Genomic DNA, 72,089 nt, shown 5'->3' on the forward strand with positions numbered 1-72,089 from the left:
GAATTGCTCTGCCACTGGCTATCTGGTTTTATGGTGATGGGATTAGTTTTTGGGTTGTCTTTAGCCAATCATTCTCACTCAGAGTCCTTCCTGGTGGTGCATGCCTTATTCAGCCAAGATGCATGCCAGCAAGAAGGATTCTGGGAGGTGGTCAGACATGTGGTGTCTCCTTTTGACCTTTCCCAAACTCTTCCAGTTGGTGGTGGCTTATTAGTTCCTCGTTCCTTCCCAGGACCTCCTGTCTTAAAACAACTCATACCAATGATCACTGTGGTGCCTGGCCAGGGTGAGTGGCTTCAGTCAGTGTGCTTCCCCTAACATAACTAGGAAGAAAGAAAAGTGTTATATATTGATAGAGAAACAGTGAAATTAAGCCAATTTAAATTTGTAAACTATTTCTCCCATAAAGTAAAGGGTTAACATACATATATAAATGGAGTAAACATCTTATATTGGTTGAAGAAAGAATAGTGCAGATGCAACATCATGGATAAGCTTCAGAAACAAATCACAGCTGAATTAGATCCATGGACAGCCCAGAAGAGGTTGGAAAAAACCCACCAAACAATCACTGGATTCGTAATGGAGCTATAATAAAATAAGTGTTTTTAAGTTAGCTTCTTAGGCAGTAAGAGCCAACCAATAGAACATAAAGGCTAACAGAACTGAGGGAATGTTAGAGAAATTAGATAGACTTGTTTAGGATTCAGGGACAAAACAGAGCAGGCCTCTGACCTTGCTTCTAACCCGCCTGGACACTGGCCTGAGTGTGAATGACCGTCTGCTGTGAGTGCAAGACTTGCAGCACCTTAGATGAGATGGGGGACGAATCTTGAGATTGTTGAGCCCCTGGAGATGGTCTGGCCAACCGGCCCCAGGCTTAAGAATTTTCCAAGTTTTACATGACAAAACCAACAGCATTAACATGAAACCAGAGGTGCAATTTGCTCACAGACTGATGATGATATCAGTTTGAGTCCTGGGATTACACCTGGTAACCCCAAACTGAAATCTTTGAGGTCTCACCGCTGGATAGGACACACTGCCTGGAACCCTTTCCCAATGGGGACTCCAGATGCGCTGTGTCACGGGACTTCTCAGTGCTGTTTGAGTCTGGATGTTGGTCAAAAGTCAATTTGGTGATGCATCCACTGCTCTTTCTACTTTTCTTTTAATGTTAGTATATGAAAAGAAAGCTATATAATTCTCTAATAAATATTGGTAATATTTACTTGGATATAATGAGTGGCTTATTTTGTTAACAAATTTTTTGAACCTGAGACAAAAGTGAAAACTTCTGGCAAAACAGGGAAATTGTAATAATTTGATCTATATCACTCTAAGTATTTTTATTGATATTTGAAGATAGCATTCCAGGAGATCAGAAGGAGTCAAAAGGACATATGCCTCTTTATACAAAATGCTGACCTGAATCACATGTATGGACAGAAACTGAAGCTCTCTAATGAGTCATTCTTTGATCATGAGGATATATATGGATATTACATATGCACATGTAGGTGCTCAGTTCATGTCTGACTCTTCCTGACCCCACAGACTGTAGCCCACCAGGCTCCTCTGTTCACAGAATTCTCCAGGCAAGAATACAGGTGTGGATTTCCATTTCCTCCTCCAGGGGATCTTCCCAAACCAGGGGTCAACCCAGGTCTCCCACACTACAGGCAGATTCTTTACTGTCTGAGCCACCAAGGAAGCCCGCTTCCTGTTCATGGTTATTAAAAATTTGAAAAGAGGACATATTTTGTTTAAAGCCATAGAAAGAGTCATTTCTATGCAGCACTGGAAGTTTGCAAACAGACACAAGTAGATACTTCAATTTAAAAAGTGTTAAACACTTTTTGTAAAATGTAAACCAGCCAATCCTTCACGCTAATGAAATAGGATTTGTTCCCATAGATACCAAAATCCATACTTCAATGAACATATATAGTGAATGAAAATGATATATTTTGCTCAGAAATATAAACTGTAAATTAAAATTTTCTTTATCATATTTAACATTTTCCCTGACTCAAAGGTGATGCTAAGTGAATCTATTTGAATTTGTTTCTATGTAGGCTGTACTTGGAGTCACGTAGTTGATAACCATTGTCCCCAGTGACTAGGGTAGGCACTGTGGACACAACTGAACGAGAGAACATACAAAAGTGAAGAATAAAACTGAATAACCACCTATAAAAAAAAATTAAATACTCAACTTTTAAGAAGGGCAGTTAAGACAGTGACTAACATAGGGACGATGTACACAGAAGTGAAAGCAGTGGTATCAGCTTTCCTCTATCACAAAACTTTATGTCTTGCCCCAGCTATTAAGTGTAGTGTTTTCCCATATCAATAATGTAACTTGTGACTATTCTTTCAGTAACACAAAATAAAAATTACTTGGAATAATGTCTGTCACTTGAGAAGAAATTATTCTTTAGAAATATATGCTAGCCCTTAAAATAAATGGGAATTTTAAATATTGTGCATCAAGGCTGAGAAAAAGAAAAAAAAAAAACAGAAAGTAGGAAATGGCAAAGGGGAAATCTGCCTATAAATCAGGCAGAGAAGGAAACATAATAACGTGATTTACTTCAACAGTACAGAGAAGTTGAAATCAAAGAAATAGAAATTTCAGGAAATAAACAGAAGGAGCACTCTAATCAAAGAACAATGAAGTTCAGGCTCCAATGGCCTGAGCCCTGCAAAAATGAAGTATTTCTTCAGCTTTTTGATAATTGGCTTCTTAAAATTATTTTTTATTTGGAGTATAGTTTCATAATAATGTTGTCTTAGTTTCTGCTGCACAGCAAATTGAATCAGCTGTATGTAGAGATATATCCCTTCTTTTTAAAATTTTTTTCCCATTTAGGTCACCACATGTCATTAAGTGGTATACTATGCCATATACAATAGGTTCTCATTGGCTGTCTATTTATACATAGTTAACAGGTCAATTCCAATCTCACAATTCATCTGGTCCCCTCCCGGCTTTGGTATCAAAATGTCTCTTCCCTAAATCTGTACATCTATTTCTGCTTTACAAATAAGTTCATTTGCATCTTTTTTTTTTTAATCCAGTAAGTCCTGTGAATAGAAATGTATCCCCTCCTCATTTTCATGTGTTGGTTGACATTCTGTTGTTTTGTGTTTTAAGTGTCCTGTTTTAGAGTACAAAAGGTCAGATCAAATTGTCATAAAAAGCTGATAATTCCCCACAACACACACACATACATAGACAGAGTGCACTGTGACCTCCTGGGCTAGTTACTACCAATCTCTTCTAATTACTAATAATTAGAAGTCCAGTAATTACTAAATGGATGATATGGGAGCTGTCAAGTAATTAGAAGCCCAATAATTACTAAATGGATGATATGGGAGAAGCTGTCAGCATCAGATTATCTATATACATAATATATAGAAATAGTACCCAAATTCTATCCCTTATCATTTCCTGAGGTTTCCCAGATGGCACAGTGGTTAAAAAACAAAACAAAACAAAATCTGCCTGCCAGTGCAGGAGACACAAGAGACACGAGTTTGATCCCTGGGTCCAGAAAATCCCCGGGAGAAGGAAATGGCAACCCACTCCAGTTTTCTTGCACGGAAATTTCCTTGGACAGAGGAGCCTGGTGGGCTACAGTCCTTGAGGTCACAAAAAGTTGGACATGACTGAGAACTGAGCATAATAGTGGCACACGCGCACACATACACAAATATCATTCCATGCATATGTAAATATGTCTCCCTTTTAATATGACAATTTTGTGTTTTGTAATTAAAGAAACTTTAAAAATTGGTCAAAGAAACAGTGATAGAGAAAAATGGATATGAGGCAAAAAAAAAAAAAAAAGAAAAAAAATCTATTTAGCTCAAGTAGTCCCTGAGGACCTGAAAAGAAAAAAGATTAATCAAATCTGGCAGCAGTCCAACTGAAGCTAAATCCCCATAATGCCCAGAATTACAATTAAAGCGGGAAAAGTCAATGTATTCAAAAGAGAAAGGAATGGTATCTCAGATTTAATGAACTAAGGGAATAAACCCACAATTTGCAACTGTAAATACCATATACAATAATAGGATAATTTTAAAAGATTAAAACATCTTTTTAATTTTTTAAAAATCATTAACAATTGTTAATTTATTTTTATTGAAGTATAGCTGAATTACACTACCATGTTTGTTTTAGGTATTCAGCACAGTAATTCATACACACACATATACACATATAGAACCCAGAGATGCAGGTTTGATCCCTGGGTTGAGAAGATCCCCTGGAGAAGAAAATGGCAACCCACTCCAGTATTCTTGCCTGTAGAGGAGCTTGGTGGACAACAGTCCAAAGGGTTGCAGAGAGTCAGACACGACTGAAGTGACAGCACAGCACACATAGTGATTTTGAGAGTCTTTTCATACACCTTTTAGACATCTATGTCTTTGGAGAAATATGTTTAGATCTTCTGCTCATTTTTTAATTGGGATTTTTTTTTTTCTAATTGAGCTGCATGAGATGTTTGTATATTCAGGAGATTAAACCTTACTGGTCATATCTTTAGAAAAAGTTTTTTGTTTGCTTTGTTTATTGCTTCCTTCACTGTGCAAAAGCATTTAAGCTTAATTAAGTACCATTTCTTTATTTTTATTTTCATTCTCTAGGATAGAGATCCAAAAAGATACTACTGCGGTTAAGTGAAAGTTCTGCCTATGTTTTCTTCTAAGAGCTTATAGTATCTGGTCTTTTATTTAGATCTTTAATCCACTTTGAGTTTATTTTCTGTATGCTGTTAGAGAGAATGTTCTAATTTCATTCTTGTTCATGAAGCTGTCCAGTTTTCCCAGCACCACTTATTGAAGAGACTATGCTTATGGTTTAGTTTTGCTTCTTTTGTCATAGATTGGTTGATCTTAGGTAAATGGGCTTAATTCTCAGAGCTGTCTTTCCTGTTGCATTGATCAACACTTATATTTTTGTGCTAATACCACACTGTTTTGACACTTTAGCTTTGCAGTATAGTCTGAAGTCAGGGAGTCTGATTCCTACAATTCCATTTTTCTTTCTAAAGATTCCTTTTAATTGGGGGGTTTCATTTATTTATTTATTTTCATGCATGTGTTTATAAGAATCTGTCTGCCAATGCAGGAGACTTGAGTTTGATCCATGGGTTGAGAAGATCCCCTGGAGAAGGAAATGGCAGCCAACTCCAGTATTCTTGCCTAGGAAATTCCATAGAAAGAGGAGCCTGGTGGGCTACAGTCCATGGGGTCACAAAGAGTTGGAGACATGACAGTCATTAAACAACAACATATATGGATATAGGAACAGTGACCTTAAGTGAAGAATATTCACATTTGAAAAGCTCGTTTACTTTCTATAAATGAGTAACTTAGTTATAAACATGGAGTAGGATGAGTATAAATATATTTGAGAGAAAACGGCACAAGAGTCACATGCAGATTCATGAATGAGCCTTAGAAACACAATGTAGAGACTCCCAGCTGAATATAGATTCATCAAGTGTCAGGCAGGGCTCAGTACCACTCCCCACCTGACTGCCCCATTCAATAATAGAGGCATTATGATAAAATCATTTTATTTTAGATTGGCTTGTTATGCTGCAATAACTGAGGAAATTGTTGATTGAATAACCAGAACAAATAGAATTGAGGTCAGTGAAAATACTCTGCTTCTCTTTGTTTTTGTTGTTTTTCAGTCACTAAGTCATGTCTAACTCTTCGCTACCCTATGAAATGCAGCATGCCCAGCTTCCCTATCCTTCACTATCTCCTTGAGTTTGCTCAGACTCTTGTCCATTGAGGATTGACCTTTTCCAGTCCTGTAGCCACTGCTTTGTCTTCCAGATTTGCTGACATATTGAATGCAACACCTTGATGACATCATCCTTTAAGAGGTCAATCCTCATTCCAATTCTCAAGAAGGGCAACACTAAATAATATACTAACCATCAAACGACTTCGCTCATCTCCCATGCTAGTAAGATCATGCTTAAAATCTTGCATGCTAAGCTTCAGCAATATGTGTACGAAGAACTTCCAGATGGCCAAGCTGGATTTAGAAAAGGAAGAGGAACTAGAGATCAAATTGCCAACATTCACTGGATCATAGAGAAAGATAGGGAATTCCAAAAAAAAATCTACCTCTGTTTCATTGATTATGCCTTTGACCATGTGGATCATAATAAAATGTGGAAAGATCTCAAAGAGATGGGAATACCAGGCCATCTTACCTGTCTCCTGAAAAATCTGTATGTGGGTCAAGAAGCAATAGTTAGAACCCTGAATGGGACACGTGGTTGGTTCAAGATTGAGAAAGGAATACAACAGAGCTGTCTGCTGTCACCTTGTTTGTTTAAGCTATACACTGAGTACATCATGAGAAAGTTTGGGCTGGATGAGTTACGAACTGAAATCAAGATAGGTGGGAGAAACATCAACAACCTCAGATATGCAGATGATATCACTCTAATGGCAGAAAGTGAAGAGGAACTAAAGAGCCTCTTGATGAGGGTGAAAGAGCTGGCTTAAAACTAAATATTAAAAAAAGAAAACTAAGATCATGGCATCTGGCCCCATTACTTCATGACAAATGGTGACTGAAGCCATGAAATCAGAAGACGTTAGCTTCTTGGCAAGAAAACTGATAAATCTAGACAGTGTGCTAAAAAGCAGAGATGTTAATTACTCTGCCAACAAATGTCCATTGATAGCCAAGGCTATGTTCTTCCCAGTGGTCATGTACGGTTGTGAGAACTGAACTGTAAAGAAGGTGGAATGCTGAAGAATTGATGCCTTCAAACTATGGTGCTGGAGAAGACTCCTGAGAGACCATTGGACAGCAAGGAGATCAGATCAGTCAATCTTAAGGGAAATCAACCCTAAATACTCATTGGAAGGACTGATGCTAAAGTTGAAATTGCAGTATTTTGTTCATCTGATGTGAACAGCTGACTCACTGGTAAAGTCACTGATGCTGGGGAAGATTGAGGCCAGAAAAAGAGGATGTCAGAGGATGAGATGGCTGGATGGCATCACCAATGCAATGGTTATGAACTTGGGCAAACTTTGGGAGATGATGAAGGACAGAGAGGTCTCGTGTGCTGCAGTGCATGGGGTCGCAAAGAGTCAGATGCTGGGGGGCAACTGAAAAACAGCAACAGTGTGTGCACTGAATCAGTGAGGCAATCCAACCACTTCATCCTCTGTTGCCCCCTTCTCCTCTTGCACTCAATCTTTCCAAACATCAGAGGCTTTTCCAATGAGTTGGCTCTTCACATCAGATGGCCAAAGTATTGGAGCTTCAGCTTCAGCACCAGTCCTTCCAATGAATATTCAGGGTTGATTTCCTTCAGGATTGACTGATTTGATCTCCTTGCAGTCCAAGGGACTCTCAAGAGTCTTCTTCAGCCCCACAGTTCAAAAGTATCAATTTTTCAGTGCTCAGCCTTCTTTATGGTTCAAATCTCACATCCATACATGACTGCTGGAAAAACCACAGCTATGACTATATTAATCTTAATTTTGGCATTTATTCTGATTTGAAGATAACCCTCTGATTGTAATATTATTTTTCTTTTTGTCAGGTAATAGTATTAAAAGATGACTGCACAGATATCCTTTCCAGCTACCCAGGAGAGTTTGGCAGGACATGTATGTTGGTGCAGAAACATTGCTGCACCAAGGTCAGCATGCTGGTGCTGACCTTGAATACCATGAACAGGTAGATTCAAGTTGTCTTATGAGTATATGATAATGAAGTTGAAGAAATGCCTTTGTATTGAATATATAGGGGATATATAAGAGCTATTGTTTATCTGCTTCCCCCTTAGTGTTTATGATGAAATTTAGAAAAATTTGAGTTACTTTATTTAGAGCAATGGGAAGAGTCATATTTGTAGGCATCATTGAAAGTTTTCGAAAGGAAACAATGAAAATATTAAAATATGCCAACCATGTGCGCATGCTAAATCACATCCAGTAGTGTTAGATTCCTTGGGACCCCATGGACTCTAGCCACCAGGTTCCCCTCTCCATGGAATTCTCCGGGCAAGAAAGTAGAGAGGGTAGCCATTTCCTTCTCCAGGGGATTTTCCTGACCCAGGGATCAAACCTACATCTCCTGTATTGCAGGCAGTTTCTTACCTTCTGAGTCACCACGAAAGCCCAAGATGCTATGGTATGGAAAAAAGAAAATCAACCTTTTGACCAAAGCAATGTACATAGGCACATAAGTTGACCTTTGAACAAAAAGAGGGTTGGTTTCCAACCTACTGCATAGTCAAAAATCCTCCATAACTTTGCAGTCATCTTCCTATACCACTAATTCAACCAACTTTAAAAAAATAATACAAATTATTTTGGTTCTTAAGTGTTTGTTTTAAATGAATAATGCAACTCATCACTTCAGGGAAAGAGAAGAAATTACTTAGGATGGCATATTTAACTTGAGAAGTAATTATTTTTAATTAACCTATGATGCCCCATCAAAGAAATGGAATTTCCAGACATTTTTGATCCAAAGCTAAGAAAATTTTGAAGTAGGAAAAAATTAAAACTGCCTATGTGTATAACCAAGCCTAAGATTTAATAAAGAGATCTACTAAAAGTACACAGTGAGAGTGAAACTCATTCAGTCATGCCCAACTCTTTGCAACCCCATGAATTGTAGCTCACCAGGCTCCTCTGTACATGGGATTCTCCAGGCAAGAATACTGGAGTGGCTTGCCATGCCCTCCTCCAGGAAGTCTTCTCAACTCAAGGCTTGAACCAGGGTCTTTTGCTTTGCAGGCAGACTCTTTACCATCCCAGCTACCAGGGAAGCCATAAAATTACACAAAGAAACTGAATTTAAAAGATGGAAATCCCAGGAAATCAGATGAAGGAGTAATTTTATTCCACAGTGTTCAAGAACCACAACTTCTGGTTCTGAGGCTTTGAGTTATGCAATCAAGGGCACTTCATCAGCCCTAGTATAATTGGCCATTTTATACTGGCATGAAATGGAATCCCTTCAGAGCCCTCTTTATGTCTTTACTTCTTAGACTGTAAGTGAAGGGGTTCAGCATAGGTGTGACCACAGTGTACATCACCGAGGCAATTGCACTTGAGTGTGAGAGACGGGTAGCAGCAGACCTAAGGTAGTACAATAAAATAAAGAGACGACTGAGAGGTGGGCACACAGGTGGGAAATGCTTTATACTTCCCCCAGGCTGATGAGATTTTACACATACATGAAACTATTTTAGAAAAAGAGTAAAGGATACCAGCAAAAGGACCAACACCCATCAGGACAGCTGCAACATACATCACTATGTTATTAAGAAAGTTGTCAGAACAGGAAAGCGGTACCAACTGACTGAGTTCATAGAAAAAGTGGGGAATTTGCACAACTGGACAGAAGGACAATGGCAACACCATTAAGCTGTGCAGCAAGGAAAACAAGGCAACCACTACCCAGGATGTCAGAACCAGCAGTCCACAGAGACGGGGGCTCGTGATGACCATGTATGCAAAAGGTGGCAAATGACCACAAAGCGGTCATAGGCCATCACAGTTATGAGGACATCATCTAGTTCTCCAAAGAGAATGTAAAAATACATCTAGGCAATGCAGCCTCCATAGGTAATAACTTGGCTCTGTGTCTGAATATTTACCAGCATCTTTGGGATGATGGTGAAGGTGAAACAGATGTCTGCAAAGGACAGGTTGGACAGGAAGAAGTACACGGGAATGTGGAGGTGGGAGTCTGAGCTGACATCCAGGATGATGAGCAGGTTTCCAAATGCAGTGATCAGGTTCATGGAGAGGAAAGTCCAAATGTGAGCAGTTGTAGTTTTGGTTCCTCTGAAAGTCCCAGAAGAAGAAATTATGAAATTTGTGTATTATTTGCTGGTTCCATGTGGTGGAGGTGATTAACAGGAAAAAGAAAAAATAATATGACTAATTTTCACAAAACTGGTATAATTCACATAGCTAAAACTATTTAGCTCTTTATAAATCAATGTTAATATTTTATTTACAGAGAAGTTCTCTTTGAGGGTATACTCCATTTCATTTCTGACTAGGAATATTTGTCCCATTCTTAGCATATTTCCAGAAGTCATATATTCTAGAGATTTAATGAGAAATTGTTTCATATATTTGAGAAATATATATTGAGTGCCAGCTGTGTTTCAACTACATGCAGGCAATAAGTAGAGAGCGATGGAAAACAAATCTCCCACAATCCAAGGATGATGAGAGATGAAGTGCAAACAAAATACGATATGTCAGCTGGTATCAAATGTTATGAAGAAAACAAAACCAGATATAAAGAAGAGAGTTGTAGGAGGTGTTATTTTGTACTGAGGGTTCAGGCAGGGTCAGAAAGCAAGGTGATAATTGAACAGATAGCAAAGAAAGAGAGAGAAGGATCTAGTTTGACAAGAGGAGAAGTTTATGCCTGGCCACTGCAAAGTAACTGAGGAAGATGATTATTCCACATGTTCAGATCCAAACAAGGAAGCCAGTGGGGCAGAGGAATAAGCTAGAACAGGAGTGATTAGAGATGGTGTCAAGAATGCTGAGGAACAAGGTGGCCTCCCCACTATAAGTGAACCTTCAGTCCACAGAGAATCACTCCTTCTGTGTTGTTCCCAGCACTTTATTAACTTAATCATAAAAGCTTCCTGTGATTATATCAGATCCACTTCTTCATACCATCTGTTGATTGAATTCTGGCTTCTGTGTTGTAAGTCATCTCAATGTGTGAGTGCAGGTGCTTCAAAGAACTGCTCTCACTTCCCAAGGCTCAGGTGTGCGTGCACACACACACACACACAACCTTGTCCCCCTAGGTTGTGTTACTGCCATGCATTCCTCACCCAGATCCACCCTCCTTAGGCCCCGATTAGTTACAACTCAAGCTAGTCAGATCAGATTAACTTTCTCATGAAGGATTTGTAAATGGTACCCAGAAATCCCAGTTTATAAATTTTCCATGGAAATAAACCTGGAAATAAGCTTGGAGTTCCATTTTGGTATGGCTAATTTCTGCTTTTTATTTAAAGAAATATAAAAACTATGAGATAGAGGAACAGAATAGACATATGAATATCAGGGGAAAATGTCCAGTAAACTCAAACAGCTCTCGACACAATGCAATAAATAAAACCTCCCTTGGTTTGTCAACATTCCAAGTTCAAAGACATCTCCCTGATGTCCTGAAAAAGCAATAAAGAAAAACATATTTTTGCTAAGGACACAAACAGTGATATCTTTATGATGTGAAACACCTTACAGTTTGAATATCCCAAAAGGAAAACATGCAAATGAGATAAACTATCGCTTCAAAACCAGAAATACATAGAACAAAAGCAGAAGACTTCTTTTTCCTGAGGCTTTTCCCTATTTGCCCAACCTGTTGATAAATAAAATCTTTATACTTACTGTCTACATCTACTGGAAGCATTTTACAACTTCCATTCCCTTTAATTGGACTTCCGCTATGACCATCTAATTGTTAACACTGAGACTTGGCATTTCCCAACACAATGTTCACTTTATTTTTAGATTGTAAACAAACACGTTGATATTAGGGAAGCCAGCAGACAGCTGACCTCTGGCCTCTGTCATGTCCATGTTTCTGGCTTCGCTCCTCTCTGCTTCTCTCCCTGCAGTATCTGCGGAGTTCTGAGGCTCACCTGCAAGCAGATTCAGAGAGAAGGCTTTCCCGATGGAAGTCAAAACTCCTCGCTAAAAGACTGATGAGGCAGACCAAATTTTTGTTCCCAAACAGGACAACAGGAAGAGACCAAGCACTGACCTCTCAGCCGGATATATGACTGCAAAAGCAACGACCACGTCCTGTCCAACCACAGTGGCACAGGCTGAGGGACTGCAGCAGAGGAGATATTTAGGGCTTCCATGTTAATTAGGCATGCTTTCCTCTTGTTCCTCTAACCTCTATGTACATGATTTCCCTTGGAGACACTGGTCGGGACAGAAAGAATTTTTTTTCTGCCAATTCTGTGTTCCTAGGAGATTGCTTTATAAGATAAATTAAATTTTTATTACTGCTTCTCTTTTAACTCTCCTTCTTCCAAAGCTCTAATTCTCACAGAATCTCATGACATCCCTGCGTTCAAATTTTCTCAAACATATGATATGAAGAATTTGTCTTGACTAGGTCACGTGGGTCTTCAAAGCTTTGAAAATGACTCTTCCCCTCTTCAGAAAGGAGGATGTTTGTTTTTTTAGTGTAAAACCTTAGGTGTTATAATCCCTGGATTCATGATAGCTTTCCCAAAACAATTAAGAATGTACTACCTATATTAGAAATTGAGAACTGTCATTTTTTACAGCATTATAAAACATTTGTATTTAATTATAAGAGGGATATTTAGATATTGTTATGCCCAATAAGCTCACTTGGCATATTATCCTTGACCCAAGGATCGAGCTCATGTCTCTTAAGTTCCCTGCATTGATAGGCAGGTTCTTTACCACTAGTGTCACCTGGGAAGCCCTGGCATACTATAGAAATTGTCAGATTTAATTTTTTTTTTTTTTCAGATTTAATTTTAAAAACAGTGAATTGTACGAAGTAGTACTTTTACGAACTCCATTCTCCGTTGTCAAAATGAGACTCTGAAGGATTTAATGTTCTACTTAATGGTATAAACCATGTAAGGGCTGGAATCTGGATTGGAATCTCCTAGTTCTAGAACTCTGGGCAGTGATTCTCAACCACAGAACAGCATGAAATACAAATATTTAGCCTGTGTAAGGCAAAAGTAAGAATGTGAGAAACCCTATTCAGACCAGAACATCTATAGATTCATTTTGCATACAAATCACCAAGATTTGTGGTTCAAATACAAATTCTGATTCATCAGGTTTCTAGTGGGGCCAAGGACTGCATTTCTAACGAGTAGTTGATGCTGCAATGCCTAGTCTGGGAATCACATTCAATAGCAAGGCTGTGGTCCTGGGTTAGAGTCAGGTATACACAGGGTTAGTCTTCTCACCAAGAAGCTTTTATGTATATAAGTTTGAAAACAAGTTCTTCACTCACTTATAGGAGAAAAGTGAAAGTGCTAGTTGTTCAGTCATGTCTGGTCATGTCCTGTAGCCCGCCAGGCTCCTCTGTCCATGGGATTCTCCAGGCAAGAATACTGGAGTGGGTAGCCATTTCCTTCTCCAGGGGATCTTCCACACCCAGGGATGGAACACCGGTCTTCTGCATTGCAGGCAGAATCTTTACCACTGAGCCACCAAGAGTGGGAGTCACTTATAGGTGATTACACATAATTTGTCATCATAAACACATCAACCATTGCTTGACCTTAACAACAACAAGACTTTCACATGGACACCAAAACTTTATTGAAAAGATATAGAGCATGAAAATAAAATATTTTGCCTAGTAATAAAAAATGTAATTTAAATTTTCATCCTATTGACACTTTTTCCCTGACTTAAAGGTCATATTAAGTGAATGTACTCAAATGTGTGTTGCTGTGTAGACTTCATTTGGAAACCTGTAGTGGATTATCATTTGTCAGTAACTAAGGTAGGCACTGTGGACAATGCTGAATAAGAGAACAGGATCTGAAAGAGAAGAATAAGGCTAGATAACCACCTATAAAACACACTGTAGGTTCAATCTCCATTTTCAAGGACAGTTATGGCAGTGATTTTCAGAAGAACGTTGTACACAAAATGAAAAGCTGTAGTCTCAGATTTCCTCTATTATAAGATCATATCAAATACCTTGGCTAATAATAAATGTAGTTTTCCCACAGTAGTCCTATTGTTTACTACAATCTTTCAGTAGCGCAGAGAAAAATTATTTGGGATGATATATGTCCTCTGAGCAGAAATTATCCTTAAGAAATCCATGCTGCCCTATGAAACAAATAAGCATTACCTATATTTTAAATCAAGTTTGGGAAAGCTTTGAGAAAGTAGAAAATGAACAAAGGGGGAAACTCTTTGTAAATCAGACAGTGAAGGAAGGATAAATGTGAATTACTTCAATGGTATAAAGAAGCTGAATCAAAGAAATGAAAATTCAGGAAATAGAGACACAGAACAATTCTATGTTCACACTCTGAACAAAGAATATTAAATTCTGGCTCAAATGCTTTGCAGTTTGCAAAAAATAAGGACTTATTTAACCTTATGACAATTAGTCCTTCTATTACAGCCATCCCAAAGAACCTTTTCAGGGCTTTCTTTATATCTTCATACCTTAGACTAAAAGGAAATGGTTCAGCACAGGTGTAACCACAGTGAACATCACTGAGGCTGTTGCACTTGACTGTGAGCTATGGATACCAGCAAAGCAAAGGTAGAGTTCTAGACTGTCACAATAGATCAGGAGACAAGTGAGAGTTGAGACACACAGATGGGTGCATACTTGTGCAATAAGTCACTTCAGTCATGTCTGGCTCTTTGAGACCCTATGAACTGTAGCCTGCCAGGCTTCTCTGTTCATGGGATTCTCTAGGCAAGAATACTGGAGTAGTTGCCATTTCCTTCTCCAGGGGATCTTCCTGACTGAGGGATCAAACCTGTATCTCTTAAGTATCCAGCATTGGCAGGCAGTTTCTTTACCACTAGCACCACCTGGGGAAGCTATCTTATAGTATGAGCAAAGGATCATAAGTGATCACCACCCATGAATACAGCTTCAAAATATATCCCTATGTCATTAAGAAAGGCTTTATAATTGGTAAGTTGGACCACCTGCTATATTCTGCTGCTATTGCTGCTGCTGCTGCTAAGTCACTTCAGTAGTGTCCGACTCTGTGCGACCCCATAGACGGCAGCCCACCAGGCTCCTCCGTCCCTGGGATTCTCCAGGCAAGAACACTGGAGTGGGTTGCCATTTCCTTCTCCACTGTTACATTCTACCTGCTATTTATTCCCTATTCTGGAAGAGATCTCAGCTATTATTTCTTTAAATAGTATCTTTTCTTTCTCTCGCACTCTCTTTTCCTCCTAAGATACTCAGTATACTTATTACCTCTTCTAATGGAGTCCTCTAATTTGTGTAGAGTCTCCATTTAAAAAAAAAAAAAAAAAAAAAGCAGTTCTCTTATTCCTAAATCATTCTACCTTTGAGGTCACTATTTCTCTTCGCCATATGATCTGCTCAACTTTTAGTGCTTTCTAATGCATCTTTCATCTCATTTACAGAGTTATTCAACTGCAGTATCTTTGTTTGGTTACGTTTAAGAGTTTTCATCTCTTTGAAAATCACTTCTTATTTTCATTTTTTTTAAATTTATGAGTTTAAATGCTTTTGAGAGTGTTCCCATAGCTTCCTGAGTTTCTCCATGACACTATTTGAGTTTTCCACTGGCTTGATCACATTCTCCTATGGTGTTAAGGTTGGTTTCTGGAAAATTGTCATTTTCTTTTTGTGATTCTGTATTACTGCGGTTTTTCATGGTGCCCAGTGGTAGCGCCTCTGGCAGTGCTTTTGAAATTATAAACACCTTTTTCACTTAGGTAAAAGTCTCTTCATTCTGATTCTAACAATTCCACAAACTGGTAACAAGAGGCCTTTCTGTGTTTTTCAGCTAGGTGACACAGTAACACAAGTCTCTTGTTTCTTTTACCTGAGTTGCATCCGAGTTGCATTTATTGAAGTAGAAATGCAACCCACTCCAGTATTCTTGCCTGGAAAATTCCATGGACACAAGAGCCTGGAGGGCTGCAATCCAGGGGGAGGCAAAGAGTCGGACACAATTGAGTGACTGAGCACGCATGTGCTCACTCATCTGCTGGCATCTCTGCTCAGGGAATGTGATAGTGGGCAATTTTGCATCATCCAGAGTCACCTGGTTCAAGGTCCCCACCAACCCAGTTTCCCTTTGGTTGTAGATAAGGCTGCATCTGGAAGGCCAGGTTCCCGTGTGCTTCCTCCACTGGTGCTACCAGGTGCTCTGGGTCTGTGGACTCAGCTGCCTCAGCCATTGGGCTGGGACCGGGGGCACTGCCTCTTGCTGTTTTCCCCTAGATGCACCTCTTCTGTGTATTCTAATCAACCCAATTTAACATGTAAAATTGTATGAATCTCTGGACTCCTGGTTATGGGACAGATGAATATTTGCTGAGTTATGGAACTCTGATTAATCAGAGATAGAAGGGGAGAGAAAAAGGGAGTGTCTTGTGCTACCATGATGCTGATGTCATCAAAGATATATTTATTTTTTCGTAAACTGTGAGATTGACATATATACATGGAGTTAACTATCATATATTGGTAAAGAAAGACATCCAGTATAACAGTATACAACATCATGGTTGAGACTTTAGAATTACAACATAGAAAATGACAGGTGAGTATAGATTTATGAGGAACCAAACAGAGATCAGGATAACCACACACTATACAAACTCATTTGTTAATAAGCTTATATTAAAGCATTGACTATGAAGATGAGTTATTATGCAGCAATAGCTAACTGATCAAAAATAAAAGTGAACAGAACTGAAGACAATTATATTAATCAGCTTCTTCTCAAATACGAAATTATTCTGATATTTAAAGGTAGCATTCTTGAATACTCTGTCTTTAAATTTTATTTCAGATAACTATTTTAAAAACTGGTACATTAAGTTTCCTCTCCAGATAAGCAAGAAAAGATGAAAAGTGTGTTTGTTTGCTCTAAACATGTAATCTTTAATCACGTGACTGGATAAGCATTTCAGTCTTCCAGTGAGTCATCCTTTGGTCATGTAAATATTGTGATATACCAAGTTTACTCTGAACAATGCAGTGGTGAAGGGCACTGACCTTCTGCACAGTAAAAAAATCTAAATATAATTTTATAGTCAGCTCTGTATCCACAGTTCCACATCTGAATGTTCAACGTAACCTATTAGAACCTATTTAAAATACCTTAGTTGTCAACTTTACTTTAAATAAAAATGAGTAATAAAACTAATAACTGTTGTTTAGAAAAATAAGAGAAAACTTACTTGTAATGACATATGTCATTCGAGAATAAATTATTCTTAAGAAACTCAGTCCTCTCTTGAAGGACATGAGTATTTCCAAATATTTCTGATCCAAAGATAGGAAAATTTTGAAGTAGGAAAAAGTACAAATAAAAAGCCTATATATCAGATTGAGGAGAAAGCTTAATAAATCAATACATGGAATTATTTTAATGAAAATGCCAGGGAACAAAGAGAAGAAGCAAATTTGATTCTACAATGACCAAAGAATCCAAATTTCTGATTCTGAGGCTTTGAGTCATGTCATCAAGGTCACTTCATCTCCCCCAGCAGAGTTGGTCTTTTCTACCTAGTATTTCATAGAATCTCTTCAGAGCCCCCTTTATGTCTTTATTCCTTAGACTGTAGATAAAGGGGTTCAGCATGGGTGTGACCACTGTGTACATCACTGAAGCTACTGCACCTGATCTTGAGCTGTGGGGAGTGGCAGGGTTAAGGTGCACTCCTAGGACAGAACAATAAAATAAAAAGACAACTGTGAGGTGAGATGCACAGGTGGAAAATGCTTTATACTTTCCCTCAGCTGATGAGATTCCACGTATGCAAGAAATTATTTTAGAGTAAGAGTAAAGTATCCCAGCAAAAGGACCACCACCCAGCAAGGTAGCTGCAAAATACAGTACCATGTCATTAAGAAAGGTGTCAGAACAGGCAAGTTGTAAGACTTGATTGAGTTCACAGAAAAAGTGGGGTATTTTGAAGTCTGCACAGAAGGACAATCGCAACACCATTAACTTCTGTAACAAGGAGTACACGACACCCACGATCCAAGATATCAGAACCAGAAGACCACAGAGTCGGGAGTTCATGATGACCATGTAATGCAACGGGTGACAGATGGCCACAAACCGGTCATAGGCCATCACAGTCAGGAGAAAATCATCTAAACTTGCAAAGAGTATGTAAAAGTACATCTGGATGATGCAGCCTTCAAAGGTGATCAATTTGCTCTGTGTCTGGATATTCCACAGCATCTTTGGGACGGTGGTGGAAGTGAAGCAGATGTCTACAAAGGACAGGTTGGAGAGGAAGAAGTACATGGGGGTGTGGAGGTGGGAGTCTGAGATGGTGGCCAGGATGATAAGCAGGTTTCCAAACACAGTGATCAGGTACATGGACAGAAAAAGTCCAAATACGAGGGGCTGCAGCTCAGGTGCCTCTGAAAATTCCATGAGAAGAAATTCTGAAACTTCTGAAATATTTTGTGGTTCCATGCCTTGTAGGTAACTACCAAGATATAGAATAGTAACTGATTAACTTTTACACAAGCAAGCATTAGCAACCTAGCATGCATGCATGTTCAGTCACTTCCGCCATGTCCGACTCTTTGCGATCCCATGAACTGTGGCCTGCAAGGCTCCTCTGTCCATGGGATTCTCCAGGCAAGAATATTGGAGTGGATTATTTCCTTCTCCAGGGGATCTTCCCGATGCAGGGATGGAACCTGTATCTTTTAAAACTCCTTCATTGGCAGGCAAGATGTTTACCGTTAGCACCAACCTAACATAAATGCTATTACTTACATGTCACAGTTAAGACATTAGCTTCAATAGGTATCAGTAGGGGATGAGGCAAAATCCTTTCTCATTTTACTTCTGTGCCATCTTCTTTGTTATTCATGTTCTTTGAGCTTTGATCTCCCTTTTGTAGGTTGAGTGGGCATACTACTTCTGGTTCTGTTTTTTTTTTTTTATTAACATTCAAAGCCCTCCCTAGACCATAATCTATAAATCATGTATATGCCATGATTATTTATCCTCTTACACTGAATAACTTTTTTCATATGATTTTCTCATTTGTCATACATATATTTATTTTACTATACTCAGTTCAGTTCAGTCTCTCAGTCATGTCTGACTCTTTGTGACCCCATGGACTGCAGCATGCCAGGCCTCCCTGTCCATCACCAACTCTCAGAATTTATTCAAACTCATGTCCATTGAGTCGATGATGCCATCCAATCATCTCATCCTCTGTCGTCCCCTTCTCCTGCCTTCAATCTTCCTGGCATCAGGGTCTTTTCAAATGAGTCAGTTCTTCATATCAGGTGGCCAAAGTATTGGAGTTTCAGCTTCAGGATCAGTCCTTCCAATGAATATTAAGGACTGATTTCCTTTTTGATGGACTGGTTGGATCTCCTTGCAATCCAAGGGACTCTCAAGGGTCTTCTCCAACACCACAGTTCAAAAGCATCAATTCTTTGATGCCCAGCTTTCTTTACAGTTCAGCTCTCACATCCATACATGACCACTGGAAAAACCATAGCTTTAACTAGACAGACCTTTGTTGGCAAAGTAATGTCTCTGCTTTTCAATATGCTGTCTAGGTTGGTCATAGCTTTCCTTCCAATGAGTAAGCATCTTTTAATTTCATGGCTGCAGTCACCATCTGCAGTGATTTGGGAGACCAAATAAATAAAGTCTGTCACTGTTTGCATTGTTTCCCCATCTATTTGCCATGAAGTGATGGGACCAAATGCCATGATCTTAGTTCTCTTAGGGGAGAGAATAGCCTATAGCCTGCATGCTATAATGACAATCAAAGATCTTGTATGCAATGAAGATCAAGATCCCACATGCTACAACTAAGATCAGGGCCTGCATGCATGCTCTGTTGCTCAGCTGTGTCCAGCACTTTGTGACCCCATGGACTATAGCCCACCAGGTTCCTCTGTCCATGGAATTTTTCAGGTAAGGATACTGGAGTGGGTGCCATTCACTTCTCCAGGGGATATTCCCAACCGAGGGGTCAAACCCAAGTCTCCTGTGGCTCCTGCATTGGCAGGTAGGTAGATTCTTTACCACTGAGCCACCTGGGAAGACCCAGCTCAGACCAGTGCAGCCAAATATATATATATATATATATATATATATATATATATATATATATGTTTAAAGAATGATACATTAAACTCTATGAAACAGAAAATTTTTGGTCAAAAATACTCAGAAAAAATGAATCTAGAAAAATGGTACAGATGAAGCTGTTTGCAAGGCAGAAACACAGACAGAGCGAGAACAAACACATGGAAACTAAGAGGGAAAGTGGGATAAGATGAATGGGGAGATTGAGACTGACATATACACAAACATACATATATTTTTTTTAACACAAAGAAAAAGAGCAGTATTCTCTAATTCTGCTAGAATAAATGTGAAGTGTGATGCATTGGGGAAACAACTTGAAGAGAGCTGTAAATGTTAAAAACAGATATTCTGTAATTCAGGGTTCCTCGGTCTCTGCACCACTGGATATTCTGAGCCAGGTCATTCTCTGTAGTGGTATCATTCCTGCATACTCTAGGACGTTTATAAGGATCCTTGCCCACCACCTACCTCATCCCACTGTGATAGTGAAAAATGTCTATGGGTGTAGCTCAATGTCCCCTGGGGGAATTACTCATCCTTGGTTGAGAAGCACAGTTTTAAGTGAATAATATCAAATATTTGTAAATCTGTGCTATAATAGCAATATGTTGAAAAATAATATGACAGACCCCCATATATGTGAGTATCATAGCCACACCATGAAATATTATACAGACACTAAAATAATGAAGCAGAATTATAACTAATTGACTGGAAGCAAGTTCCTAAGGTATTATTGATTTTAAAAAAGAGAGGAACAAACAGCAGAAAAAAAAGACCTCACTGAAACATAAAGAATATTTATGAGGTACACAGGATTGTGTTCAAACATCTGTGCAAATGTGTGTGAATTTGTGTAAGTGCATAATTTAGAACAAGAGATTTAAAGGAAACCAAGAACTTATAGACAAAAATGTCAATAAGAATGAAATTAGATTAAGTACATGTTTTATTAAAAAAAGAGTATGCAACAAAATTGAATGAAAATTTATGGCTAACTTATACAAAAATTAAAAAGTATTAACTCAGGGATACCAACATAGGTACTAAATTCAACATTAAAATTGCCAAAGACTTGAAAATGAAATATTATAACCAAAGTCCTTTTAAAATGTGGGGATGGAGCAGAATCTAAATTATAATTTCATCTCATATAGAGACAGATGGATTCAAACATGTTTATAGAATATAATGGCAACATTTAGTCCAAAGGTCAAGACAAATATCTTCCAAATTATGGTGAAAGGTGATGAACTTTTAGAAAAGGATTTAGTCACAAGGCCAAAAGGAGCATTAAGGAATAACAGAGATATGAAAACTCACTGGGAATGTATATTAGTATGAAAGACTATTTATTACCTCTAAAGATTTTTGTTTTTGTTTATAGCAAATATTGACACATGGAGAATATTAAAGTGACAGCTAAATTAGTGTAGTAATAACAATAAAAAAGCAATGAATGGGATATAATGTACAGTACTCTGACTAATAATTAATAATACTCTACTGCATATTTGAAAGTTTCTAAGGAACAATAGATCCCAAAAACTCTCATCACAAAAAAAAATTGCAATTGTACTACGAATGCTGACAAATGCTAACTAGATTTATTGTGGTGGTCATCTAGCAATATGAACACATATTGAATCATTGTGCTTACAGCAGCGACGAATACATTTTATATGTCAACTATAGCTTAGATTCTTTGTTAAAAACAATGAAGAGAACACTATGAATGATAGACAGATTTGACAAAGAAAATTAATCAACTCTTTCCCACAAATATATCACACGTATCTAAAGAACTGGGGGATTCACAGGGGGATCGCTGGGTAAAGAATCCACCTACAATGCAGGAGATTAGATTCCAGGATGGGGAAGATCACTTGGAGGAGGGAATTGCAACCCACTCCAGTGTTCTTCTCATACTGTTCATGGGGATTGGAGGGATTGGGGGCGGGAGGAGAAGGGGACGATAGAGGATGAGATGGCTGGATGGCATCACCGACTCGTAGGCATGAGTTTGAGTAAATTCTGGGAGTTTGTGATGGACAGGGAGGCCTCGCGTGCTGCAATTCATGGGGTTGCAAAGAGTGTGACACAACTGAAAGACTGAACTGAACAGAACTGAACCAGTGTTCTTGCCTGGGAAATTTCATGGACAGAGGAGCCTAGCAGGATACAGTGCATGGGATCGCAAAGAGTCAGACTTGACTAAAGTGACTGAATACACACACATATAAAAGAACTAAATGGCAAACAGTCTGTTTAGTGTAAAGAAACGATTCTTTGTTTCAAAGAACAATAAAAAAGGAATAACAGCACACTGGCACTGCTATAAAAAAACCAACGGATTTCTATGGACTTTAAAAGAAAATCATAGAGAAACTCTGAATGGCTAACAAGCACACAAATATATTCAGCCTCACAAAACAGAAAGAGACTCGCAGACTTAAACGAACTTGGTTCGTTGGTTATGGTTGCCAGGAGGAAGGGATAGTTAAGGACTCTGGGAAGATCATGTACACATTGCTATATTTAAAATGGATAACCAATGAAAACCTATTGTACAGCACATGGAACTCTGGTCAATGTTCTGTGCCAGCCTGGATGGGAGAGAGTTTTGAGGGAGAAGGGATAAACATTATATGTATAGCTGATTCCCTTCGCCGTTCACCTGAAACTATCACAATATTGTTAACTGGGTATACCCCAATACAAAATGCTTTTGGTGTTAAAAAATAAAAAATAAAATTAAAAAAGTGAAGCTCATTAGCATACCTCTTCTCACCAATGAAATAAAGATTTTTTAATGTAAATGCCCTGAGTTGAGCAAAGACATCCAGGCATGTTCATTTCATACACTGCTCTTGCAGGAAAGTCTTTGCAAGCATTCATTGGTCTAGATCTACCTTCTTCATGTGGAAATAATCGTCTAATATATCCCATCTTACAATAAAAAAAGTGACCTTACTTCTCTGTATAACCTTTGACAAGCGATACCCTATTTGTCTACTCCTGTTAATTATTGATCTCCGAGGATTTATGATCTACTTTTCATAAAAGTATTTTGCTTTTCCTGTTTATTCTTTTAATTGAACTCCCATTATTACCATTTAATTGTCAACATACACAATTGCATTTTGGAATGCAATGCTCAATTTTATTTTTGACCATTATACATAGATACATTAAATTATTAGGAAAGCCAACAAAAGACTGTAGTGATTTCTGGTACCTGTGTATGTTAGATTGCCTCACAGGTGACCTCAGGTACATGTTCTCGGCTTCTCTCCTCGCTGATCCTCTCCTGCAGTATCTGTGGAGCTCTCAGACTCACCTGCTCGGAAACTTTGAGAGAAGGTTTCTGTGTGGCAGTCCAAATTCTCCCCTAAATAGTTGATGATGCAGCCCCAAGTTGTGTGTAATTACAAGACAAGAAGAAGAGATCAAGTATGGGTTTCTCAGTGAGATTTAGGTCTGCAAAAGCAACAACTACATCCTGTCCAACCAAAGCGGCACAGGCTGAGGGACTGCAGCAGAGGAAATATTTACAGCTTCCTGTGTCAGCTCATTAGGCATGTCTATCCTTTGTTACTCCAACCTCTAAGTATGTGATTTCCCTTAAGAACAGGAGGCTGGACAGAATGGACTCTTTATCCTGCTGATTCTCTGTTCCTAGGAGACTGCATTACAAGCTAGGTGAATTCAGTTTTGATCACTCCTTCTCCTTTAACTTTCCTGCTTCCAAAGCTCTAAGCCTCCCAGGACCTCATCACATTCCTGAGTTCAAATTCTCTCAAAAGTGTAATATTGAGAATTTGACTTGACTGAGTCACGTGGGTCTTCAAAGCTTTGTTTGGTGGTGAGGACATAACCCTTGAAATCTCTAAAAAATGCTATTCACCTCATCAAAGACAAGGTAAATTTGTGTACTTTTTAAACACAAAAATTGGGCACTATATTATCGGGATTCATGATAGCTTTCAAAGCCAATAAGACATTTCCCAGTTATATCAGAAGTTATGAGCTCATTTAATCCCTCATTGTAAAATGTTTATAATTATAAGAGGGATATTTATATGTTGCTATGCACCATAACAGAACATAACAGGGAAACCTGGCATGCTGCAGACCATGGGGTTGCAAAGCGTGTGTCACAACTCAGACACTGAACAACAGTAAGAAGGGGGCAGGGTTATCTGAAGCATGCCATTGTGTATGCTTGTAATAACAGAAGCAGCAAAGCAGGAGTTAAAGCCAGAGAAACAGATCCAGAATGGAACCAAAGTTAACCCTTCCAGGTTACAGGGTTCCAGAAGGAACAAATTTTAATCCACAAGGATGAGAGAATCACAACTGCCGAATCAGAGACTTTAAGCCATGAAACAATAGCATGCCATCACCCCCCAAGAAATTTGGCCCTTTTAACATGGCTTTAAGTAAAAGCTCTTCACAGCCTGCTTTATGTTCTTGTTCCTCAAACTATAGATGAAGGGGTTCAACATAGGTGTGACCACAGTGTACATCACGGAGGCTATGGCATTTGAATGTGAGCTGTGGGTAGCAGCAGAGCTAAGGTACAATCCTAGGCTCGTACAATAAAACAAGGAGACAACTGAGAGGTGAGATGCACAGGTGGAGAATGCTTTAGACTTCCCCAGAGCAGAAGAGATTCTACATATGCAGGAAACTATTTTAGAGTAAGAGTAAACAATCCCAGCAAAAGGACCACCACCCAGTAGGACAGTTGCAAGATAGATCATCATGATATTAAGAAAGGTATCAGAACTGGCAAGTTGTATCACCTGATGGAGTTCACAGAAAAAGTGGGGAATTTCCAAATCTGGACAGAAGGACAATCGAAACACCATTAGGCTGTGTAACAAGGAATACATGGCACTCACTACCCAGGATACCAGACACAGGCGTCCGCAGAGCCGAGGGCTCATGATGACCGTGTAGTGCAAGGGGTAGCAGATGGCCACATACCGATCATAGGCCATCACAGTCAGCAGGAAGTCATCTAATGCTGCAAAAAGTATGTAAAAATACATCTGGGCGATGCAGCCTTCATAGGTTATGGCTTTGCTCTCAGTCTGAATATTCATCAGCATCTTTGGGATCGTGGTGGAGGTGAGACAGATGTCTACAAAGGACAGGTTGGAGAGGAAGAAGTACATGGGGATGTGGAATTGAGGGTCTGAGCAAATAGCCAGGATGATCACCAGGTTTCCAAAAACAGTTATCAGGTACATGGAGAGGAAAATCCAAAATATGAGGGGCTGGAGTTCTGGTGCCTCTGAGAATCTGAGAAGAAGAAATTTAAAAGTTTGTGTGTTGTTCCCTGGTTCCATGTGCTGGAGTTGACTACCAGGAGAAAGGAAAATAACAATTACTTTTCACACATACGGACATAAGTCACATATCTGAACTACTACAGTATCTATTGTGCCATCAAGAAAATGATTTTACTATTTTATGTATAGATAAGTTCTCTTTGAGAGTATGTGTGCTAAATCACTTTGGTTGTGCCTGACTTTGTGCAACCCCATGGAATGCAATCGATGAGGCTCCTCTGTCCATGGTATTCTCCAGGCAAAAATACTGGAGTGGGTTGTCATGCCCTCCTCCAGGGGATCTTCCTGACTCAGGGATCATACCCCAGGCTCTTACATATTGTTTATTTTCTTGCCAAAATATCATGTCAATTAAAGTAGATTACATCCTTAGTATTATACAATCTTTGACTGAATTCTGGCCTCTGTATTGTAAGTCCCCTTAATAAAAAGGCCCAAGTGCCTCTGATTGAAGAATTGTTCTCAATCCACAAGGTGTGAATTAACAAGAACTAACAAGAACTCCTGGGCTATGTAACTCCATGCATTTCTCACCTATAATCAGCATCCTTAGGCCATGAGTTCTGACATCCCAAGCTGGTCAAACCAGAATATCTTTCCTGTATAGAATGTATAAATTGTACCTAGAAATTCCAGTATATGAACTTCTAATGGACCAATAAATTTGGAGTTCTTTTTCTACTTAACCATTTTCTTCTCTATATTTAAAAAATTATTAAGAGAGAGGGAGAGAAAAAAAATAGAGAGGAAAGTTAAATGGGCATATAAATATTAGGGGAGAAAATATCCAATAGTCCAAATGTACCCTGAGACAATACAATGAAGAAAAGCTTCCTTGGTTTGGCAACATTCCAAATCCAGGGACATCTCCTAGATGCAAAAAAAATTTTTTTCCAAGGACAGAAACAGTGATATCTTTTATGATATGAAATAACCTGCAAATTGAATATCCTAAAAGAAAAATAAGCAAAAGGAATAAAGTAACAATTCAAAGCAGGAAACACAAAACACAACAAAAGTTGGGAATGTTTTATATGAAGCAGCAGCAGATTTCTTTTTTCCTTGAGGCTTATCCTTATTTGTCTACTCCTGCTGGTAATTATGGGCTTCTCTAATGGCTCAGCAGGTAAAGAATCTGCCTGCAGTGTAGGAGACACAGGAGATGCAGGTTCAGTCTCTGAGTCAGGAACATCCCCTGGAGGAGGAAATGGGAACCCACTCCAATATTCTTGCCTGAAAAGTCCCTTGGACAGAGGAGCCTGGTGGACTGTAGTCCAAAGGGTTGCAAAGAGCTGAACATGACTGAATGACTAAGCATACACATGCACGTTAATAAATACAATTCATAGACTTACTGCCTAATTTTACTGAAAACATTTTATGTCTCTCATTTCTTTTTTCTAATTGAACTTCCATCAACACCATTTAATTGTCAACATCAACACTTGCATTTCTGAGTGAAATGTTCAGTTTATTTCTTAGACAATAAATAAATATACACTAGGATAAGGAAAGCAAGTGAATAACCACAGTGACCTCTGGCCTCTGAGCTATGTTACAGGGGTCTTCAGGTGACCTCAGGTACAAGTTCCTGACTTCCATCCTCTTTCACCCTCTCCTAAAGTGTCTATTCAGCTCTTGGACTCACCTGCCTGCAGAATCTGAGAGCAAGCTTTCTGCATAGAAGGAAAATGACTGACGATGCAGAATAAAGTTTTGTCCACAAACAGGACAACAGGAAGAAGTCTTCTAGCCAGATATAGAGCTGCAAAACTAAGGATCACATCCTAGTCAAACAGCTATGACCCAGGCTGAGGTACTGCAGGAGAGCAGATATTTACGTCTTCCTATGTCAGCTCATTAAGCATGTTTTCCTATTGTGACTCCAGTCTATAAGTACAGGACTTCCCTTGGAGACACTGGTCTGGGCAGAATGGAGTTTTTCTTTTTCCTGCTCATTCTCTGTTCCTAGGAGATTGCTTTAGGTGAATTCAGTTTTTACTACTCTTTCTCCAATAATTCTCCTGCTTCCAAAATTCTAAGCCTCCTAGCACCTCATCACATCCTTGAGTTCAAATTTTCTCAAAAGCATAATATTGAAGATTTTTCTTAAATAGGTCACATGTGTCTTCAAATCTTTGATTTGTGGTGGGGACACAATCACCAAAGCTTCTGGAAATAACTATTCCTCTCTTCAAAAAGGGGAACAACATTTTTCCTTTAGTATAAAATCTTGGGTATTATATTCCCTGGATTCATGGTGGTTTTTCCAAGCTAATTGAGAGTTTTCTACTTACATCACAAGTTCAGAGCTGTCATTTAGTCCTCAGTACAAAATATTTCCAACTATAAAAGAGATACTGAGCTATTATTATGCCCTATAAACTAGATTAGCAGATTATGCTCATGGGTGTCTTAGTCGCTCAATCATGTCTGACTCTTTGCCGCCCTGTGGACTGTAGCCTGCCAGGCACCCCTGTCCGTGGGCTTTCCCAGGTAAGAATAGCTGAGCTGCCATTCCCTTTTCAGGGGGTCATCCTGACCCAGAGATTGAACCTGGGTCTCCTGCTTGCAGGCAGATTTTTTTCCCATCTGAGCCACCAGTGAAGCCCTTACATATTATAGAGATTGACAAATTTAATTTTAAAACCAGTGTATCCTATGAAATAGTGCTTTTATGAGCATCATTTTCCATAGTCAAAATAGGACTCAGTGGGATTTAATGTTCTACTCAAAGGTATAAACCAAGTAAGGGATGGAATCTGATTGGAATCCCTCAGTTCTGGAGCTCTGGGGCAGTGATTCAATCTGAGAAGATTTAGTTCTTGGAAATATTTTGCAGTATCTGAAAGGATGCTGCTAATATTCTATAAACCACAGAACATTAGCAGTATTAGTTGGAGACAACTCTTGAGAGTCCCTTGGACTGCAAGGAGGTCCAACCAGTCCATGCTAAAGGATATCAGTCCTGGGTGTTCATCGGGAGGACTGATGCTAAAGCTGAAACTCCAATACTTTGGCTACTTGATGCGAAGAACTGGCTCATTGAAACACTGAAGGTGGGAAGAGAAGGGAACACAAAGGAGGAGATGATTGGGTGGCATCACCGACTCGATGGATACGAGTTTGAGTAAGCTCCAGGAGCCGACGATGGACATGGAAGCCTGGCATGCTGCAGTCCATGGGATCGCAAAGGGTTAGCCATGACTGAGCGACAGAACTGAACTGAACAGCACCCAATATAAACAATTATCCTGTTCCAAATCAACAGTAAGATGGTGAGAATTCCTATTCTAGATCAAAATATTTCTAAATTCACTGTACATACAAATCACCAAGGGTTCTAGTTCAAGGCAAATTCTGATTCACCCGGTCTCTTGTCGACCCAGGGACCCTGTTTCTGACAAGCTCCCAGGTGTTGTTGATGCTGCAGGTCCGGGTCTGTGAATCACGCTTTGGGTGGCAAGAAAGAGGTTCTGTGTTGGAATCAGGTATACACAGTTTTGGGCTTCCCTGGTGGCTCAGACAGTAAAGAATCTGCCTTCAGTGCTGGAGACCTGGGTTTCATCCCTGGGTCGGGAAGATCCCCTGCAGGAGGACACAGCAACCCACTCCAGTATTCTTGTCTGGGGAATATCATGGCCAGAGGAGACTGGTGGGAGACTGGTGGGCTACAGTTCATGGGGTCACAAAGAATCAGACATGACTGAGTCACTAACACTTTCACTTTCACTATTCAGTTTAATCTTCTTCACCAAAAATATTTTATATATATAATTTTGAAAAAGTTTTCACTTGCTTTATAGGTGATTACACAGAAACTTATCATTTTAAACACAGCAACCAATGTTTTATCCTAATGAGAATAGGACACTTTCCCAAGAACACCAAAATCCAAACGTCAGTGAGTAGATATAGGGCATGAAAGTGAAATATTTTGCTTAGTAATACAAAGTGTAGTTTAAATTTTCTACCTATTGATTTTTTCCCCTGACTTAAATGCCATATTAAGTGAATGTATTCAGATGTGTTCTTCTGTGTAAACTCTGCTTGGAAATCTGTATTTGACTAACACATAACTAGGGTAAGTACTGTGGACACCAGTAAATAAGAGAACAGGATCCTAAAGAAAAGATAAACCTGAATAACCACCTCTAAAGCAAACTGTAGGTTAAAGTCTCCATTGTCAAGAAGAGCAATGAAGGAAATAATTTACGTAAGCCAAAAAGGTAATAATTAAGGAATGGTGTATGCAAAATGAAAACTATAGTCACAGTTTTCCTCTGATATAAAACTACATAAAATGCCTTGGCTAGTAAGTGTAGCTTTTTTCCCCACTGTTGTGCTATTACTTCTAACAATTCTTTCAATAACACAAGAGAAAAAATATTTGGGCTGATGTGTATCATTTGAGAAGAAATAATTCTTAAGAAGTCCATGTTATTCCATGAAAAAATGGGAATTGTAAATATTGTGAAACAGGTTTGGGAAAAATTTTGAGAAATTTAAAAATGGACAAAGGGTAAAATTGTTTATAAATCAGACAGAGAAAGAGCTTACAAATGTGAGTTACTTCACTGTTATCAAGAATTTGAATCAAAGAAATGAAAATTTCAGGGAATAGAGGGATTGAGCAATTTTTACTTCTACGCTCTGATCAAAAAGTATCAAATTCTGTCTCAAATGCTTTGCATCCTACAAAAGTGGGAACTCCTTTAATCCTATGACTGTTGGTCCTTTTATACCTGCCATTACAAAGAATATTTTCAGAGCCTTCTTTATGTCTTTGTACCTTCGACTCCAGATCTCAAGGGGTTTGACATGGGTGTGAACACAGTGAACATCACTGCGGCAAATGCACTCGACTCTAAACAGAAGGGTTTGTGGAGCAGCAAGGCTGAGGTACAAGCAAAGCTCATACAATAAAGCAAGAATACAACTGAGAGGTGAGAGGCATGGGTGCAAAGCACTTTATACTTCTCCCAAGGTGATGGCATCACACATATAGAGGAAACTTTCTTAGAATGAGGGTAAAAGATCCCAGGCAAGAGATCACCACTCTGGAATAGTACAATTTCAAAATACGTCACCATGTCACTAAGAAAGGTGTCACGACTGGCAAGTTGGACATCCTGTTTGATTTCACAGGAAAAGTGGAGGATTTCCAAAGTTGTACAGAAGGACAGTTGTGACCCTATTCATCTTTGTAACCAGGAATACAGGACACTCAAGAATCAAACACCAGAAGAAGCAGTCCACAGATCAGAAGGTTCAGGGTTTTAGAATAGTGCAGAAGTTAACAGATGGCCATGAAGTGGTCATAGGCCTTTGTGGTCAGGAAAATGTTGTCCAAATCTACAAAGAGTGGGTGAATGTATAGTCATGACTTTGCCTTCTTCGGGATGGTGGTTAAGGGACACGTTTCTACAAAGAACAAATTGGAGAAGAATAATTACATGGGTGTGCGGCAGTAGGAGTCAGAGACGGTGGCCAGAATGATGAGCAGTTTTTGTTTTTTAATTTATTTGGCTGCACAGGGTCGTAGTTGTGGTGTGTGAGATCTTCACTGCAATATGTGAGAGTTTTAGTTGTGACCTGTGGGATCTGGTTTCCCTATCAGGAATCAAACCTTGATCCCCTGCATTGGGAGTGTGAAGTCTTAGCCACTGAACTATCAGGGAAGTCTCAAGATAAGCAGGTTTTCAAACGCAGTGATCAGGTACATGGACAGGAAACTCTCAAACATGAGGGGCTGCAGTTTTGATTCCTCTGATATTCAAGAGGAAGAAATTGTGAATTGGGGTATCATTTCCTGGTCCCATGTGGTCCTTACCAACATTTGTTAATTTTTGTCTCTTTAACAATAGCCATTCTGACCAGTGGGAAATGTATCTCACTGTGATTTTGATTTCCAGTTCTCTGAAGATGTCAAACCTCTTTTCACGAGCCTGTTGACCATCTGTATGTATTCCTTGGTGGGGGGGTGGAAGTGTCTATTGAAGGTCCTTTACCTGTCTTTAATTTGGTTGTCTATGTTTTTAATTAAGTTGACTGAATTCTTCTTTTGAATAACAGCCCCTTATCAGATGTATAATGTGCAAATACCTTTTCCCAGGAGTAGGTTTCCTTTTAGTTTTGTTGCTGGTTTCCTTCACTGCAGAGTTTTTTTGCTTGATATAGTTCTGTTTATTTTTACTTTGATTTTTCTTGCCTGGGGAAATATATCCCCCCCCCCAAATATTTCTAAAATTGAAGTTAAGGTGTTACTGCCTATATTTTATTCTATGATTTTTGATGTTTTAGACCTCACATTTAAGTCTTTAACCTATGTCGAGTTTATCTTTATATATAATGTATATATAATGTATAGTGTATATATAATGTATAGAGTGGTTCAGTTGCATTCTTTTCCCTGAAGTTGTCCAGTTCAGAAAATATTCTTCTTCATTTTGTGACTGTTACCAATGAAGCAGCTACAGTTATTTTTAATGCTTTTTTCTTTAAGCATTGTACTGTAATTGTTAACAACCTTGTCTGATAAATAGTTTCAATTTTCTGATTCTATCTATCACCTTATTCAATTTTGGGGTACTTTTGTTTTTTCATTTCAATTAGAAAAGAGCATTTCAATATTGTTTCTATTAGAGAGAATAGCATTGAAACATGTATTTTATCATATGTGAAACAGATCGCCAGTCCAGGTTTGATGCATGAGACAGGGTGCTCAGGGTTGGTGCACTGGGATGACCCAGAGGGAGGGGATGGGGAGGGAGGTGGGCGGAGGGTTCAGGATGGGGAACATATGTACACCATGGCTGATTTATGTCAATGTATGGCAAAACTGATACAATATTGTAATTAGCCTCCAATTAAAATAAATAAATTTAAAAAATATAATAGTTCTGGGTGTTGAACTTCCACAGCTTATCTTTATCTGTGAGATAACCATTCTTTCATAACTGAAGGATAACTTTTCTGGATAGAGTATTATGGTTGACAGTTTTGTATAACAATATTATGAGCATGATATTTCATTGACCTGATGAGAAATTTGCTCATAGCCTAATGATGATACCTTTGTAGGTTACTCTTCTTTTTTTCTGGCTGCCTATAACATTCTTTCTTTGCCGTCATCTTGGCTGGAGAAATCCTGAAAATGGTGGGCTTTATTGCCTTGCCCAGGGTGACCAAGTTTAAGGACTACACTATCTGTATTACCTGGTTCTCTGTGGCTCTAGATGTTGCTGCATCCAGGAGGCTAGGGTCCCGTGTACCACGTCCACTGATGCTACCAGGTCCGTCTGGGGCAGTGAGCTCAGCTGCCTCAGTGGTGCAACTGAGACCAGGATCACTGCCTCTGTTGTTCTCCCAGTTCCATCTCCTCTAGGTGAAAAATCCATTCACCTTCAGATGTACAACAATGTGTATCTCTGGTGCCCTGACATGTTAGGTAGAAAAACTTTGTTTAGTTATGGGTGTTTTACTAGTTGTAGATTGAAGAGGTGAGACACAGGGAGCGTCTTCTGCCACCGATGCTGACATCACCAATGATAAACTATTTTTTTCCCACAAGTTGCAAGATTAAAATACATACATAAGTGGAGTAGACTATCATATATTAGTGAAGAAAGAATTGCCACATGGCTGCATACAACCTCCGGGATGAGCTTTAGAGTTGTAATGTATAAAATTACAAGTGCATGTAGACTTATGAGGAGCCCAGAAGAGATCAGAGCAACTCAATATTAAATCTCACTTGATAATAAAGACATTACATTCAAACATTTACTATTAGGGTTGGTGGTTATCATCAGTAACTGAGCAAAATATAAGATTGCACAGAACTGAGGACAAGTATAATAGATTTCTCATTCTATGCATTTATTCTGATAGTTAAAGGTAGTGATCAGCATTACTGCCTTTGAATTTTATTACAGAAAATGGTGCTAAAAAGTACTCCATTGCAGTTTCCTCCCTGTTAAGCAGTAGATTGGCAGGCATGTTCGGTTGCATAAATTGTGACCTAAATCACATGACTGGATAGGCGGTCAAGCTCTCTAGTGAGTCACCTTTGATCATGAGATACACATACATATACATATATGAAAAGTTAACTCTTGAGCAATGCAGGGGTTGGGGCAATGACATCCTGTGCACTTGAAAATCTGCCTATAATACTGCAATCAATGCACCTCATCCACAATTCCATACTCTATGATTCAATCAACCCTGCTATAAAATTATATAAATTGCATTAGATTTCACTTGTACTTTTTTATATGAGTAATTCATCTCACGACTATTCTTTCAGGAAAACAAGGCAAAAATTACTTGGGATGATATGTGTCATTTAAGAATAATTTCTTTCTCATGTTACTCCACGAAAAAAGAGAATGTCCAAATATTTCATATCCAAAGTTTGGAGAATTTTGAAATAGAAAAAACAAAACTTTAAAAAATGCCTATATAATAGACTGGGAGAAAGCTTATATATAAAGTGAGTCACTGGATTTGTATTGAGAGCTTGAATTACAATAAAATGGAAGCTCCAAGAAACAAAGAGGAGTGAGTTTTGTTATACAATGGACAAAGAATCACAATTTCTGGTTGCAGGACTATTTTCTGTGAAATCAAGGACAGTTCATCACTCCCAGGGCAATTGACTGCTTTGTGACTGCCATCCCATTGAATCACTTCAGAGTTTCTCTTTATGTCTTTCTTGCTCAGAAAGCAGATAAAGGGGTTCAGCATGGGTGTGGTTGTGATGAAAAAATAAATGATGAAGAAAAAAAGTGATAAACTTTAGTTTCATATTTGACTGTCTAATGAAATTGTGGAAATGGCTTTGGTTGACAAGTTGGTACTTTTTCCTAGGGAAATAGTACGACTCATGATTTTTCTTTTAGTAAACTGATGCAAAGAGTTGGCTCATTGGAAAAGACCCTGATGCTGGGAGGGATTGGGGGCAGGAGGAGAAGGGGACAACAGAGGATGAGATGGCTGGATGGCATCACCGACTCGATGGACATGAGTTTGAGTAAACTCCGGGAGTTTGTGATGCACAGGGGGTCCTGGCATGCTGCGACTCATGGGGTTGCAAAGAGTTGGACACAACTGAGCGACTGAACTGAACTCAAACTGAAAAACAAATTGTTCAATAGAAAACATTTCACTTCAGAAGAAATTATTCCCAAGGAATGCATGAAGAGTCATGAGGTAAATGGGAATTTCCATATATTCCACTTAAGGTTGCAAATCAATTTGTGGAAGAGGAAAAAAAGATAGCAAATAGCATAAAGATTAGTCAACAGAGCTAGTTAACTTGTATAAAGAAATTAAAATCAAATAAATGGAAATATCAGGCAATAAATTGAAGGAGCAAGTGTTCTTTTCACAATCAGATCAGAAAATCACAATTTTAGCTTCAAAGGCATTGCATCTTGCAAAAATCAGCATTTCTAAGACCTCAAGACAATTGGTTCTAATATGGTTGTCATCCTAAAGAATTTTCTCAGAGCCCTCTTTATGTCTTTATTCCTCAGACTGTAGATGAAGGGGTTCAGCATGGGTGTGACTACAGTGTACATCACTGAGGCTGTTACACTTGAATGTGAACTGTGGGTAACAGCAGGGGTAAAGTACACTCCTAAGACTGAGCAATAAAATAAGGAGACAACTGAGAGGTGAGATGCACAGGTGGAAAACGCTTTATACTTCCCCTGAGCTGATGAGATTCTACGTATGGAGGAAATGATCCTAGAGTAAGAGTAACATATCCCAGCGAATGGACCACCACCCAACAGCGCAACTGCAAAATGCATCATGGTTTTATTAAGAAAGGAGTCAGAACAGGCAAGCTGGATGACCTCTTTGAATTCACAGAAGAAGTGGGGGATTTCCAAGACTGTACAGAAAGACAGGCGCAGGGCCAGTAAAGTTTGTAACAGGGAATTGAAGGCACCTATCATCCAGGACACCAGTACCAGCAGTGCACACAGCCGGGGGTTCATGATGACTGTGTAGTGCAGGGGGTGACAGATGGCCACATACCGGTCATACGACATGACAGTCAGAAGGAAGTCATCCAACTGTACAAATAGTAGGAAAAAATATATCTGAGTGAAGCAGTCTTCATAGGAAATGACTTTGCTTTGTGTTTGTATGTTCACCAGCATCTTTGGGATGGTGATGGAAGTGAAGCAGATGTCTACAAAGGACAGGTTGGAGAGGAAGAAGTACATGGGGGTGTGGAGCTGGGGGTCTGAGTTGACAGCCAGGATGATGAGCAGGTTTCCAACCACAGTGATCAGATACATGGAGAGGAAAAGCCCAAATATGATGGGCTGCAGTGCTGGTTCCTCTGAAAATCCCAGAAGAATAAATTCTGAAATTTGTGTTTTGTTGCCTAGTACCATATTTTGGAGGTCACTATTAGGAAATGAAAAAAGAACATGATTAATTTTTGTACATGTGAGCATTAACATAGAAGCTGTAAATTACACATTTCTGTATTATTCAAGGTATCTTCTGTGACATCTGTGATTAGAAATTCCTGTTTCACACTCAGGCTTTTGGCCAACAGCTCATGTACCCAGTTTAAATGCAAGATTCTTCCACACATTTGAGGAATTTATGTTGAATACTGACCATCTTTTGGGGTGAATGTATAGGATGCTAAGAACAAAACTCCCTACAGTCCAAAAGTGAATAAAATTATAAATTAACAAATACAAAAACACATTGCCGTGTCTTATAGTGAAAGATGCTGTGGAAAAAATTCACTATAAAACAGAGTAAATGGAAAAACAAAGCAGGTATAAGACAGGGGCTTCCCTCATAGTTCAGTTGGTAAAGATTCGGCCTGCAATGCAGGAGACCTGAGTTTGATCCCCAGGTCAGGAAGATCCCCTGGAGAAGGAAATGGCAACCCATGCCAGTATTCTTGCCTGGAGAATCCCATGACAGAGCAGCCTGGCAGGTCCTCTGGGGTCACAAGAGTCAGACACTACTTCACTACCATGACTTTTAAGATAGAGTGGAAGTGTTATGCTTCAGGGAGACCTCACACAAGGAGAAATTTGAACAGAGACCTGATGGAAGACAAAGGAAGATATTATGTTATCTGGAAGAGGAGAGTACCCTGTTGGGGAAAGAGTCAGTGTGAAGTCACTGAGGCTGGGACTTGTTTCAAATAGTCAAGGCTCAAAAGGAAGACCAAGTGTCTGGGGGAATGAGTGAGGGGAGAAAGAGAGACGATGTCAAAGGATGCTGATGACCTCCCTGCTGCTGCCAAAACTGCAAGGCGGAGTCCCTCATGCACATGTGCTTCCTTTCACATTTTTATTATGCTTTAAAATTTAAAATAATTCCTTTAAATACAAACAGATTCCCTCCCTCCTTATTTTCATCTTCTGGGTAACACTATTGTGTTTGTCTTTTACAGGTCATATTTTGGAGTAGGTAAACTTAAGTACCACTGCCCAGAGAACTGCTCATTCCCCAAAACACACTCTCATACAAATAGAGCACATGTTTACTTACCGGGATTATTACTCCCTGCATGTCCATGCTAAGTTGCTGCAGTCCTGTCTGACTCTTTGTGATTCTATGGACCGTAGCCCAAGGTCCCTCCATCCGTGGGATTTCCCAGGCAAGAATACTGGGGTGGGTTGCCATTTCCTTCTCCAAGGGATCTTCCTAATTCAGGGACTGAACCCAAGGCTTCTGCAATGCAGGCAGATTCTTTACCATTGAGCCACCAGGGAAGCCCCATCGCTCCCTAGTTCTCAACTCCAGCCACAATGATTAGGAAAGCAATAACACAAAGCAAGTTGTCAACATCAAAACATCTTTACCCTAAAGAATAGTACCTAAGTTCTAGTTGGTGAGCCTCCCTTGGGGCTTCATTTAATGTGACCATTTGGTGTTTTGTATTAAAAGATAAATTTAAAAAGCAGTTCAAAATATGACAGAGAAGAAAAGGACATGGGGAGGAAAACAAGGGTCACCTGTGGGTCATATCTCTTCCTGGTTGCCTTATTTTAGAGCACATGTCTTGGTTTATGTATACCTCAGTTTTGCAGGCACTTCATCTTCTAGGACAAGTCTAGTGACCTCAGTGATATATATCATGGTCACCCCCATACTGAACCCCTTCATCTACAGATCAAGATCTAATCAGCTCAGTTGGTCCCTGAGAGATTGTGATGACAAAGCTTCCTTAGTAGTGGCAGCATTCCAACCCCAGTTTTAACCCCTCAATGCCCAGAATACCTAATGAAGCAGCCTGCAACAATTTATCAAAAGGAAAACGAGTCGTTATCTTTATGCTGTCAAAACATGTTTTATAGTGTTTTATAATGTGAAAGCTTTTATTCTTTTTCTGTTAAAATCACAGTCAAAGGAGGAAAAAAGAAACATCCTACTGGCTGAACACTGCACTAGGAAACTAACAACAATCAATTATTGTTTGAAAATGATTAAAAATTATTACAAACCATTGTTATGTTAGAAACATTAGCAACAGAAAATATACAAATTTCAATAATAAATTAAGTTTTAAAACATAATTGGTAAAAGGACTGTAGACCACCCAGATCATCTGTCCACGGAATTCTCCAGACAAGAATACTGGAGAAGGGTGCTATTCCCTTCTCCAGGAAAGACTTTTCTACATGATCTTCAATACAAAAAACTGAATCAGAAAACCAGCATCTGAACTGCAGAACTAACGCATGTTAGCTGTATGAACTTAAGTAAGACTACAGATCCATTCTAAACGCTAATATCCTTACTCAGTGGAAACAGTGGTGTCCATCCTTCTACATCAGTAGACAAATGTATGTAAAAAGCTTAGCAAAATTCTTCCATGTTATTAAGTGAATGATTATCATTGGTGATGAGATTTAACTGATTTTTTCTTGTCTCACAAATTTCTCCATTGCTTTCCCACTTAGGCCTAAAGAAGTCTTACAAAAATTAAAGCTCAATAGCATACCTGTTTTCATATTAAGTCCATATTTTTCATGTGAATATCCAACATGAAAGAATATGCTGTGAAACGTATGTCTTAAGAACTCCGTTGCAAGATAGTATCTACCTCCATGGGAATATGTCTTTTTAACTAACACAGAACGTGCCTTAAAGCATCACATCTTTAAAAAATGTCTTTAGCTCACTGCACATGCCTCTAAATCTACTTTTCTTATTCCCGTTATCTAGAAAACTCCTTTAATATCCTCTAATTTTACTGGAACCACTTCATGCTCCCACTTCCTTCCTCTCTCTGATCCAACTGGACTTCCATTCCCATCACTTAATCATCAACAACAATGTATGCTGCTGAGTCCATCAGACATTTCTCTTTTTAACATATTTTAAAAATGAACTATAAATTAATTAGCCAACCTACCAAACAAGCATGGCAAATACCTCGAGTCTGTACTAGACTTATTAGACTCTCAAGTGATTTCAAATAAAAGTTTTCCACTTCCATTCTCTCTGAATCTTTCCTGAACTACTTATTAAACTCATAGACTCACCTAGATGAGGTCTATGAGAGGAAAATCTGTGTGGATATCCAAATTCCTCCCTGGATAGTTGATGGTGAAAACTGAAGCTCTGTTGCTGGGAAGGTACCCCAGCCAAAATTTTTACTCCAAAAGCATCAACCATGTCCTGTGCAGCCCAAGGTTCTACATCTACAGGAACTATAACAGAGGAGATATTTATAGCTCCCTATGTCTGCTCATTAGACACTGTTTCCTTTGTTACTCTGATCTCAGAGCACATCACTTCCCTGTGGGACACTAGAAACAGAATAAAATTTTCCTGCTGAAACTGTTCCCAGGAGACAAAGTTGGATGTCAGTTGAATCTAGTTTGTATTACTTCTTATGAATTCTCCAGTCTTCCAGAGGTCTAACCTCCTTGCACTTTATCTAAACTTCAGTTAGCATTTTCTAATCTGAAAAGGAGGAATCTATTTTGACTAATTTCCATGGATTTCTAAATTATTGTCTTGTTCCAAGTGTCAGGCAAGTGTATGCTCCTCGGTTCTGTCTCATCACAACAAGGATTTGGGGTGACGGACATTAACGCCCTCAACACATCACAGCTCTCGGGTCTTGGACAGGCGGTGTTATAACTCAGGTTTCAAACAGACTGTGTTATAGCTCTTAGACAAATCAGTGTTACAGCGCCATATTACAGCTCTATTTTATATAAAAAATAGCAGGAAAATCCATCCTCGAGTCATGAGAGCATGTCAACTCAAAGACACAAAGAGAAGAGCGCCCCAGCACGTGGGGGAGAGAGAGAGAGACCCCCAGCCCTTTGGCTCCTCTTTTTTATGTTTTTCTTTCTTTTTTTTTTTTTTTCTCCCCCTGGGCCTGCCTTATGTAAACTGGGCTAGCCAGGAGTGCTGTTTGTTCTACCTGAGGTCTTCACTCAGGTCCTCGGACCTTCCTTTCTTCTATTTCTGCTGGCTTTTCCCTTCCTTGTCTTTTAGCCACCACCCTTCTGGATTCTTGTTTTCTATTCTAACTACCTAACACAAGGATCAATAGCTCCTGATATATCCAGAGTATTGGTACTCTTCAACAAAAGAATTGTATTGTTTGCTACAAAGCCATATATAATCCTTGGCTTCATGTGACGTTTGACAAATCAGGAGATTTAACTCTAATTTAGAGCAGTTATTTACTCCTCTTTAAAAAGATTTGTTAATCATGACATATTTCGATATATATTTGAAAATCACCCACAGAATTGTTGTTGTTCAGCTGCTAAATTGTGTCCAACTCTTTGTGATCCCATGGACTTCAGCCCTCCAGGCTCCTCTGTCCTTCATTATCACTGGAGATTGCTCAAACTCATGTCCATTGAGTCAGTGATGCTATTTAACCATCTCATCCTCTGCTGTCCCCTTCTCCTCCTGCCTTCAATCTTTCCCAGCATCAGTGTCTTTTCCAATGAGTCAGTTCTTCTCATCAGGTGGCCCAAGTATTGGATTTTCAGCTCCAGCATCAGTCCTTCCAGTGTATAGTCAGGGTTGATTTCCTTTTGGATTGATTGGTTTGATCTTCTTACTGTCTAAGGGGTTCTCAAGAATCTTCTCCAGCACCACAGTTCAGAATATATCATTTTTTTCAAACAATTATTTTTTAATTGAAGGATAATTGTTTTACAGAATTTTGTTGTTTTCTGCCAAACATCAACATGAATTAGCCATAAGTATACATATATCCCCTCCTTCTTGAAACTCCCTCCCATCCCCCACCCCATACCACCCCTCTAGATTGTTATAGAACCCTTATCACCCAAAACATGTGACTTTCTGTCCATCTGAAGTTTCTTGCTTTCCTTTGTCTGCCCATGGTCCTTGTTGTTTATGTGATGTGGGATTTCCTGCCACTTGCTGCTACTGCTAAGTCACATCAGTCGTGTCCGACTCTATGCGACCCCATAGACGGCAGCCCACCAGGCTCCTTCGTCACTGGGATTCTGCAGGCAAGAACACTGGAGTCGGTTGCCATTTCCTTTTCCAATGCATGAAAGTGAAAAGTGAAAGTTAAGTTGCTCAGTCGTGTCCGACCCCATGGCCTGCAGCCTACCAGGCTCCTCTATCCAAGCGATTTTCCAGGCAAGAGTACTGGAACTTGGCCCTGCCCCAATTTCTCTGTTCATCCTTAGCCACCTGCCTGCTGGCACACACTGACACAGGGAGCAGCTTTTTGGGAACAGATGGCTCAGTGGTAAAGAATCTGCCTGCCAATGCAGGAGATGCAAGAGACTTGAGTTCCATCATTGGCTCAGAAAGATTCCTGGGAGTAGCAAATAGCAACTGTAAAATGAAAATATCTCCTGCCATATCAATAAACAAGAAATGTCACAGCCATCAGCTATCTCTGGCCTCCAAATGTTGAATGGGGGAGCTCCTAAAACTGCAATCCAGCAGATGCTGCCACCGGCCCCCCACCCCAAGGGGTAATGCAAGAAGCAGCCATTTGCCCCTCCTTAAGAACAAGGAAACAGGATTTGGCCCAAGACAGCCAAGGTGCATATGAAAAGAATGAATTCAGTGAGTCCAGAGACTTACAACTTCCCATACAATGAATGTTAAATTCCTTAATTTGATATTTGACTTTGATGTTTAGCCTGCCTGCTCCCTTTGTTGCAAAGATGTATAGCCTGACTTCCCCTCCTTTATCCTTGGAGCAGTTTTCTCAGAGCTACTGAGATGCTGTCTCCAGGTCTGGGAACAGCCCCACCGAATAAAGTAACTCTCTTTCAGGTTGTGGATATGTTTTTTAGTCAACACAACCTATTCTAGTATTCTTTCCTGGAAAATTCCATGGACAGAGGAGACGGGGGGGCTACAGTTCATGAAGTCACAAACAGCTGAACACAATCGAGCACGCGCACGCGCGCGCGCACACACACACACACACACACACACACATACACACACACGTGAAACCCACTAAAAGTATAGGAGCTATATTTTGATATTCTTTCTATTTTGCAGTTCAGTCTCTGGTTTACTTACTCCCTTTGTCTGGATCTGCACTCTAAATCAGGATTTAGAACACTGTTATCACAGAACAAATTGTAGTCACAGCCTGTTTCAGTAAAAAGCTTTATTGGAACACAGCATAGTGGATTGAATAGTGGGCTTTCAAAAGATATGTGTACATCCTAACCCCTTGTACCTGCCAAAGTGACCTCATTTGGGGGAAAAAATATCTCTTACAGATATAATTGAGGACTTCTAGTGAGATCAACCTAGATTATCCAGGTGGACCCAAAATCCAATGACAGATGTATTTATAAGAGATACAGAGAGGAGATACACAGGTTTGAGAAGAAATTGTGAAACTTGGGTATCCTTTCCTGGTCCAATGCGTCCCTCACCAACATGTGTTGATTTTTTTCTCTTTGATAATAGCCATTCTACCCATCCCTGGAGGAAGAAATGGCAATCTCCAGCATTCTTGCCTGGAAAATTCCATGGAAAGAGAAGCCTGGTGAGCTATACAGTTCCAAAGGGTTGCAAAGAATTGGACATGAGAGAGTGAATAAGCACAGCACAGCATTCTAACCATGGGAAGTGCATCTCGCGTTTAAATAGTGACTTTGGTGTGCATTCCTTTGGTGATTGATGACGTTGGGCCTCTTTTCATGTGCCTGTTGATGAATCTGACGCCTTCCTTGGAAAACTGTCCATTGAGGATCCCCTCCTCATTTTTTAATATGGTTGCCTTTTGTATTGAGTTGATTGAATTCTTTGTATTTTTTGATTAAAAAAACTCTTCATTGGGAATATAATTTGCAAATACCTTTCCCCATAAGACAGTGGCCTTTTAATTTTATTGGTGGTTTCCTTCACTTTTTCAAAGCTTTTTAGTCTGATGTAATTACCTTTGCTTGCTTTTACTTTTTTATTGACTGAAGAGATGTATCCACAAATATATTTCTAATTTTGATGTCACAGAGGAACAACCTATGTTTTGTTCTATGATTTTTAATGTTTAAAGTCTCAAATCTAAGTTTTTAATCTGTATTGAGTTTATTTTTATATAATAGCATAGTAGTGCAGATCCATTTCATTCTTTTGTACCAAGTTGTACTAGAAAATAACCCTTTTCATATTGTGACTTAGTTACCAAACTGAAGTAGTTTAAGTTATTTTAATGCTTTTTCCCTCTAAAACTTACACTGTAATTTTAAACAACTCATTTTGATATAGAGTTGCAATTTTTCTGATTCTGTCACCCTAGGCATAGTTTTGTGTCATTGTGCCTTCTCATTCAAGGTAAAAGAGAACGTTTCAACATTTCCTATAAAGCATTCTAGTGATTCAAAACTCCCAGCGTTAGTTAGTCTGCAAAAGCTTTTATTTCACTTTCATATCTGAAAGATAGAGGCTTCCCAAATAGTTCAGTAGTAAAGAATCTGCTTGCAATACAGAAGACTCAGGAGACAAGGGTTCTATCCCTGGGTCCAGAAAATATTCTGGAGAAGGAAATGGCAACCCACTCCAGTATTCTTGCCTGGTACATCCCAAGGACAGAGGAGTCTGCTGGGCTACAGTCCTGTCCGTGGGGTTGCAAAGAGTCAGACAACAGCTGAGCATGCACACACACACACATACACACCTGAAGGTTAACTTTGCTGAATAGAATATTCTTGGCTGACAGCTATCATCTTTCAATATTTTGAGAAAGTCATTCCATTCTCTCTCATTCTGTGGAGTTTCTCCCAAAAAATCTGCTGATACCCTAATAAAGGTACCTTTGTAGGTTACATTTAAAATTCTTTGTCATTGACTTTCGACAGGTTTAATATGTCTGTCTTGGAGTAGGTCTTTTGCATTGAAACATTTAGGTGTCCTATTATGATAGCTTTGTGGACTTGTGCATATAGTTCCTTCCCCAGGCTTTGAAAATTCTATTATCTCTATAAATTATCTCTGTTCCTTTCTCTCTCTTTTTATTCTTTTTCTTCTGTGATAAAGTGAAAGTGAAGTCACTCAGTTGTGTCCAAATCTTTGCAACCCTGTGGGCTGTAGCCTGCCAGGCTCCTCCATCCATGGAATTTTCTAGACAAGAATACTGAAGTGGGTTTCCATTTCCTTCTCCAGGGGATCTTACCGACCTAGGGATCGAACCCAGGTATCCCACATTGTAGGCAGATGCTTTACCGTCTGAGCCACTGGGGAACTCATTATCTTTCTTACCTCTTCTAATGGACTCAGATGTTTCTCACAGACTATCTTCATTAAAAAATCTTAGTTCTGTCTTCACTTCTCCTAAATCACTCTACCTTTCAGCTCACTGTTACTCACATCCATAACGCATCCTTTACTTCCAGTGTTTTCTAACAACTCATTTATTGAGCTGTGCAGCTCCAGAATTTCTGCTTGGTCATGTCTAAGAGTTTTCATCTTTTCGGAAAGTGTTCCTTATGTTCATTATTATTTTTATTCCTGAGCTTATTAAAGTCCTTTATCAGTTTTATTATAATTTGCTGAATTTCTTCCAGATGCTGCTTTGAATTTTCTATTTAGTTGACCACAGTTTTCCATAATGTTAATATTAGCTCATGGAGAATTATTATTTCCCTTTTGTGAGTCCATGTTTCTGTGGTTTTTCATGGTACTCACTAGACTGGTCTTCTGCCAGTGCATTTGAAATAGCAAACACCTGCTTTATATGGGTAAAGCCTTGTTATTTTGATTCTAAGAATTCAGATTGCTAACTAGAGGCCCTTCTTTGTTTTTCAGTTAAGCTCTATTGAACAAGGTTTTAGTTTCTTCTATATGACCTACAACTGCCTATAACTGAGAAGCTGCAGTGCCTACCCTTCAGTGTCCCTACCAGATATCCCTACCCTCTGGAGGTCTGGTGTGTTGGGAAGAGGAAACTTTCTTAAAGTATAGATGTTTTACTAAAGGTAGATTGAAAGGGAGAGACAAAGGGAGTATCTTATGTTATCATGATGCTGACATACTAATGACAAACTCATTTTTCCATTAACTCTGACATAACAGGCACTCAAAATGGAGAAAAGTATCATTTACCGCTAAAGAAAGAAGTACACTATGCAAAAACTTTCAGAATTAACAACATAGAGAAAGACAGATGAATATAGACTCATAAGGAGCCCAGCAGAGATCAGAACTCCACTCTACACAGTTTCATTTGGTAGTAAAGGGGTTGTATTAAAACATTTATCATGGACGAGTTCTAATGCAGCAATGTTCAATGATTCAGCTTAAAAGCAAACAGGACTGAAAGCAACATTAGTAATCTACTCCTTATCATTCTAGACAATTATATAATATTTAAATACAGCATTCATAGTTACTCTGCTTTTAAAATTTATGTCAGGTAATAGTATTAAAAAAAAAGTGATCCCATTGAGATTTCATTCCAGCTAAGTAGGAGATTGGAAGACAAGTTTGCTTGCTCAAATTGTGACCCTGTGTCCTGTGACCAAACAGATTTTTTTTTTTCAAACAGATATTAAAGCTCTCCAGTGAGTCTTTTTTGATCATGATGATCCATACATATATTTGTATATAGAATCCTAGACCTTGAGCAACACAAGGGTTGGGGGCATTGACCCTTTGCATAGTCCAAAGTTCTCATATAATTTTATAGTCATTTCTTTATACCCAATAATTCAACCAACTTAATTTAAAATAATATGATTTTTCTTGCTTGTCAACTGTGTTTTTTCAAAAGTAATAGAATTCATCATTCTTTCAGGAAGACAAATGAAAATTACTTAGGTTGTCATTCAAGTTTTTTAATTAATTTTTTAATAGGAGGCTAATCACTTTACAATTTTGTGTTGGTTTCTGCCTTACAACAACAAGAATCAGACATAACTATGTGTATCCCTCTCACCCTTTCATTCCACCCCTCTAGGGTATCACCATTTTGATAAGCAATTATTCTGAATAAACCTGTGATGAACCATCAGAGGAATGGGATTTCCAAACATTTCTAATCTAAACTTAGGAAAATTTTGAAGGAGCAATATATACTGTCTGATATCAGACTGATGAAGAACCCTCTTACACTGTTGGTGGGAATGCAAACTAGTACAGCCACTATGGAAAATAGTGTGGAGATTTCTTAAAAAACTGGAAATAGAACCGCCATATGACCCAGCAATACCACTTCTGGGCATACACACTGAGGAAACCAGATCTGAAAGAGACACGTGCACCCCAATGTTCATCGCAGCACTGTTTATAATAGCCAGGACATGGAAGCAACCTAGATGCCTGTCAGCAGACGAATGGATAAGGAAGCTGTGGTACATATACACCATGGAATATTACTCAGCTGTTAAAAAGAATTCATTTGAATCAGTTCTAATGAGATGGATGAAACTGGAGCCCATTATACAGAGTGAAGTAAGCCAGAAAGATAAAGAACATTACAGTATACTAACACATATATATGGAATTTAGAAAGATGGTAACGATAACCCTATATGCAAAACAGAAAAAGAGACACAGAAGTACAGAACAGACTTTTGAACTCTGAACTCTGTGGGAGAAGGTGAGGGTGGGAAGCTTCGAAAGAACAGCATGCATATTATCTAGGTGAAACAGATCACCAGCCCAGGTGGGATGCATGAGTCAAGTGCTCGGGCCTGGTGCGCAGGGAAGACCCAGAGGAATCGGGTGGAGAGGGAGGTGGGAAGGGGGATCGGGATGGGGAATACGTGTAACTCTATGGCTGATTCATATCGATGTATGACAAAACCCACTGAAAAATAAAAAATAAAAGAAAAAGAAAAAACTTAAAGACAGTTTCTACAATTTCCATAGAGAAGCTGAATCAAAATAAAAGGTTAATCAGAGGAAATAAATAGAAGGAGTAAGTTTTACTCTACAAAGATCAAAGCATTGCAATATCTGCTTCCAAGTCTTTGACTTATGTGATTGAGAAAACATTCATTCCCTTCATGTAATTGGCAGTTTTATACCTGGCATCCCCAAATAGAATCTCTTCAGAGACCTCTTTATGTCTTTGTTCCTCAGACTGTAGATGAAGGGATTCAGCATGGGCATGACCACAGTGTACATCACCGAGGCTGTTGCATGTGTGTGTGAACTGTGGGTAACAGCAGAGCTAAGGTACACTCCTAAGATTGTACCATAAAATAAGGAGACAACTGAGAGGTGAGATGCACAGGTGGAGAATGCTTTATATTTCCCTTGAGCTGATGAGATTCCAGTTATGGAGGAAACTATTTTAGAGTAAGAGTAGATTATGCCAGCAAAAGGACCACCACCAAAGAGAGCAGTTGAAATATAGATCACTATGTTATTGAGGAAAGTGTCAGAACAAGAAAGTTGTATCACCTGATTGAGTTCACAGAAAAAGTGGTGGATTTCCAAGTCTGAGCAGAAGGACAATCGCAACACCATCAAACTGTGTAACAAGGAATACATGATATTCATTGTCCAGGAGAGCAGTACCAGCAGTCCACAGAGCCGGGGGCTCATGATGACCATGTACTGCAGGGGGTGGCAGATGGCCACGTACCGATCATAGGCCATCACAGCCAGGAGAATGTCATCTAATCCTGCAAAGAGTATGTAAAAGTACATCTGGGTGATACAAGCTTCATAGGTGATAACTTTGCTATGTGTCTGGATGTTCCACAGCATATTTGGGATGGTGGTGGAGGTGAAACAGATGTCTACAAAGGATAGGTTGGAGAGGAAGAAGTACATGGGGGTGTGGATGCGGGAGTCTGAGCTGACAGCCAGGATGATGAGCAGGTTTCCAAACACAGTGATCAGGTACATGGAGAGGAAAATCGCAAATCTTAGGATCTGCAGTTCTGGTTTCTCTGAAAGTCCCAGAAGAAGAAATTTTGAAATTTGTGTATTGTTCTCCAGTTCCATATGGCAAATGTGGCTATTGGGGGAAAAAAAAAAGAAAGCAACATGATTAATTTTCATTTAAACGGGCATACCTGAAATAGCTGAAATAGTATAATTTCTATTTTTCAGGCAAGAAATTGATGTTAATATGTTGCATATATATAAATTTTTCTTGACGGTATACCTCATTTCACCTCTGACTAGAAGTTTTATTGTCCCATTCTCAGTAAATTTACAAGGGTTTTGATCCCTGGGTCAGGAAGATCCCCTGGCAAAGGGAATGACTACCGACTCCAGTATTCTTGTCTGGAATTCCATGGACAGGATCCTTGCAGGCTACAGTCCAGGGGGTCACAAAGAATCTGACACGACTGAGCTACTAACACTTTCACTTTACAGTTTTAATGAGAAATTCTTTCATGCCTTTGAGAAACATGTATTGAGAGCCAACATGTCCCAAGCACAAAGAGGGATGCAGAAAAACAAATCTCCACATTCCAAGAATGGAGATAGATGATATCAAAATAAACATTTTATAAAGTATGTCAGATGGTGACAGATGTTATGAAGAAAATAAAACCAGATACAAAGGAGAGAGTAGTAGAAGGAGTTATTTTGCACAGTGTGTTCAGGCAAGTTCTGCACACAAAGGGTTATTTGAAGAGACATCAAGAAAGAAAGAGAAGCATCTAGTGTGATACCAGAAATGTGTTCCTGGAAGAGAGAGCTGCCACTGCCAAGGATCTGAGGAAGATGCTTGTTCCACGTGTTCAAATGCAAACAAAGAAGCCAGTAGGGCAAAGGAATAAGCAAGAGATGGAGTGATTAGAGATGGTGTCAGGGATGCCGAAGAAAAACATGGCCTCTCTGCTACAGCTGAACCTTCATTCCACAGAGAATCCCTCCTTCCATGTTGCTCCCAGCACTTCAGAAATTTAGTTGCAAAGGCAGCCTGTGGATTGAAAGAGGTCCTCTTCTTAGTACCACCTGTTCACTGAGTTCTGGCCTCTCTCACTTTATTATGTCACGCATTGGAAGGACTGATGCTGAAGCTGAAACTCTTAGTACTTTGGCCATCTCATGCAAAGAGTTGACTCATTGGAAAAGACCCTGATGCTGGGAGGGATTGGGGGGCAAGAGGAGAAGGGGATGACAGAAGATGAGATGGCTGGATGGCATCACCGACTTGATGGGCATGGATTTGGGTAGACTCCGGGAGTTGGTGATGGACAGGGAGGCCTGGCATGCTGCAATTCATGGGGTCACAGAGAGTCGGACACAACTGAGCGACTGAACTGAACTGAACTGAATATATGACCGGATGTTTCTGCTTTCAGAACTGCTCTCACTCCACAAGGTACAGACACACTGTGGCTTCCTGGACTGTTACTGTCATGATTTTCTCATCCAGAACCACCCTCCTTAGGCCATCAGTTGTGACAACTCAAGCTGGTCGGATCAGATTAAGTTTCTTCTAAAGAATTTTTAAAAGGTACCTAGAAATTCCACTTCATAAATTTCCAAGGAAGCAATAAACTTGAAGTTCCTTTCTGTTTTGGCCACCTGATGCAAACAGCCAACTCATTGGAAAAGACCCTGATACTAGGAAAGATTGAGAGCATAAGGGGGCAATAGAGGATGAAATGGTTGGATGGCATCACTGATTCAATGGACATGAGTTTGGGCAGACTCCGGGAGATTGTGAGGGACAGAGAAGCCTGGCATGCTGCAGTCCATGGGGTCACAAAGAGTTGGAGAAAACTTGGCAACTGAGCAATGACAATAACCACCCAGTATTTAAAGAAAGATAAAAAATATTAGAGACAGATATAATGAAGGAAAAATATCTAATGAGCTCCAGTGCCCCTGAGAAAATGTGACTAAGCAAAATTTTCTTTGTTTAAATGAACATTGAAAATTCAGCTACATATCCTTAATGCCCAGATAAGATCATAAAGAAAAATATTTTTTGCCAATGACAGAAACAGTGATATAAATTTGAAAATATCATATAGATTTCATACCCCAAGAGAAAAATAAGCAAAGGGAGTAAAGTAAGAAATCAAAATGGAAACATGGAATACAACAAAATTTCTCTGTGTGTTATATGAATCAGTAGAAGATTTGTTTGTCCTGAGTGTTTTTCATATTATTTTACAAATTATATTTTTTTGATCTGATACTGAATGAAGAAAGACCTGTTTTCTTATGGGAGATATTTTATTTATTATTCTTGTGCTTAATAGCTTTTTTTTAGTAAATCCAGTGGGTACAATTTAATTCTTGTTCTGGTCTTTGTCCAACATGCATAGGTCTTTCCATACCATACTTATAAAGCCTGAGGAGGTAATGAAAATTCATTCTGTTATTCTGGATAACTGTATTTGCATAATTTAAACCTGAGGACACTATGTTGTAGTCTGTGCCGTGCTGTGCCTATCTGACTCTTTGCAACCCCATGACTGTAGCCCACCAGGCTCCTCTGTCCACTGGGACTCTCCAGACAAGAATACTGGGGTGGGTTGCCATGCCCTCCTCCAAGGGATCTTCCTAACCCGGGAATCAAAGCCAGGTCTGCTGCACTGCAGGCAAATTCTTTAGTGTCTGAGCCACCAGGGAAGCCATATTAGTCTACTGCACTGCAACTTTGTCACTATAATGCAATATCAGTAGAGACTTCAACTGCATTGTTCACTCATTTTCCCCAAAGATATGTGGATATATGTACATTTATTTTAAAATTCACTTAAGAAAGTTAGAAATTATGAAATAAAAAGAATAACAAAAACAATTAAAAAGGGGGTGATTTTGCATAATTGTATTAAATAAAACTGAGTAGAACATCAAAACTGAAACATGATATACAATAACAGTCACTGGACAATTACAACATTAAGTAATAATTAATTAAGATAAAACTTTGACTCAGGAGAATATAATTTACCCAGAAATATTGGCACATAGCAGATGCTTTGCTACTATTTGTTGAATGATTAGGAATTAAGTCCCCTTAGATATGAACACTATCCTATAGGAGCATTGTATTTCAATTTGGTCGGAAAAGTCCAGATTGTTGAATAAAACTTGGCATAAATGGCTGTCTACCTGGAAGAAAATGAAGTGGTTCCTTATACAGCACATCTTTTTAAAAGGGACCAAAGATCCGAAAAGTAAACAATCTACTTTAGATGAACATATAAAAAACTACACATAAAATCAATAGGTGGGAAGACTATCATAATTAAGGTGAGAAAATCAGAAGTAAGGAGAAAGACAGATTTGACTCTATAAAACTTAACATTTTTATGGTCAAAAACACCCAACCAAAAGTCAATTGCAGAATCAATAATTTGTCAAAATCATTGGAAACGCAGCAGCTGTTAGGCATACAATATATAGATGTATGATAATAAAAATTGACACGCTGATCAAATATATGAATCTTTACTCAAAGAGACTAATAGGTTAAAAGTCACCAAGAAGTCTCATTCACAACCCTCAGCCCAGGAAAACACTTATTACACTTATTATAGATTGAGGTTGAATCTTCTAAACAGGTATCACAGACATAAGGGGAGTTCTGTAATTTTGCTGGCAAAAAATGTGATGTGGAGAACATTTTGGAAACTACCTATGACAACTCTTGATTGTGGAAACACAGATATTCTTTAGCTCAGAGTTCCTCCATCTCTGCACTACTGAACATTCTCTGGCAGACCATTGTCTGTGATGGGGTCTGCCCTGTATACTGTAGGATGTTTAGAAGCATCCTTGCCCATCATCTACCCTTCATCAGTGTGATAGTGAAAAATGTCTACTCGTATCACTAAGTGTCCCCTGGAGGACACAATTACCCTTGGTTGGGAAGCAGTTTTAAATTAACAGTATCCACATATTTTCATAATAACTTATAGCATACCTGCAAGTTGCTAAGAGACAGCACATCTGAAAATTTCTCACCACAAGAAATAAATTGGGACTATGTGTGGTGACAGATGTTACCTTTAGATGTACTGTGGTGATCATTTAGTGACATAAACAAATACTGAATCAACATGCCATATGCTTGTAACTCATATGTTGTTATGTGTCAAAGAAAGGAAGTGAAAGAGTGTGAAAGTCTCTCAGTCATGTCTGACTCTTTGAAACCCCACTAGCATGATTTAATTGTTAAAAGTGACATTCATGTTTCCAAGCACAATGTTTACTTGGAAAGTCAGCAAACAGCCACAATGATCTCTGACTTCTGGGCTATGCTAGATTGGTACTTAAGTGACCTCAAGTACATGTTCCTGGCTTCCCTCCTCTCTGATCCTCTCCCGAAGTATCTGTGGAACTCTCAGACTCACCTGCTTGGGAACTCTGCATGGAAGTTTTCCCTCTGAAGGTCAAAATCTCCCCCCTAAATAATTGGTGATGGAGACCAAAGTTCGTCCCTAAACAAGACAACAGCATTGGTCTCTCAGCCGGATTTAGGACTGCATAAGCAAAGACCATGTGCTATCCAACCACAGTGGCACAGGCTGAGGGACTGAAGCAGAGGAGATATTTAGAGCTTCCTGTGTCAGCTCATTAGGCATGTTTCCTCTTGTTACTCCATCCTCTATGTACATGATTTTCCTGGGAGATATTGGTCTGGACAGAATGTATTATTCTCCTGCTGATTCTCTGTTCCTAGGAGACTGCATTATAAGTTAGTTGAATTCAATTTTTATCACTCCTTCTCATTTAACTCCTATGCTCCCAAAAGTCTAAGCCTCCCAAAACCTCATCACATCCCTGAGTTCAAATTTTCTCATATGGGCATATGTCTTGACTAGGTCCTTAGGGTCTTCAGTGCTTTGATTAGTGATTGGAACACAACCCCTGCAATATCTGAGAATTACAATTTCTCTCTTCAAAATGGGGGCTAACTCCACTTCTTTAATGTAAAACTTGGATATTAAAATCCTTGGTTTCAAGAAAGTTTTACAAAGGCAATAAGGATTTCCTACTGATAGTAACATCCGTCATTTAGTCCCTCATTATAAAACATTAAAATTATTAAAGATATATTTAGATGTTGTTATGTAACACTAGTTTAGAATATTTTAGGGACTGTCAAGTTTAATCTTGAAAACTGTGTGTTCTATGAGTTAGAATGTGTAAGAACGCCATTCAACATTGTAGAAATGTTACTCAGAGGGATTTAGTGTTCTGCTTAAAGGTATGAGCCAAGTAAGGGATGGAATCTTGTTTGGAATTGGTCAAGATACTTTCAGTTCTCAAACTCTGGGCAGTGATTCTCAATCAGAGATGATTTTGTCCCTGGAGATATTTGACAATGTCTAAAGGATGCTACTAGTCCCCAGTGTACAGCAGGCTAGCACCCTGAACAAGTACCTTTCCTGCCTCAAATGCCAACAGTGAGAATGTGCATGTGTTTAGCCACTCAGTTGTGTCTGACTCTGCAATGCCAGGGCCTGTAGCCCACCAGGCTCCTCTGTCTGTGGGGCTTCCCAGGTAAGAATATTGGAGCAGATTGCCATTTCCTTCTCCAGGGGATTTTCTCTATCCAGGGGTCAAAGGGTCACCTGCATTGCAGGCAGATTCCATACCATCTGAGTCACCAGGGAAGCCTGTAAGAAGGTAAGGAAATCTAAAACCAGAACTTCTACAGGTTCTTTGTGCATACATATCACCAAGGTTTGCGATTCAAATGCAAATTGTGACTCATCAGGTCTCTAAAGGGCCCAGGGATTGCCTTTACAGCAAAACCTTAGGTGTTGAAGTTGCAGGTCTTGCTCTGTGGACCACAGTTTGGATATCAAGGCAGTTCGTCCTATGTTAGAGTCAAGTACACATATCTTTAGTCTTCTCCATGAAGGATCTTTTATGTATGTATTTTGAAAGAATCATTTTCACTCACTTCATAGGTGATTGTGATTGTGTCCAGATCTCTAAAATATAATAGCCCTGAGTGACATCAAATAAAACATATATTAAAAAGACTTTAGGTCCTCCCTGGTGGCCCAGTGGCTAAGATTCCACATTCCCAATGCTTGGGGCCAGGGATCAATCCCTAGTTGGGGAACTGCTACTTAGATATGCTACTTAGAGTTCTCATGCCACATCTAAAAAAAGATCCTGCATGCCTCAACTAAGACATGTCAAAGCCAAATTTTTAAAAAGGGAAAAAAAAGAAGACTCTGGGGTAGGCATCATAAGGGACTCCAAAACAGTTCATATCCTAAACCAAAGAACTTTCGAATATATTTGTTGCATAGCAAGGTAATTGAGACAGTAGATGGGATAAAATTACTAGTCATATATTTAAGATAAGATTATCCCAGGTTAGGCACCTTGAAAGTGAAAGTAGCTCAGTCCAGTCTGACCCTTTGCGACCAGTTCTCCAGGTCAGAATTCGGAGTGGGTAGCCTTTCCTTTCTCCAGGGGATCTCTCCAACCAGGGATCAAACGCAGGTCTCCCACATTGCAGACAGATCCTTTACCAACTGAGCTATGTAAACACAATGGGATGTAAACACAATGATCCTCTAAATGTACAAGACAGAGTGAAAATTGGAGTCAGAGATTTGAAGATGCTGTGCTGTTGGCACTACAGAGGGAGGGAGGGTCATGAGCCAATGTATGAAGCTACCCCCTGGAAACTAGAATAGAAGAAGGAATTCATTCTCACCTGGAACATCCTGAAAGATCCAAGCCCTCCAGATGTCTTCATTTAAGTCCATTAAAAACCTATTTTAGGCTTCTGACCTCTAGAGGTTGAAGATAGAATGTTTTTTCAAGTCACAGTCTGTTAATTTCTTACAACAGCAGGAGGAATCTAATGCAGATACTTAAGCAAGAAAATATTGTTGCCAGGAAATGAGTTTAAGTTTCTCAAATCATTCACCCTTGGCATGTCATTCTATATTGAAATCCCTTTTCAAGAAAAGAAATTAGAGTTAATTTGGAGATATTCAATATCGTTATCTGGTATAGAGAATTTCTCATTACATAATGTAAATGTGGTTCTGACTTCAAAGGTTTTGGGAAGTTAAGGTAGTAAAAAAGTAATCCCTTATTCAAATTAAAGTAATATATTCTATTTTAAATCTTCTAGGTTGTGTTTATTCAAACATCATTCCCTTCAATCTCTCTCAGGTTTTCTTTCAACATGGTAGATGAGATGATGATTGAGTCTATGTATATATGCATACGTGTGAGCATGTTGAGTTGAAAGAACAATATGTACAAATGCACACACATATATGCATTCACACACTAGCTATTCCTGAACGCTTTCTTTGGGCTCATCAAAATACATCAATATATATTTAACATCCATTTATTCCTTACAGCATGCACTTGAATTAAGGATTACTATTAAGCTTGGGCACATTTTGAACTCTAAAAAATGAACCAGGTAGTGTGTACTGCTAATTTTTGAAATTTAACAAATTGTAAGTTTAAAATTTGCAGTTTATTGTATGAAATTATACTTCAGTGAATTAGGTAGAATTTAAAACTTCTGGTTTTGTGTGATTCAAGGTAGTAAATAAATCCCATGTAGTTGATTCACACCTAAAATTGGGAGATATCTCTTCTACCAAGGAAGAAAACAAAGTGTCCTATATGGATATAGGAATAGTCAAATTAAAATAAAGCAGTTAACATTTCATAAACCACTTTTCTTCTGTAAATTAAAGACTAACCTACAAAGGTCCATATAGTCAAAGCTATGGTTTTCCAGTATTCATGTACAGATGTGAAAGTTGAGCCATAAGAAATGGTGAACCTTAAAGAATGCCAAGAATTGGTGCTTTCAAACTGTAGTGCTGGGAAAAACTGAGATTCCCTTGCACTGCAAGGAGGTCAAACCAGTCAATCCTAAAGTAAATCAACTTTGAGTGTTCATTGGAAGGACAGATGCTGAAGCTGAATTTCCAATACTTTGGCCACCTGATGTGAAGAGGCAACCCATTGGTAAAGACCCTGATGCTGGGAAAGACTGAAGGCAGGAAGAGGAGGGGACAACAGAGGATGAGATGGTTGGATGGCATCAACAGCTCAATGGACATGAGTTTGAGCAAACTTCAGGAGATAGTCAAGGACAGGGAAGCCTGCATGCTGCAGTCCATGGGATTGCAAAGAGTCAGACATGACTGAGTGACTCAACAACTACTACATATATAAAAGGAAGAAATTGGCATAAAGTGGCTCAAGAGAGAAGAGCACTACAACCACACACACACACATGGAGGAGCCTTTAAAACACAAAATAGAGCTTGACAGTAGACCCATGAAGAAGACATAATCTGTTTCAGAACATCGCCCCATCATATATTCCTATGTGATAATAAGGGCATTATTATCCATTTGCTCTTAGTACAACTTGTTATGCAGCAACAAGCTGATATAACAATCCAAGTGAAGAGTGTTATGCCCGATGTCCGAATCCCCGAGCGGGAAGAAAAAAAGGCTTCTAAGACAATGCAACTCGCAAAAAAGGGAAGTTTATTACTGACTCGAGCCAGGGCCTTTTGCCTCACCCATCACAGTGGTGCAGGGTCAGAAAAAGCCCCGAGCCCAAGCTGTTAGCAAATTTATAAGATATGCATAAGCAATTAGTAGCTGGCTTAAGCGGATTGGTTACATGTTTGCAAAGCAATTCTATTGGTACAGACTTTCGCGGGCTTTTTTAAACCTGGGCGTTCGCGGGCTTTTCAGCTTTCCCTTTGTCTCTTACTGGGCGCATATTGATTGGCTGGCTCCAGGTTACCTGATGGGGGTAGGGAATCTTACCATTTCGGGGGAAGCTAAAACTTAATCCAGGCTGCCTGTCATGGTATTAACCCTGGCAGCCTCACAAAGAGAACTGAGGAAATTAAAATAATATACTGCTTCTCATTCTGGGCAGTTCTGACACTTGAATACTGTTTTTCCAGTCTGTTTCATATAACTGTGACTCCATTAAAAAGTAACTCCATTGAGATTCTCTTACAGGTAACCATGCGAGGTGAAAAGGACTTGCTTGTTTGTTCAAACTGTGAGACTCTAAATCACAGGAATGGACAGGAATTTAAGCTCTCTAGTGAGTCATACTTTGGAGACACACACACATATATATGATATTTATATTGTTTACTCAGCACCCTTCCAGCGGTTATGATAAAACTTAGAATGGGGAAAGATATTTCATTTACTGCTCTGGAAGAAATCATCTCTGTAAGCAGCACTGCAAGTTTTCAAGCAGAAGAAAGATAATTCAATATAAAGTATAATTACACCAAACAGTGCTTTACCCCAACGATAAACCAATACACATGGACACTGATCTTACATACAACAATAAGTAAATATTCATCAGAAAAAAATAGTTTGTCTAGTTAAAATCTGGCATAAATTCTTGCTTCATTATAGTTAAGATCATCTCAGACTCCAGAAATTATGTCAAACTCTTTACTGAAACTTACCTTTCACATAGACTACAATTGGAGACGTGCATTTGATGATCAGTATTTCCAGTGACTCTAGTAGCCAATGTGGACACTGAGCTATATAAAGAACAAGATCCTTTATGGAATAAAATCAATGCCCTGTTAGAAAACTCTCTACATGGTAAGGTCTCCATTTTCAGGAAGAGCAATTATGGTAGTGATGTACAAATGAATGATGAGCAAAAAATGATAAATTGTGGTTTCATAATTTATACTCTTATGGAATTATGTGACTGGCTTTAGTTGCCAAAGTAGCTTTTTTTCCCCTCAAAGAGGTAGCTAAATTCATGATCTTTCATTTAGTAAAATGAGATAAACTTGTTCTGTACATATAGTTCAAGAGGAAAATATTCATAGGAGATGGACCCAGTCTTATGAGATATCTAGGAATTTCCATTTATTTCACTTAAGACTATGAATCAATTTGGGACAGTAAAAAAATGAAAAAGGATAAAAAATATATGACAGAGCAGAAAAGGTAATGAAATGAGTCGCTGAATTGAAATCAAAGAAATGGAAATAGCAGACAATAAGTGGAAGGATCAAGTGCTATTTCTACAATCCCATCAAAGAATTGCAAAAAGTGGCCCTGAGGCTTTAGCCCTACTATTATATGCATTTCTTCAGCCCAAGGACAAATGACCCTCCTATAGTTTTGAAAGGTTGTTGCTGAACAATAAGATGCCGGCATTCTTGGCCTCCGGAGGAGACAAATTCAATTGTGGGGCGAGAGAGGAGGCTGGATTGCTCAGAGCTTTTGTGTAATAAAGTTTTATTAAAGTATAAAGGAGATAGAGAAAGCTTCTGACATAGGCATCAGAAGGGGGCAGAAAGAGTACCCCCCTGCTAGTCTTCACCTGGATGTTACATAGTCACTGGCAGTCTGTTAATGAAAGAAAGGAATGTATTAAAATTCAGAATGGCACCAGATAATTCATCCCAGGCCATAAAATGATTGACTTGAATCTTGTAGAAGGGCAGATTACCACACAAATAGTTTCATTTACATAGATTAGGGGAACAATATCTGAGTATCACAAACTGGCTTGTCAAGTAGTTTGAGCTATTTGGCGGAGCCAACTTGAAGACAGGGTCTGGGGTACATTAACATAGCTTAAGACAAACATTTCCATAAGAAAAAATGCATCGGTTAACTCAAGGTTTTGAGACTAGTTAGCTTCAGGTGAAAACAGGTGTCATGGCAACACAGCATTTTAAGAGAAACCTCCTTTTAAATTTGTATAGAGAAGGAAAAAGCAATATCTCTAGTTTTTTTCCTCCTGCTGCTTAAGAGAGATAAAAATGTCTGGCACTTGCAGTCTATTTCCTCCGTTTGGAGACCCCTGGCCTTCCTGCCTGTTACCCTCTCAATTTCCATCCCAAAGAGTCTTTTCAGGGCACTCTTTATATCTTTATTGATCAGATAGATGAAGGGACACAGCGTGAGGGTGATCAGAGTGTACATCACTGAGGCAGTTTTACTTGAGTGTGAGCTGGGGGTAGCAGCAGAGCTAAGGTATGCTCCTAGACTTGTACAATAAAATAAGGAGATGACTGAGAGGTGAGATGCACAGGTGGAAAATGCTTTATACTTCCCCTGGGCTGATGAGATTGCTTGTATGAAGGAAAATCTTAGAATAAGAGTAAAGTATGCCAGCTATGGTAGTGGTGCCCAGAAGTCCAGCTCCCAAATACATCACCATATTATTGAGAAAGGTGTCAGAACAGGCAAGTTGTATCATCTGTTTTATTTCACAAAAATAGTGAGGGATTTCCAAATCTGTACAAAAGGACAATCTCAGCACCATTAAGCTGTATAACAAGGAATGCATGGCACTCACTATCCAGGATATCAGAACCAGCAGTCCACAGAGCTGGGGCGTCCTGATTACTGTGTAGAGCAGGGGATGGCAGATGGCCAGAAAGCGGTCATAGGCCATCATACTGAGGAGAAAGACAACTAATCCTGCAAAAAATATGTAAAAACACATCTGGGCGATGCATCCTTCATAAGTGATATCTTTGCTCTGGGTCTGGATGTTCCACAGCATATTTGGAATGGTGGTGTGTGAAAGAAAAATTTAAAACAACTCCATTTTAGATAGCATTACAATTTTGAGCGAGAATCCCTCCCGAGAAGAAGAGAAAAAAACTTCCTCAAACCAACCAATCAGAAGGAGACGAGTTACCCTCCACCCCTAGGCAATCTAGAAGGGCGGGAGAAGTCCCTCACCCCACCCCCATCCCACCAAGACTTCCCGCTTCCCCGGCTGCACAGTCTAAACTAGCGGATCCCCTTAAGTTTTCCTTCCCGCGCACTGTATGAATTAGCCAATCCCCCTAAGCTTCCCTTCCCGCCGTCCCTGCAAGACAGTATAAAAAAGACTCACAGCTTTCACTCGGGGCTCCTTCACCACTGTGTGAAGAGAGTCCCTGCTCGAGCTTGTAATAAAGTTCCTCACTGCTTTTGCATCGATCCGCGGCTCCTGTCGTGTTTGGGGAAATTCCGCAATCCGGGTACAACAGGTGGAGGAGAAGCAGATGTCCCCAAAGGACAGGTTGGAGAGAAAGAAGTACATGGGGGTGTGGAGATGGGAGTCTGAGGTGACAGCCAGGATGACAAGCAGGTTTCCAAACACAGCGATCAGGTACATGGAGAGGAAAATACCAAATCTTAGGATCTGCAGTTCTGGTTCCTCTGAAAGTCCCAGAAGAAGAAATTTTGAAATATGTGTATTGTTTGCTGTTTCCATGTAGTGGAGGTGACTACTGGGAAAAAAAGAAAGTGGTATTACTAAATACATTACTAATTTTCACTCAAACAGATATAACTCACATAGCTGAAATACTGTGGTTTTTATTTTGCTGTAAAGAAATTGATGTTATACTGTAAATTTAATTTTCAGTTCAATTCAGTCACTCAGTCAGGTCCAACTCTTTGAGACCCCATGGACTGCAGCACGCCAGGCCTCCCTGTCCATCAAAAGCACCCAGAGCTTACTCAAACTCGTGTCTATTGAGTTGGAGATACCATCCAGCCATCTCATCCTCTATTGTCCCCTTCTCCTCCTGCCTTCGATCTTTCCCAGCATCAGGGTCTTTTCCAGTGAGTCATCTATTCACATCAGGTGGCCAAGATATTGGAGCTCCAGCTTTAGCATCAGTCCTTTCAATGAGTATTCAGGACTGATTTCCTTTTGGATTGACTGGTTGGATTTCCTTGCAGTCCAAGGGACTCTCAAGAGTCTCCTCTAACACCACAGTTCAAAAGCATCAATTCTTCGGCACTCAGCTTACTTTATAGTCCAAATCTCACATCCATACATGACTACTGGAGAAACCATAGCTTTGACTAGATGGACCTTTACTGGCAAAGCAATGTCTCTGCTTTTTAATATGCTGTCTAGGTTTGTCATAGCTTTTCTTCCAAGGAGCAAGTGTCTTTTAATTTCATGGCTGTAGTCACCATCTGCACTGATTTTGGAGCCCAGGAAAGTAAAACCTGTCACTCTTTCCCTGTCAATTTGACATGAAGTGATGGGATGGATGCCATGATTTTTGTTTTTTGAATGTTAACTGGTTAACCAGCTTTTTCACTCTCCTCTTTCACTTTCCTCACAAGGCTCTTTAGTTTTTCTTTGCTTTCTGCCATAATGGTGGTGCTATCTGAATATCTGAGGTTATTGATATTTCTCCTGCAATCTTGATTCCAGCTTGTGCTTCATTTTTTCATTTTGCTGTCAAGGAATTGATGTTAATGTGTTGTATATAGATATATTCTCCTTGAGGTATACCCTATTTCACTTTTGATTAGAAATTTTTGGCCTATTCTCATCATGGTTCCATAGAATTCATGTATTAACAGTTTTAATGAGAACATTCATGTATTTGAGAAATATATATATATTGAGAGCCAGTCATGTCCCAAGCACAAATAGGAAATAAATCTGAAAAACAAATCTCCCACAATCCAAGGACAGTGAAAAATGATATTCAAATAAATATATAATATTATATAATATGTCAGAAGTTGACAGATGGCTCAATTTTAAAGACTCTGCCTGCAATGCAGGAGATACCTGATACATGGCTTCAATCCTTCTTTTGGGAAGATTCTTTGGTGAAGAAACGGCAACCCACTCCAGTATTCTTGCCTGGAAAATTCCATGGACAAAGGCTCCTGGTGGGCTACAGTCCATGGGGTCACAAAGAATCAGATATGACAGCACACATCAATGATTTAAATGAGTTACAGGTGTTATGAAGAAAACAAAGTAAGATGTAAAGGAGAGAATAATAAGAGGTGTTATTTGTACTGAGTGTTCAGATAATGCCAGCAAACAAGGTGATAATTGAACAGATAAGTCAAGAAAGAGAAGGAAGGATCTTGTACATCAGAAGTGTGTGCCTGGCACAGGGAATGGTTGCTGCAAAGTAACTAAGGATGATCCTGGTTCCACATGGTCAAATCCAAACAAGGAAATCAGTGGGGCAGGGGGGTGAGGTAGAGGAGTAGTGATTAGAGATTGTATCAGGGATGCTGAGGAACAAGGTTGCTTCCCTGCTACAGGTGACACTTCGTTCCACATAGAATCCCTCCTTCCATGTGGTTCCTTGTGTGTGCATGTGTGTGTGTGTGTGTGTGTGCACGCATGCACCTAGTTGCTCAGTTGTGTCCAACTCTTTATGACCCCATGGACTATAGCCCACTAGGCTCCTTTCCATGGGATTCTCCAGGCAAGAATACTGGAGTGGGTTGCCATTCCCTTCTCCAGAGGTCTTCCTAACCCAGGAGTTGAACCCTGGTCCCCCACATTGCAGGCATATTTTTTACCATCTGAGCCACCAGGGAAGCCCTGTAACAGCTAACTGATACAATAATCAAAGAGAACAGAACTGAAGGAAATTATAACAACATGCTGCTCCTAATTCTGGTCACTTGTTCTGATATTTGAATAGCATTTCACTTCTCCACCTTCTGGATAAGATCGAGTATAATACAGGGACTTCCCAGGTGGCTCGGTGTGTAAAACCCACTTGCCAGTGCCGGAGACACAGTAGATGTGGATTTGATCCCTGGGTTGCGAAGATCCTCTGGAGTAGGAAATGGCAACCCGCTCCAGTATTCTTGCCTGGAAAATCCCATGACAGAGGAGCCTGGCTGGCTATGGTATCAGTCTCCATGTGGTGCAGAATCAGACACAGCTGAGAGAGTGATCACAGACAATATTACTGTGATTCAAGTTTATTTTATATACAATAATTACAAGTGATCCTACTGAGGTTCCCTCAAACCTAACAGTGAATAGTTGAGAAGAAACACATTTACTATCATTACACTTTAACTGGTTACAGCAAAATTTAGAGTTGCAGGAGACACTCCATTTAGAGTACTTGAAGGAATCATATTTGTAGGCTGCAGTGGAAGCTCTTAAGAAGCAGAAAGATAAATCGATAGAAAATGTAATCACAAGAAACAATATTTTACCCCAACAATAAACCACCTCTCATGTGATCACTGACCCTGTGTACATCAATAAGTAAATGGAAATTTCCAAATATTTCTCATCCACGTTTGGGACAAGCTTAGGGAAAATGGGAAACAGAAAAATGGAAGACTTCATATATCATGCAGACTAAAAGCTTAATCAAGTGAGTTACCTAGATTTGTATACAGAAGTTGAAATTAAAGAAATAGATATACTAAGCAGTTAATATAAGGAACAAATGCTATTTCACAATCTGAACAAATAATTGCTATTCCTGTCTCCAATATTTGAGTCCTATACTCATAGGCATTTCTTTAGCACCAGGACAATTTTCCCTTTTGTACTGACCTTCCAAAGAAACTTTTTTAGAGCCCTCTTTATGTCTTTATTCCTCATACTGTAGATGAAGGGGTTCAGCATGGGTGTGACCACTGTGTACATCACTGAAGCTGTTGCACTGGAGTATGAGCTGTGAACAGAGGCAGAGCTAAGGTACACTCCAAAGCCTGTACAATAAAATAAGCAGACGACTGAGAGGTGAGACGCACAGGTGGAAAAGGCTTTATACTTCCCCTGAGCTGATGAGATTCTGTGTATGGAAGACGCTATTTTAGAGTAGGAGTAAAGTATTCCACCAAGAGGAACACCACCAAATACACCAACTCCAAAATACATCACAATATTATTAAGAAAGGTATCACCACTGGCATGCTGGATCACTTGCTTCAATTCACAAAAGAAGTGGGGAATTTCCAAGACTGTAGAGAAGGACAGCCTCAACACCATTAAGCTTTGTAATGAAGAGTTCAGAGCACCTATCACCCAGGATATGAGAACCAGCAGTCCACAGAGAATAGGGTTCATGATGACTGTGTAGCACAGAGGGTGGCAGATGGCCACAAACCGATCGTAGGCCATCACTGTCAGGAGGAAGATGTCCAATTGTATAAAGAGAAGGAAACAATACATCTGGGCTATGCAACCTTCGAAGGTAATGACTTTGCTTTGAGTTTGTATATTCAGCAGCATATTTGGGATGGTGGTGGAGGTGAAACAGATGTCCACAAACAACAGGTTGGAGAGGGAAAAAAGTACATGTGGAGGAGGGGATCTGAGCTGACAGCCAGGATGATGAGCAGGTTTCCAAACATGGTGATCAGGTACATGGAGAGGAAAAGCCCAAATATTAGAGGCTGTTGTTCTGGTTCATCTGATAATCCGAGAAGAAGAAATTTTGAAATTTGTGTACCATTGCCTAGTACCATATGGTGGTGGTCACTACTAGGGAAAAAAAATATGTAATTACATCATTAATTTCTACACATGTGTAAAATGCTATGCATTATGTTTGTAGTCATTTTAAAAAAGATCTTCTATGTCTGGGTCTCCACTGATACCCTGCGAGAGAACAGACCTGTGGACACAGTGGGGAAAGGAGAGAGTGGGGCAAATTGAGAGAGTACATTGAAGCATATACATTACCAGCTGTAAAACAGACAGGTAGTGGGAATTTGTTGTATGAGGCAGGAAGTTCAAACTCAGTGCTCTGTGACAACCTAGAGGGGTAGGATGGGGTGGGAAGTGGGAGGGAGGTTCAAGAGGGAGGGAACATATATATACTCATGGCTGATTCATGTCAATATATGGCAGAAACCACACAGTACTGTAAAGCAATTATCTTCCAATCAAAAATAAATATATAAAAAAATTAAAAATAAAAGGACCTTCTGTGACACCTGTGATTATAACATCCTAAAATTCAGATTCCCTCCCAAGAGTTCATGTGTGACTATGTTTTAATGTAAAATTCTTTCATGCATCTGAGGAATTTATGTTGAATGCCAGCTTCTAGGGTAAAAGTATAGACTGCCAAGAACAAAACTCCCCACAACACAATAATGAATAAAAATGTGAATTAACTAATTAAGAAACAAATTACCATGTCTTACTATGACAAATGCTATGGAAAAAACATACAGGTATAAAATAGAGTGAATGGTGCTGCTACATTTTACTAGGAGTTCAAGAAGACTTGCAAACAAGCAGAAATTTGAACAGAGGCTTGAAGGAAGACGATGCAAACACATCAGGTTATCTGAGGGACAAATGCACCCTGTTGGGGGAGGAGTCAGTCTAAAGGCTCAGAAGATGTTTCAGCTGTGCTTGTCTCACATAGTCAAGACTCAAGGGGAAGCCAAAGTGTGGAGGGGAATGAGCAAGAAGAGATGATGTTAGAGAATGCTGAGGAACAATGTGACCTTCCTGCTGCTGCTGCTGAACCTTCATTCACAGTGTTCCTTTTACATTTTTAATTTTGCTTCAGGTGATTCCTATAAATAGAAATGTATCCCTTTGTTATCTCCAACTGACTGGTTGACATTATTGTATCTTTTTTTTTTTCCTTTTTTGGTTCCTGACTTCCCTCATGCGCTACAATATTCTTTTTTTTTTTTTTTTAATTGGGGTATAATTGCTTTAAATGCTGTGTTAGTTTCTACTGTACAATAAAGTAAGTAAGCTACAAGGTCACTGTTTGGAGTACATAAACCTAAGTACCACTGCCCAGAGAACTGCTCATACACCACACTCCACGCCCCCCCCAACACACACACACATTTTTACACAGAGACCAGGTACAGCATGTTATGACTTATTGGCCTTGTTACTTCCTGGATCTTCTCACTTCCAGCCACAATAATTTTGAAAAGATTGATGAAGAGAATTTATCAACATTAAATGATCTTTTCCCTAGAGAATGTAGAAATAGTACCCATAATAGTACTTCCATAATCTAGTTGGCAAGCCTCCCAAGAACACTTCATTTAATATGACCATTTTGTATCTTTCATTAAAAGAAAAATTAGAAAGCATTTCTAAAAACAGAAAGAGAAGACAGAAATGGACATATGGAGGAAAACACGATCTACCTTAGGGTCTCACCTCTTGGTAGTTGCCTTGTTGGGGTATGTAAACTTCAGTTTTGCAGACATTTCATCCTCTAGGACGAGTCTGATGACCTCAATGACCTACACCATTGTAACCCCCATGATGAACCCCTTCATCTACAAAATAATATCTAATAAGCTCAGGTGTTCTCCAAGAGATTGTGATTAGAAAATATCTTCCTTACTTGTGTCAGCATTACAAACCCAGTTATATACCTTTGCTGCAGAATATCTAGTAATGCAGGCTAAAGCAATCTATCAAAGGAGAAAGAAATCATATCTTTAGGCTGTCAAGACATCTTATTGATTGACCATCTCACTAGAAAAATGAACAAAGGGAATTAACCCACAATTTACATCAGAACACAGGCAATGTGCTGTAATAGATGAGATAAGAATTTTAAAACATAAATGGTAACAGAGTTTCTGAATGGTTTTAAGTGCCAAAATTTTGAATCGGAAAACCACTGTTTGAATCTCGAATTTGCTGTAAGGACTTAGTGAGACTAGAGGTTCATTCGAAATGTTAATGTCCTTACTCAAATAGTGGTGATAGTGGTATTCATCCTCCTAAGTTAGTAGACAAATGTAATCAATATATGTAAAGGATTGACGTAGTTCTCTCATTCTTACAAAGTGTATGATTATAACTGGGGATGAGATTTGGCTGATTTTTGTTGCTCTACCTTACAAATGTCTCCAATGCTTTCCCACCTCTTCCTAAGAAAAAATTCTAAAGTAAAGCTTAGCATACCCATTGGTGCATATTAAGCACACTTTTTTAAATGTGAACATCCAACATGAGAGAAGATACTATGAAGTGTATGTCTCAAGATCGCTGTTGCAAAATAGTATCTATGCCCATGAGTCTGGGTCTTTCTATAATAATAAATACAGAAACTGCTCAAATACATGTTACCATAAAAATCTGAAAAATGCTTTTATTTCACTGCACATGCCTAGAAAGCTAGCACTTTTTTTCCTCCTTCCCTTAACTGCCAAACTCCTGCTAATAAGTAATAATTTATTGGAACCACTGTATGTTTCTAATACCTCAATTTCATCCAATGAATTTCCATTCCCATCTCTTAATTGTCATCAACAATCTTTGTGTTGCTGAGTCCAACAGATATTTCTCTTTATAACATTAAATGAATCATAAGCTAATTAATCAGTGTAGGAAACAAATATGGCAAATATTTTGGCTTTTCAAGACATTTAAGTTCACAAGTGAACTGACTTCAGGTAAATGTTTTCCACTTTCATTCTTGCTGAACCTTCCCTGAAGTACCTATTGAACTCTCAGACTCACCTGAATGGGGTCTATGAGAGGAAAATCCCTGGGTAGATATCTGAGTTCCTCTGCGGATGGTTGATGATAAAGATTGAAGCTCTGTTACCAGGCAGACTTGGAACTCCAGAAGCAAAAACCATGTCTTGTCTTGCTGAAGGTTGTATAGGCTGAGGAGATATTTACAGCCTCCTATGTCTTCTCCTTAGGCACTTTTCCCATTGTTAGTCCCACCACTGAGTACATCACTTACCTGTGGGACATTGACCTGGATAGACAGCAAATTTTTCCTGATTCTCTGTTCCCAGAAGACCAATTAGAAGTGAGGAGAATCTAGTTTTTGTTAACTTCTTATCACACACTGTCCTTCCTTCTAGAGGTCTAACCTCTTTGCAAAGAGGCTAGTTAATATTTTCTCCTAATCTGCAACAGAAGAAACTGTCTTAACTAGGTTCCATGGACCTCTGAAGTATTGTCTTGTTCCAGGTAACAACTTCTCCGGATCTCTAGAACATTGGTGACTGGTGACCCCATTCAATAGGAGAGAGGTGTGTTGTTTACTACAAAACCATATATAATCCTTGGTTTCATATGATTTTGACAAACCAGAAGATTTATACATGTAGCTATAATTTAGAGCTGTCACTTACTCCTTTTTAAATAAGTTTGCTAATTATAAGATATATTTATGTACCATGTGCAAAGATTAGAATTTTATTTGTAGTGTCTTATTTTATTTTTACAAAATTCCATTCTTTATGGTCTGTACTATTACTAACTTCAATTTACATTTGCAAAATTAGAGCTCCAAAGGGTTAAGTGATCTGCCTTAGCTATGAACTGAGAAAGGTGTTTGATTTGATTGGAACCATCTCAAGATATTTCTAATTCTCATGCTCTAGTCCAGTGAATCTCAACAGGGGTGATTTGCATCCAGAGAACATCTGACATTGTCTAGAGAACATTTTGGTTGTCACAGTTGTGGAGGTACCATTTAGCAGTTTGAAGCAAGGGATGCTCCTCAAAATCCTACAATGCATAGGGTGGCCCCCACCATAGAATTATCCATCGCAAATGTGAACAGGAAGAAGAAGAAAAACTACTCTAGACTGGAACTTCTCCAACATCGACACGTGTAGGAGTCACTTGGGAGTCTTGTTCAGAAACAATTCTGATTCATGGGTCTAAGATGGGCCCAGAAATTATGAGTTGATCTGTGCTCCACTCTTGAGTACCAAAGTTATGGTCCAGTGTTAGATTCAGGTGCAGGTATTGTAAAGCCACCAGGCATCCTCCTGCCCATATCAGGAATGACATTAGGTGGTAAAATGTTGCACTCAGTAGATCCCTCATGCATGCACCTTCCCCATCCCCTCCCCTGATGGTAATCACTAGTTTGTCCTCTGTATCTGTGAATTTGTTTCTATTTTTCATATATCAATTACTTTTCAATTTTTTTAAGATTCCACCCATAACTGATACATGGTATTTTTCTTTCTCTGTCTGATATGTTAATATTTCACTAAGTATCAGTTCAGTTCAGTTCAGTCGCACAGTCGTGTCTGACTCTTTGCAACCCCATGAATCACAGCACACCAGGCCTCACTGTCCATCACTAACTCTCAGAGTTTACTCAAACTCATGTCCATCGAGTCGGTGATGCCATCCAGCCTTCTCATCCTCTGCCACACCCTCTAAAATCATCCATGGCGTTGTAAATGGCAAAATTATTTTTATGGCAGAGTAGTATTTCATAATATATATGTGTATATATATATATATGTATATATATATATATAAACATATGCACACAATTTATATGTGTGTGTGCTAAGTCGCTTCAGTCATGTCCAATTCTTTTGCCATCCCATGAACTATAGCCCACCAGGCTCCTCTGTCCATGGGATTTTTCAGACAAGAATATTGGAGTGGGTTGCCATTTCCTCCTGCAGGAGATCTTCCTGATTCAGGGATGGTACCTCATCTCTTATGTCTCCTGCACTGGCAGGCAAGTTCTTTACCACTAGTGCCACCTGGAAAACCCATACACAATATACACTGGATAAATAAAATGCAATTATTTATGCTATATATAATAACATTTTATGCATGATATTCATGGAATTCTCCAGGCAAGAATACAAGAGTGGGTAACCATTCCCTTCTCCAGAGAATCTTCCCAACCAGTGGATTGAACCCTGGTTTCCTGTATTGCAGGCAGATTCTTTACTGTCTGAGCCACAGGGACGCCATGTGTGTGTATATATATGTATATATATATATATATATATATATACATATATATACACACATATACATATACATATACATACATAATATATAACCACAATTTCTGTATTCATTAATCTGTTGATAGACATTTAGCTTGTGTATGTATCTTGTGCCATATTCTTAGTTGATCAGTTGTGTCTGACTTTTTGTGACCCCATGGACTATAGCCCACCAGGCTCCTCTGTCCTTGGGAATTCTCTAGGCAAGAATACTGGAATGGGTTGCCATGTCCTCCTCCAGGTACGTATCTTGACTATGAACATTTGGATGCATATATCATTTAGAATTAATGTTTTCAATTTCTTCCATTATCTATATGTATACCCAGGAGTGGAACTGTTGGATCCTATGGTAGTTCTATTTTCAGTTTGTGAGGAAACTCCATACTATTTTCCACAGTGGCTATATCCGTTTACACTCCTACCAACAGTGTAGAAATGGTCCTTTTTCTCCAAATCTTTGCCAACACTTGACTTTTGTGGTCTTTTTGATGATAGCTATTCTGACAGCTATGAGAGGATATCTCATTTGGTTTTGACTTGCATTTCTTTGATGATTAACGATTGAACACCATTTCATGTGTCCATTGGCCATCTGTGTATCTTCTTTGAAAAAATGTCTGTTTAGGTCTTCTGCTCATTTTTAAATTGGTTAATTATTTTTTCATGTTGAATTGTTTGAGCTACTTATATATTTTGGGTACTAACCCTTTATTGGTTATATCATTCGCAAATATCTTCTCCCTTTCAGTATGTTGTTGTTTTCATTTTAGTGGTGGCTTAATCAACTGTTCAAGTTTGATGAGCGGCCATTTGTTTATTTTTGTTTTTGTTTTGTTTTGTTTTTGCTTTTGATTTTTATGTTTTTGTTTCCTTAGGAGACACATTGAAAGTAAAAAAAGAAATATTTCTATGATTTATGTCAAAGAGTCTTCTGTCTAAGTCCTCACCCAGGAGATTCATGACTTGTCTGATGTTTAGATCTTTATACCATTTTGACTTTATTTTTGCACATGATATTGGAAAATATTCTAATTTCATGTTTTTGCAGGTAATTATTCAGTTTTCCCAGCATCACTTATTGAAGAGATTGTCTGTTCTCCATTGTATATTTTCAATGTCTGTCTCATAGATTAATTGACCAAAAGTGTTTGGGTGTATTGCTAGCCCCTCTGTTCTGTTCCACTCATCTATATATCTGTTTTAGTGATGGTACCATGATGTTTTGTTTACTGTAGCTTACAACTATAGTCTGAAGTCAAGGAGAGACTTGATATCTCTAGTTCTATTTGGAGAGAGTGAGAATGAAAGAAAGTGGGGGAGAGAGAGAGATGGAGAAAGAATGAGGATTTCTTTAATGTCTAATAGAAAATATAGTACAGGTAGCTCTTCAGTTATACAAATCTATTTGATTTGCTAAATTATGGAAAGCAAAGCAAGAATAATTTGAGTTCAGGAAAAATGATAATTTTCATAAATAATTATATTATTATTCTTCTATGAATTAGTAATCAAATCAGTAGAGAAAAGATGAAAGTACCTATGCATATATTTTTAAATATCTTTATAGTTTAAGACTTTAGTTTTTATTCTGAATACTTTATTTCCATTTGTACATCACCTGAAGATACATACTTGAACAAGTGTATATCTTATGGTGTAAATTTAGTTGATGTGTGCATGCTCAGTCGCTCTGTTGTGTCTGACTCCTTGTGATTCCATGGGCTGTAGCCTGCCAGGCTCTTCTGTTCATGGGATTCTCCAGACAAGAATACTGGAGTGGGTTGCCATTTCCTCTTCCAGGGGATTTTCCTGATCCAGGGATGGAAAATGTGTCTCTTGTGTCTCCTGCATTGCAGATGGATTCTTTACCACTGAGCCTCTACAGAAGCCTATTTAGCTGGTATAGCAATGTTAATTAATGCAAAACATCACATGAAGGGTTGTAGTAGTTAGATTTCCTGTGATAATAGATAACTTTTCAAATCACAGCACCTTAAAATAGCAAGTTTATTTATTATCACTTTAGATTCAGCATACTGTAAGATATCTATGTCTCTGATCTGACCATGCTGGGCTACATGCATGTCTTCATTCTGGGAGCCATGCGAATGGACTTTACATGGGAGGTCCTTATGTGGGAGATGCCCATTCTCATGATGGAGGGGGACAGTAATAGAAAGGAAGTAATCTCACAAAGATTTCCCAGGTAGCTCAGTGGTAAAGAATCCTGCCAGTGCAGAAGATGCAGGAGACACAGTTTCAACCAATTAATCAGGAAGATTCTCTGGAGGAGGAAATGGCAATCCATTGCAGTATTGTTGGCTGGAAAATCCCATGGACAGAAGAGTCTGGTGGGTACATCTACAAGATTGCAAAAAGTCAGACATGACTTAGTGACTGAGCACTCATGGACTCCTACAAAGCTTCTTACAACTTCTCCTTAGACACCAAACATGTCAACTCTGCCCACATTCCACAAACTCACGGGTGTCACATGTCCAAGTTCAAAGCTGAAGAGTGGTGACATGCACTCCTCCCACACTTTCAAATCTCAAAGCAATGGATGGGTGAGTAAGATTTCCTAAGGTAATGAGGAGGTGAATCTCAAATTGTGAAGAATCACTGCAGATGGTGATTGCAGCCATAAAATTTAAAAATGCTTACTCCTTGGAAGGAAAGTTATGACCAACATAGATAGCATATTAAAAAGCAGAGACATTACTTTGCCAACAAAGGTCCATCTAGTCAAGGTTATGGTTTTTTCCAGTGGTCATGTATGGATGTGAGAGTTGGACTGTGAAGAAAGCTGAGCGCCGAAAAATTGATGCTTTTGAACTGTGGTGTTGGAGAAGACTTTTGAGACTCCCTTAGACTGCAGGGAGATCCAACCAGTCCATCCTAAAGGAGATCAGTC

General features: G+C 39.1%; 4 protein-coding genes and 3 pseudogenes across 4 annotated transcripts; all 7 read right to left on the reverse strand.

Annotated features, from left to right (window-relative positions):
- Positions 1-9,005: 9,005 nt before the first annotated feature.
- LOC136156010 (olfactory receptor 1571-like) lies at positions 9,006-15,987 on the reverse strand (annotated as a pseudogene).
- A 1,304-nt stretch (positions 15,988-17,291) lies between these two features.
- Positions 17,292-18,248, reverse strand: LOC136156036 (olfactory receptor-like protein OLF4). The gene has a single exon (XM_065918392.1). It carries the CDS (start codon positions 18,246-18,248, stop codon positions 17,292-17,294), a length of 957 nt encoding a protein of 318 aa, XP_065774464.1.
- Positions 18,249-24,328: 6,080 nt separating this feature from the next.
- Positions 24,329-25,258, reverse strand: LOC136156071 (olfactory receptor 7A5-like). Its single transcript, XM_065918461.1, has one exon. The coding sequence runs from the start codon at positions 25,256-25,258 to the stop codon at positions 24,329-24,331; it is 930 nt and encodes a 309-aa protein (XP_065774533.1).
- Positions 25,259-34,719: 9,461 nt separating this feature from the next.
- LOC136156109 (olfactory receptor 7A17-like) lies at positions 34,720-35,676 on the reverse strand. The gene has a single exon (XM_065918549.1). The coding sequence runs from the start codon at positions 35,674-35,676 to the stop codon at positions 34,720-34,722; it is 957 nt and encodes a 318-aa protein (XP_065774621.1).
- An 11,068-nt stretch (positions 35,677-46,744) lies between these two features.
- On the reverse strand, positions 46,745-47,695 carry LOC136156125 (olfactory receptor 7A10-like). The gene has a single exon (XM_065918577.1). The coding sequence runs from the start codon at positions 47,693-47,695 to the stop codon at positions 46,745-46,747; it is 951 nt and encodes a 316-aa protein (XP_065774649.1).
- A 10,314-nt stretch (positions 47,696-58,009) lies between these two features.
- Positions 58,010-59,909, reverse strand: LOC136156031 (olfactory receptor 7A17-like; annotated as a pseudogene).
- A 3,036-nt stretch (positions 59,910-62,945) lies between these two features.
- On the reverse strand, positions 62,946-63,910 carry LOC136156035 (olfactory receptor 7A17-like; annotated as a pseudogene).
- Between the last annotated feature and the right edge of the window lie 8,179 nt (positions 63,911-72,089).

This window comes from Muntiacus reevesi, chromosome 1, assembly GCF_963930625.1.
Source record: "Muntiacus reevesi chromosome 1, mMunRee1.1, whole genome shotgun sequence".
In the NCBI taxonomy this organism is placed as follows: Eukaryota; Metazoa; Chordata; class Mammalia; order Artiodactyla; family Cervidae; genus Muntiacus; species Muntiacus reevesi.

Bases quoted from the DNA above. Each gene is read 5' to 3' on its own strand.
- LOC136156109 (XM_065918549.1), bottom strand. From the start codon at position 35,676: ATGGTACTAGGCAACAAAACACAAATTTCAGAATTTATTCTTCTGGGA.
- LOC136156125 (XM_065918577.1), bottom strand. From the start codon at position 47,695: ATGGAACTGGAGAACAATACACAAATTTCAAAATTTCTTCTTCTGGGA.
- LOC136156071 (XM_065918461.1), bottom strand. From the start codon at position 25,258: ATGGAACCAGGGAACAACACACAAACTTTTAAATTTCTTCTTCTCAGA.
- LOC136156036 (XM_065918392.1), bottom strand. From the start codon at position 18,248: ATGGAACCACAAAATATTTCAGAAGTTTCAGAATTTCTTCTCATGGAA.